The 65,117-nt window shown below is 42.3% G+C and overlaps 8 protein-coding genes across 12 annotated transcripts in view; 5 read left to right on the top strand and 3 right to left on the bottom strand.

Moving 5' to 3' along the window:
- The window catches only part of myh7ba (myosin, heavy chain 7B, cardiac muscle, beta a), a 14,129-nt gene extending 9,565 nt beyond the window's left edge, over positions 1–4,564 (bottom strand). For 2 of the 4 annotated variants that reach the window (XM_026349218.1, XM_026349220.1), the window contains exons 1-15: positions 4,486–4,564; positions 3,998–4,160; positions 3,444–3,547; positions 3,166–3,309; positions 2,788–2,944; positions 2,660–2,687; positions 2,235–2,331; positions 1,636–1,659; positions 1,407–1,499; positions 1,241–1,304; positions 1,047–1,145; positions 853–956; positions 617–755; positions 390–508; positions 110–259 (exon numbers count right to left, since the gene is read on the bottom strand). In XM_026349218.1, coding sequence (XP_026205003.1) covers positions 110–259; positions 390–508; positions 617–755; positions 853–956; positions 1,047–1,145; positions 1,241–1,304; positions 1,407–1,499; positions 1,636–1,659; positions 2,235–2,331; positions 2,660–2,687; positions 2,788–2,944; positions 3,166–3,309; positions 3,444–3,547; positions 3,998–4,094 — 1,419 coding nt within the window. In that variant the 5' untranslated portion in view covers positions 4,095–4,160; positions 4,486–4,564. Of the gene's footprint in view, positions 1–109; positions 260–389; positions 509–616; positions 756–852; positions 957–1,046; positions 1,146–1,240; positions 1,305–1,406; positions 1,500–1,635; positions 1,660–2,234; positions 2,332–2,659; positions 2,688–2,787; positions 2,945–3,165; positions 3,310–3,443; positions 3,548–3,997; positions 4,161–4,485 lie in introns of those variants that run through there. The other 2 variants (XM_026349219.1, XM_026349221.1) reach the window with 2 other exon arrangements.
- Positions 4,565–18,789: 14,225 nt separating this feature from the next.
- On the bottom strand, positions 18,790–22,279 carry snai1a (snail family zinc finger 1a). The gene is made up of 3 exons (XM_026350158.1): positions 21,963–22,279; positions 20,901–21,416; positions 18,790–20,256 (listed from the first exon to the last, which is right to left on the bottom strand). Exons 1-3 carry the CDS (start codon positions 22,036–22,038, stop codon positions 20,072–20,074), a joined length of 777 nt encoding a protein of 258 aa, XP_026205943.1. The 5' UTR covers positions 22,039–22,279; the 3' UTR covers positions 18,790–20,071.
- A 2,885-nt stretch (positions 22,280–25,164) lies between these two features.
- On the top strand, positions 25,165–27,332 carry tp53inp2 (tumor protein p53 inducible nuclear protein 2). Its single transcript, XM_033325993.1, has 4 exons — positions 25,165–25,321; positions 25,967–26,153; positions 26,442–26,541; positions 26,698–27,332. Exons 2-4 carry the CDS (start codon positions 26,042–26,044, stop codon positions 26,942–26,944), a joined length of 459 nt encoding a protein of 152 aa, XP_033181884.1. The 5' UTR covers positions 25,165–25,321; positions 25,967–26,041; the 3' UTR covers positions 26,945–27,332.
- A 204-nt stretch (positions 27,333–27,536) lies between these two features.
- Positions 27,537–29,383, top strand: LOC113153714 (glutathione hydrolase 7-like). The gene is made up of 8 exons (XM_026347459.1): positions 27,537–27,671; positions 27,902–28,095; positions 28,160–28,311; positions 28,393–28,507; positions 28,595–28,662; positions 28,754–28,827; positions 28,923–29,104; positions 29,232–29,383. Exons 1-8 carry the CDS (start codon positions 27,542–27,544, stop codon positions 29,328–29,330), a joined length of 1,014 nt encoding a protein of 337 aa, XP_026203244.1. The 5' UTR covers positions 27,537–27,541; the 3' UTR covers positions 29,331–29,383.
- A 121-nt stretch (positions 29,384–29,504) lies between these two features.
- Positions 29,505–30,466, top strand: LOC113153715 (glutathione hydrolase 7-like). Its single transcript, XM_026347460.1, has 4 exons — positions 29,505–29,543; positions 29,628–29,716; positions 29,958–30,110; positions 30,215–30,466. The coding sequence occupies exons 2-4, from the start codon at positions 29,649–29,651 to the stop codon at positions 30,387–30,389; spliced, it is 396 nt and encodes a 131-aa protein (XP_026203245.1). The 5' UTR covers positions 29,505–29,543; positions 29,628–29,648; the 3' UTR covers positions 30,390–30,466.
- A 1,360-nt stretch (positions 30,467–31,826) lies between these two features.
- Positions 31,827–37,517, top strand: cyldb (cylindromatosis (turban tumor syndrome), b). Of its 2 annotated transcripts, none has more exons than XM_026347457.1 (14): positions 31,827–31,987; positions 32,317–32,819; positions 33,087–33,216; positions 33,617–33,864; positions 33,958–34,126; positions 34,574–34,706; positions 34,894–34,998; positions 35,271–35,350; positions 35,454–35,520; positions 35,605–35,737; positions 35,833–35,941; positions 36,058–36,176; positions 36,261–36,465; positions 36,688–37,517. In XM_026347457.1, the coding sequence occupies exons 2-14, from the start codon at positions 32,385–32,387 to the stop codon at positions 36,891–36,893; spliced, it is 2,139 nt and encodes a 712-aa protein (XP_026203242.1). In that variant the 5' UTR covers positions 31,827–31,987; positions 32,317–32,384; the 3' UTR covers positions 36,894–37,517. The 2 variants fall into 2 exon arrangements, with proteins under 2 accessions (XP_026203242.1, XP_026203243.1); XM_026347458.1 differs by having other exon boundaries at positions 32,291–32,819.
- A 1,456-nt stretch (positions 37,518–38,973) lies between these two features.
- top1l (DNA topoisomerase I, like) lies at positions 38,974–48,199 on the top strand. The gene is made up of 21 exons (XM_026347461.1): positions 38,974–39,127; positions 39,625–39,649; positions 41,543–41,639; positions 41,781–41,889; positions 42,181–42,233; positions 42,322–42,414; positions 42,564–42,633; positions 42,876–42,967; positions 43,108–43,223; positions 43,342–43,463; positions 43,572–43,694; positions 43,857–44,044; positions 44,160–44,304; positions 44,433–44,576; positions 44,711–44,896; positions 45,092–45,160; positions 45,320–45,434; positions 45,617–45,744; positions 46,093–46,187; positions 46,280–46,429; positions 46,841–48,199. The coding sequence occupies exons 1-21, from the start codon at positions 39,095–39,097 to the stop codon at positions 46,941–46,943; spliced, it is 2,256 nt and encodes a 751-aa protein (XP_026203246.1). The 5' UTR covers positions 38,974–39,094; the 3' UTR covers positions 46,944–48,199.
- Positions 48,200–49,142: 943 nt separating this feature from the next.
- Positions 49,143–63,968, bottom strand: si:ch211-232b12.5 (zinc fingers and homeoboxes protein 3). Its single transcript, XM_026347278.1, is given in 4 exon segments — positions 49,143–50,379; positions 50,894–53,349; positions 53,351–53,805; positions 63,631–63,968. Coding segments are annotated over 3 exon segments (2,745 nt in total). The 5' UTR covers positions 53,606–53,805; positions 63,631–63,968; the 3' UTR covers positions 49,143–50,345.
- Positions 63,969–65,117: the final 1,149 nt, after the last annotated feature.

Below are 65,117 nucleotides of genomic sequence, written 5' to 3'. Positions count from 1 at the left end.
CGGCACACTAAACCAGACCGCATGTGAACTCGTCCTGCAGTGTTGCTATTTCACCAACGTAAGAAAAGAGCGAGCAGCGTGAAAATATCACACACACAGATCAACTTACCTCAAAGATCTCAAACCCAGCGATGTCCAGCACTCCTATGAAGTACTGGCGAGGCAGGGAGGTGTACAGCGTCCTGTTGATACGTCCCACGAGCCATTTAAACATTCGGTCATATGTGGCTTTGGCCAGAGCACCAACGGCATAGTTAACCTGCAGCACCAGCACAAACACAAGAGGTCCAGCTGTCATTCACATAGGCGGCAACATAGTCATTTGCCAGACGCTTTTATCCAAAGCGATAATGTTTATAGATTTGTTGTCCAGTTGTGCCTCATTTTACCTGCTCAACATTCTGTCCTTTCACCACGTACTCGTTCCCCACCTTCACCCTCGGGTGGAGGAGGCCTTTGATGAGGTCGGCTGAACTGACTCCCATCAGGTATGAGGCCTTGTCTGCACCTGCTCACCAAACAAGGCAAGAACGAAACAAAAGAATCACAGTGAATCACAAGCCTGCTCTTAAATCTGTCGTCGCTTCTGTTCAAATGTTACGGTGCCGGTTCCTACTTTCAGTGCCGTCGGCCTCCGCCTGCTCCTCGCGCTGCTTTTGCTTGAATTTCATGTTGCCAAAGTGCATGATGGCTCCAACTATTTTATAGCAGCCATACTTTTCATCAGGCAGGAACCCGAGGATGTCCATGGCCCGCTGTAGAGAGGACAAGATGATTTTATCTGCTCAGTGCTCTGTACTCAGAGGCAGTTCAATTCCTCTTCCTATAGATATAGATATAGATAGTTCTTACATCAGTACCCATCAGCTCCTGTCCGTCATCCAAGTTCTCCACAGTAGTGACCCCCTGGGAGCAGAAGTGGTAATCGTACGGGTTGGAGGACACCAGCAGCATGTCTGAAAGAAAATTTCCACTGGATGATGTGTGTTGTATTCAGTCATGCAGCAGAATGTAATCAACTATCCAGAGCAGCCAGAAGGACAAACCTAACAGTTCTGGTTTCTTCTGCGACATGATCTGGTAGTAGATGTGGTAGCTCCTCTCACCCGGCTGCTGAAATATCACTCTGGATTTTTCCAGAAGATCTGCAGACCACAAGAGGTGTGACATGTTCACATTCAACATTAAACACAAAGAGGAATCTGTGGTGTTAAAAGACAGCGTGCGATCGATAACTCACAAATATCGATATCAGCTGAGGCCAGTTTGCCAGTAGGTCCAAAGTGGATCCTGATGAACTTGCCCTGTGGGAAACATGGGAGGCACAAGAATGTTAGGATTAGGAACCTTAAATCCATTTGAGTTTGTTTACAATATATTAGACAGGGGGAACTCCAGGTACTTACAAAACGGGATGAATTGTCATTCCTTAGAGTTTTAGCATTACCAAACGCCTCCATGGCGGGATTCGCCTCAATGATCTGATCCTCCAGAGTCCCCTAGGACAGAAAATTAAAAGTACAATGTAAAGATGGCCATTATTCACATTATTTATCATTAATATTTGTTTGCAATTCAAGGTTTATTTTTTTATTTGCTGTTAAGCACGTTAATCTTTCTGTAACTCTGACTCACCCCTGTTTTAGTGGCAGGACCTTGCTGCAAAAAAAGAAGGTGAGAAGCCTGTGAGTGTAATATTTTCTCAAGTGGGATTGAATAATACTTTCACAACCAAAGGGGAACATCATGACCAGCTGGAAAATTAGAGACTTGGTTGTTAAAGCTGTAGTAAAACCAATGGCCACCGTGTTTTGTATGATGAAGTGTGGGGAACACAGGGGAAAAATGAGCATGAAACAAAACAGTAAAGTCAAATATCAAAAATCAAAGCAAAGCGAAAAGATTTTGAGCCAAAAATAATGAAACTGCATGGAAAGGGAAAAGAAAATGGTTCAAAAATCAGTGAGGAAGCAAAGTAGAGTGACTGGAAATGGCTACATGAGGGTAAAGGACTCAGACATGAATGTAATCAGTTCTCACATTCACCACTTTGACAGTGACTGAGGAAAATGTATGGACACAGTTTAAAGGGAAAGCATTTAAGGAATCCTGGGACCAAAAAAAAAAAAAAAAAAGAAGAAGAAAAAAAATGAAGAAAATAAAAAAAATACAGCAAAAAAGCTTTAAAAAGGGAAGGTGGGGAACAAAAATATGGGTTGCCACTTCAGCCTTACTCCTTTTTTAGCAGTTGTTTCCCCAAGAGCTGCCACAATGGCAAAATACTGAATGACACGTTTCGTGTTGACAGTTTTGCCAGCACCGGATTCTCCGCTACAGGATTGTGAAAAATGAAAAATGTACATAAAAGTGCATAAAAGTGTGCATACAACAAGTACAGTAAAAAAAAAAAACTGTTCACAAATCTGGTACAGGTGTACAAGTGTAAATCCAAACCATTACACTGCACGCAACGAGACAGAAGGAAAAAGAAAAAAGCGAGGAAGATATTATAGTCAAAGCCAAAAACTAAAAAGGAGGAAATAAACTTGAAAAGGTGACTGTGTGGGCTGTGTGGAGATACATACAAAATGTCTATTTCATCTCCAATTTGTGCCTTGAAACACAGCAAATAAATTATTTTGAAGCAGGTAATACTCACGTGATGAGCATGGACTGATTTTCTCGATCTGAGGAACAGAAAATAAATGTGTGTCTTAATATGATCTTTGTATTTTACAGCATGAATATGCTTGTTTGAATTCAACATTTAAGAGTGTGTGCACTCACTGCGCAGCATGTCATTGTAGGCGTTATCTGCGATGGAGTAGATGTGCGGCGGAGCCTCAGAGCGGCGTTTGCCTTTGTAGGCAGCGACCACAGGGGCGGTGTAGACGGGAAGCCATTTGTATGGATTCACGGTCACACAGAAAAGCCCGGAGTAGGTCTGAGATAAGAAGAGGGCATGGCATAAGATTAGCTGGCTATGAGCCACCACTTTAAACCAAAATGATTAGTTCTGCTACTGACAGAGTCGTGTCTCAAACTTACAGTTCACCTAGATCGAATTACTGGGTTTAGTAATTTAATATTAGTAATTATGTCTCTTAAGGGAACATGGAAACATGGAATAGGGGAAGTACCACCAGTCCATAATGAGACACTCACATAGATCATCCAGGCAGAGTAGCGTCGGCGGAGGTTGTACAGCACAGAGGCCTCATTGAGGTGTGTCAGCATGGCCATGTCTTCGATCATGTCATACTTAGGAGGATTCATCTGCTGGATGTCACCGTCCTTTACTGTCAAAGTCTGCAACGACGAACACAGGCAGACATGAGGAGGGGATCACACCACTGTACTGAACATGTGCAGTGGTTTGTTTTTTTATAAAGGTTGAGTTGAATTTTATTCAGCAGACAGTGGAAGGAGGGATGGACACTTACCTTCCCATCTTTGGTCTCAACAATGACTTTGTCTCCCCGATGCTCCTTGATTTCGATCTCAATGTATGCCTCTTTTTCATCAGGGATCCAGGCTCGCTTCTTACCTAACAGTACAGCACAGAGGTGTGTACTTAGTGAGGGTGTTGGAAAATTGCAAAGCTGACCAAAACCCAGAGGCTGACAGAGAATATATTAAAAACCGAGGAGCTAGAGAATAGTTTATTTCATTAATTTCTTATTGTAGTAACAATACTGATCATTATATACAGAAGTTACAATGAAGTGAAAATGATAGAAAACTGTGGCATTTGACTATCAGAAATGAAAAGAAATAAATACAATAATTCAGGAAGATTTATCTTATATAATATTGTATTATTTATCCTGCTTTTTTGACGTGTTCCAACTCTTTTTTTACTAACTACCTGTGGATTTGAGCGGATATAAATTTAATACTGCATTTAAAAGCTATTAATGCAAGTTCTGATATGAATATTTTAATGTGATGCGCCCTATAAGGTTTGGTTTCTTTCGAGTGTCCTTATTAGGCCTACCGTCAAAAGCGACGGTCTGCGCCGTCAGCTGCTCCAGTTCAGATTTGCGTAAAAACGAAGCAGCCTCACCGAACTCCTTAACGTCAAAGCGCGACATGGTGGGAACTCGTCGCCGGCCCCCAGACCCGGACGCACCAGCGAGACAGACGAGTTGTGGGACTTCCTTTGTAAGAAAACAAAGTTTTGCGTTAGGGTCAGTGGTTGTGAATATCTTACAGCTGTTTTAGTTTCTTCCCTTATTGATGAAAACAGTACGTGGCGAAGGCAACAATGCCTGTGCGCAAAGAACGCAAATCCACTGTCTCCAAATGACAACAACAACAACAACAAACAAAAAAAAAAAAAATATAGAAACCCAATTCGTTTTAACTGACACGTGTCAGCCAAAGTAAACAGTATTAGTTTAATGCTGTAAATGAAATCAATACTCTAGAAGACGCTTTAAAGTGCAGCCGAGCCGCGCGTAAAATGCGCAATGAGCAACCTACCAAACAAAAGGCAAAAAGATGTCCACTGACCTCAGGGCGACCACACGAAATAACAGCTTGGTGAGATGTGCCCTGCTTTATACTGTGTTCCTCAAGGTCACGGTCAGTGGACATTTGTCCCTCATTAGCATATGCCACCTCCTCCGACGCCTATTGGTGCTGAGCGCTTGTCTCAATTGACACAAAAGGAAAGCTACGTTTTTGTCATTGTGCTAAACCCAAGCCGGCTATTTTTGTATCCCAGTTATTTTATGCACTGTACACACAGCGAGGGAGTGGGAGAGAGTTGCATTAGGAGCATCCCTGCAGAGGGGAATTTTTTCACTACATAGATTCTGAAGGGCAGTGCATCATTGCCTCTACAAGGACAAGGATTTGTGTCCACACCTTGCAACAAAACCTGAAAATTGAATCTTATATTCACAGTGTAACCACAAAGTTACAACCTTAGACAGGACAATGGTACTTCTTAGTATGTGTAGAATTTAGTTATTGCTTTTATTCACCCTCAAACTCCTGATAAAACGCACATGAACTTTACCCCCTTGAAGCAACTTTGATGCTTATGAGCTCATGTTGGCCTCCGAGTAGTAGTCTTGCCGCTTTTGTCGTGTTAAGTGCCAACAGAGATGTTTGCCATTGTGTGTGGCCACAGAGGATGGAGCCATAGAAGAGATTATTTCAGGAGCTGTGTGGCATTAAACATGCTACTATAAATACACAATATTATATTAATAGCGAGAAACATGGCGCGTGGCTCCTACCAGAAACATAAGTGGCTCATGTAAGAATATGAAAACAAATTAGAGACAAATCGGTCAATAGATGTGATGATAAATCTTCCATTTAATTTTAGTTTTTTAGATAGTTTCTTCATAGCTGTAGCCAGAACCATCCAGAACCATAGCACCTTGGGCCTCCCATTTAAAAAAAGTGTCCTGTAACTGTTCACTTTGCAGCGTGTTGTGTATCTTGTCGTCGCATGCAGTTAGTTTTATTTTGCGTATCCAGTAAATCTGGCAAACACATTGCGCCTCTCACACTCTGGCTCTACCAGATCTGACCTTCAGAGCAAGGGGAGAGGTTGGTGCCTGGTATGAGAGCAGGGTGACAGTGCAGCATGGGGGGGGGGGGGAGGGAAAGGGGACCACAGTTTCTCAGAATAGACAAAGCCAGAGTCCAGCATTCCTGATAGGGAGATTGACTGTTAACTGTTGGCGGCGTTTAATTTAACAAAAGCCGAGCAGATAAGCCGAAGAGGGCCTTCTACTTTTAACAGAAGCGGTGTAACATTTACAAACCCTGAGAGGTGATTAGCCTACTTGTAATATGGCAGAGTGGGTGTGCTCGCTTTACCCTCCACGCACACGGGCACAGGAAAACACAAACACCTAAATGAATGTCTTAACGTGAGGGGCGGCCATCTTTGTTGATGTCGCTATCTGTTGCCGTGGCAGACTGAGAGGTGTCGCTGTGATGGCTCAAACTTTCTTGGGCATCAGTTAGATAGAGCGGGCCTGAGCTATTCTGGGACAAGAGGCTCTTCAGAGAGGCAGAGACTGGTTTATGTACGATGTCACTTGGTGCACCATTTGAAAAGTTGGCATGCTGATAACACATGAGGAGGAGATGAATCCCCAGTCCCCAGAGCTGCTGGCTTTAAATAAGTCCGCATACTCCGGCATGTAAACACACACAAACACATAGTGAAGCGCATGCTGTGTTCGTCGTCCACCAGCACATCTCTCTGCACTGCTATAGTGCAGCGCACTGCAACAGCTGACTCCTCAGACCAGCAGCTCTCCTTACGTCCCCAGTGTTCCTCAAAATCATTTAGACCCTAATGTGGCCAGGCCCATTAATTCTCATGTTTTGATAATTGGACATTTGGCCAGCTTTAAATTACCTTCCACCTTCCCCCGTTCAGCTGTAGGCCTCAGCTCCAAAATGTTGGAACAGAGTCCACAGTCAAGTGAGGAACTGACATTTTGGGCATTTTAATCTGGGGGTCGGTCACAGTTGTTTTAGATCATCATGCACCGAATGCCGGCAGGCTTAGGTAGTGGGATGCAGAGAGATTGGGAGCTATGACTGCACTCATCCTCACCAGCATTTAATCACACACATCACGGTCACATGTCTGCAGGTTGGACTGTTCATCAGAAATAATGCTGCCAAAAGAGGTTTACTGATGTTTGCTTCATGAATGAGACAATGCAGAGATCTATAAGTGTTGTCTGCTTTCTTGCAGTTTGTTTTTACTTGTTTATTCTTGATTTCAGGCACTTTAAGATGCATTTCATGTATGTAAGGGGGCACATCTATACATGTATGTCTGTCCATCATTATTGTTTCAGTTGTATCTCGTGAAAACTCCCAGTAAACCAAAATCTCGGAATCTGTATGTGCGTAGTTTCAGTAAAACAGAAAAAAAGATTACTATACGTGTTCTTTTTTTGTACATTTTGTGTCATGGTTTTCTAAACTGCTCTGTTAGGTGTTTCAGTGCTACATAACACGTGCTTGGTTGCTTTAGAAAGCAAATATTAAGATACCTATTTTGCACGAAAGCAGTAACCTAAAAATGGGCAGTGAAGCAGCGTTTCATTTTGGATCAAAGCATTCATCGCTGGTGGATATTTCTGTAATCGCCTCGTGCCTGCCCACAATGCGTTGCAGCAACTGTGGGCTCAGGTCTTAGCCATTGGTTCATCAGTGGAGACGGGCTGACGCGTGGCACAAACACACTCTAAAGCCTCAATTACTCCTCCACACTCGCTCCAAGCCCCTGACATCCAACTATACACTCGGGCAACAATAACACACAGCAGAGTTAATCAGTCTTTTAGCGAGCCATTTGTGGGCTTGATACCTCAGCTATTAGCCTCTGGCTCCAGACAATACCTCGTCTTTCATTGTACTAAGTTGTGGTCTGGGTCAGTGGGCCCGGCCAGCCCTGCCCTCAGTATGCATGGCAGCCCTCAGCTGTCTTTCTATTTCAGGGGCATGGAGGCATACCTCAGACCAGCTGGGGCATCAGAAACAATGGGCATGCTGCCTTATCCAAACACAGGCTCGCAGACAATGTGACGCACTCCAGGATCCCAGTGAGAGCCCGGACACAACGCACTCCTGCCCAATAAAGCAGAAGCAAAGGGTTAACAAGGCTGCACACTTAAATACATCACTCAGGAGCTCAAAGGCTTCCTTCAAACACACAATGATGAACAATCCCACTGCAAGGAGAGGTTACGTTTGTTGTGTGTGTGTGATGTGTAGCGATGGACACAAGTGCAATGTGGAGAATAAATACACCTCCAATACAGTTGAACCTCTTTTCTTCGCTGCTGGGTTGCTTTTCAAGCTGATACACATCTTTCTAATGCAATAAATGGTTTGTACTTAATGTTACCATGATGTAATACAAAACTGACTTTCAAGAGAGAAAGGCATTCATAGATTAAATGTGATCACATACAGTAGACAGATTTAGATTTTACATTTTATTTACCCCCTTCTTTTACCGCCACGTCACTATTGTCACACACAGTTGTATCACATTTGAAATGATAAATGCGATCACATGTTAGCCTTGTGAATTTGCGTTCAACATCACACCTATACAGCAGAGTTCACACAAAGAGACCCTTCCATGTCGTTAATCTTGTGTATTTAGGTTCCAGTGACTTCAGTCGCTCTGCTTGACTTTAAATAGACTTGGAAGGGAAACCTGTCTAGCTGCCTGGAAAGACCTTCAGTTTGTGACCTACAGCATCTCACTGTCAGAATAGACATAGCTTCACTTAATTTACTGTCAATCCCATGGGGGTCTGTTAGAGACATCCAGGGATGCAGGTGGCATCGTTCGGCCTCTGACCGTAATTGCTGTTCAGACAGAACTGCTGTCACAATGAGAGGCATTTCAGTGAACCGCATGTTGGCTCTTTCACAGTTTACACAGGACCTCGTATATTTCCTTTATACACACGTGCACATGCAATCAAGCATACACCAAAATGCACCTCTGCCAGGGATGACAGCGTCACCTGTCACACATATCAACTGCTCCAACAAATGTGTTACGTCATGAAGAAGTGATTTCAATCAGTTTACTGGGTTGCTGGGCAGAAATCGAGCAAAGGGGCACAGATCACTCAGGAGAAATATGACATGAAGCAGAGAAATGAATCCAACTCAACAGGGATCAGAGCTCTGTAGTAGAAGATGGTGTGATTAGAAAGTATATATGTTTGATGTTATCTTTCTAATAAGCCATACATCATATCAGCAACCTGATAAATGGCACTGACAATACTTATTCTAACACATTATGGGAATATGTCTTTAATTTATGATGTCCTCTATCGTCTTAGTAGTTTTGAAATAAATAAAAAATCACAACACCAACTTGTTGTTCTTCTTCTTTTCCTGGAGGCTCCTTCAGTTGTTGTTTCTTTTCATGGGTTCATGTTTTCGTCTCTGTATTCATTCTGCTGCCACCATAATGAGTCATCAGGAATTAGCCTGTTTCTGAAGCAGCCATACAAGCTGCAGCGGTGTCCCTGTGCTTCACAGATGAGCTTATATGTGGTCTGGATCACGAGCAGATCCTTTCTTCTTCCACACTGTGGCCTTTCCACCTCTCCTAGAGGTCTTGGTCTCTTCTTTGTAAAAACTTTGTTACATGAATTGTGATACCTACACACCTGCTCATTTTTTTTTAATTTGTCACTGAAATAAACTATAGTTTGGGTTTTTGTTCACAACTTTCACAAAATGTTTCTGTCGTCAGGCTTTGTTTTCCTTAGCTGATCTGTATATGTTGCTCAGTTCACCAGTGGTTTCTTTCTTTTTCAGGAGAGTCTATTGGCTATTTGGTTGTATTGGCTGTCTTTAATGCCTCTAGTCGTCATGACGATTTATTCTTTCTCAACAACAATTAAAGTCTTGAGAAATAAAATGCAAGGCTTAAACCAGAAAGCCGTCATTTGGAGCTCAGCATGTCCTCCTCACATGCAAAATAATGTCGACTATCACAAACTTTCAAGAACGTTGGATATGATATGGGCCTTCATTGTGTTGTCTCTGTATGATGTCAACTTGTCTGTGACTTTATGAACGATGTAGCCTCAATAAAAATCATTCTTGGACTCTGGGTGTCAAAACAACAAACGAAACCAAAATTACAGCTCACGTTGTGATGTTCATGAGTGCAGCCTAAAATATAAAAATGTTTCAACCCTGCTTTTAGGCACAAGCAGCTCACATATGCCAAAGTTAATGTGGGTTTAAATTCAGCAAGTCATCACATGTCACTCCATTTTTAATCTATTTATATGCAGTGTTTCTTTTATTTGTGTGAGAGCTCAGCTTGACTTAAGTTCTTGTTTTTTAACAGGCAGAGGGCATCGGCCTCAATCCCACCTACAGCCTCCTCCCCAGGCCTTTAAGAGATCCTGCCAACATTTAACAGCTAGTCGCAGCTATGTGGGGCCCCAGGACACTGGGCGGTAAGAAACTGAAGCAGGAGCAGGTGAAGAGAGTCCTGAGGGAAAGCCCTGTGCCGCTGCTTCGCTCTCTGAGACATAACAGAAGGATCAGCTTGGCATTCAGAGAAGTGCTACTTCCCGGCAGCATGCCAGACACTTGGACAGCTGGCACCGTGTGTGTGTGTGTCTCAATTTGCTTCTTCTCTCACACTGCATTTAGCGCACAATACGACAGTGTGTTAGCAATCTGTTGTCATTTCCTAATTAGCAGTACCAGAATAGTGTGAACATCAGAAGCTGGATTGTCAGGAGTCTTCTTACCTTTTTGTGTAGAGAGGCACATATTTGTTCAGAGATTTTGACAAGTGCTGCATGTCAAGATTGAAAGCATTGGAAATGTGAAGCAATTTTGCCCTTTTGGTGGAAGTTGCTACGATCCTGAGCAATACTACCCTCTGTTGCCACAGAGCTTTAATCACACGTTCCTGCTTTCTTGGAAATGTTCGTGTTACATAGCATTTACAGCAACAGTATTTTAGTCTCAAAGTATATCTTTGTATTTATTTATTCTTACTATGGCATTTACACAATATGTTCTGTAATAACAGTGAAGCTTTAAAAATGTACAACTTAAAACTGCATTAAAGTCACTATTAAAATATCCTACTGTATAATGTAGGTGATTTATTGTGGAAATGGGAAGTCACCAACGAGGAATTATTTGACAAGCATGAAGAGCTAACATCTCCAGATGAAAGAAAAGTGCAAAATATAAAATTGTGATTTTATAGTGTAAGGATATTTGTAGTTTGTATAGATGTATGTATTACTCTGGTTTTAACTCTAGCTGGTCACATATAATTTTTTTTCTGTACATGTGGTAATAATATATAAAACGTGTGTTCAGCAATTAGTTTTTTTTATGTAGACAAATGTTTTATTGAATAAATGAAAACTGCTTTACTGTGCTTTATTTGTTTTTTTTCCTAGTAGCTAAATGTGTGTGTTTATTTTACAAAATCACCTTGTTTCTAGCTTTAGAAAATCTTCACGGAGCAGCTAGTTTTTCTTTTAAACAATCATTTGCTTGCTCACCTGTGGTGGTGTTTGGTGGCCGGCCCAGGTAATAACTGTCACACGAACCTGTTTCAGTAATAAAAAAACAGTTGCTGAGTTGAACTTCACTCTACTCTTTCCCTCTCCCTTTTGTAGTGCTGCCACTTCACCAGCAGAGAGAGCCATGCTCCTAAATGTCACCGATTTGAATCCTTTCACATGTGGTCCTTTCAGTCTGAGAGGAAACACAAAAGGAACCTTATGAGTGAACTGCACCTTGCAAACAGCTGGTTGTGCTGTATGGTTTCTCAACAGGAACAAACAAAAGTCCCATAAAAAAAATAAAAAAAACTTTCTAAAAGGATTAAATCAACTTATAAAGTCAGTGTCAGACTCAGGTAAACAGTACAACAATACTATTTGAGTGACTGTGTTCACTTATAGAATAAAGGTCATTCCACCTAAACTGTGGTGTTTCTCTATGTTTCTCAATGACAGGAAGGGGCTATCTCATAGGAAGTGGAAGTAGGAGCGTCTCTCCCTCTCTCTCTCTCTCACACACACACACAAAAACACACACATATACACTCCCCCCGTGGTTGTCCACTCGCCTGCCCATCCTGTAGTTGTGAGCAGTGTGAGCCAGGAACACCCCCTCTCCACAGGGTTATGGCTGCCTGCTAGTATTTTGGTAATCGTCATCCTCCCTGACCTGCTGGCCCGATACTGGCGCCAGGAGTCTCCAAGCCTCCCCTCCACCTCCCCAAGCTGACTACCCCCAACCCCTCGGATAATTCAGACCAGCTGTTGCAAGGTGCCTTGCCTACTCCCAGCCACTGCACACTCACACTTGCCTCTGCTACAGCCTTGAGTTTGTCTTAGGGGAAGAGGGCCTAGCTGTGGGCTTTTTTGGAGGCCTCTCAGTCTCTGCATGGGGTCTCAATGGTGCATAAAATAAATCCAAGTCAATCACAGGCCTGGTTCTTGCTCTGCAACAAATCAGCACTGTGTCTGGATTTGATGTTGCAATATGGAAACACACATTCTGTGAGTATTTTGTGGTGGCAGGGAGTCAAATGCTGATATTTGCTTTCCCAGTCCTTCAGTGTCACTGACCTGAATTTCTCTCATTCCTCCAACAGTTATAGTCCTAATAAAGTGGAATGTGTGTCACTGTGAAATGCGAGTCGGAGACAGAACTGACTTTTGTGTGCCTCCGCAGAACCATCTCTTCATTGGAGTCACATGAAGAGCATGTGCATCCTCAACGATCAAGTGATTCTGCGAGGGGATTGAGAGTTATTGCCAAAGAATGTTTGACGAGGAGGACGAGACAGAAGAAGGCCTTGATTTGCCACTGATAATTTTTCTCCTGGGTTCCATTTGTGCAGCAGGAAAGGAAGCCTTTTCTCAGTGCAGTTGTGGGTCTCTTCTTTTGTATATTTGAGTGTTTTTGGCATTTGGGGGCTCTGGGTAAAGCAAGGTGCCTCTCTGTCTGTGGCCTAACCACAGTGGGACTTTAGACTAAGACAGGGGGAACCCAAAGCTTTTGATCACCACTCCAAAGCTCTCAGCAATGCTGAGTAATGGCCCACGAGTGAACTGCGTACATATGTGTGTGTGTGTGTGACGGAGGTTTGGATTGTTTTTTTCCACAGTGGAGGTGGTGGTAGTGGTGTGCTTGCCTTGTAGAACAGCAGTAGATGGCCCAATAGAGGCGGGGGCTTGGTACAAAGAGCTGTTCTGGTGGAACTATGGAAGAACATAGTTCATGCTGCTTTGGGATTTCCTGCCTTTGCCCTGGCTATCCGCCCCCCCCCCCCCGCCACCCCCTCGCCTGTCTACCCGCTCAGTTCTCGACGCCCTTCAGCAGTATGGAAACTGCTCAGACAGTATTTCAGCTAGAGATGAAGCAACTGATTTCATGAAATGGACTGCAGGGATCATGGGGCGAGAGATTCAGTGTTGATCCAGACTTTTGCAATCAGGTTTTAATAATTTCCAGTTCCTGCCTTAATCTGTCCACCCACAGGCTTTTGTGCAGATGAATAGTTTTGACTGTGCACAGTGTCTCATTTCTGTCTCTCCCATTGACATGCAACATATCTGGATGGTGTTATCTACACTCTTATCATCCGCAACTGGAATCCACATTACTTCGTCTTGACATTGTCCATGTGAATAGAAGCACAAGACAGACACACCAGTGTTGCCTGTTTTAAATGTAGAAAGGACAGGTGCGTTACCATTTGCCTGCCCTCAGACATATCGCGTGGGTGTCAAAGAGGAGGACGGGGGGGATGAGAGGGTCTGGGTTTAAACCTTCTCTTCCAGGGCTTTGATCTTAGGTGTCAGTGGCGGAGCTAGGGGACATGTGTCACTCATTAACAGCGTGGTGAGAGTGTGCTGGCTTGCAGGTCTCCCTAGCATGGAGCAGCATGCTGTGAAAATGGCTGCTCATGGGGTGTTCCTGCTAATAAACCCTGAGGGTGGCGTCAAAGCTTGGAGTGGGGAAGTAAAAAAAAAAAAAAAAAAAAAAACACACAGGAGAGAGAAGAGGTGGTGCAGGTCTCTTTAATAACTGCCTACGTGTTGAGCATCGCTTTCATTACTCTTTGTGGTGCTCACACTTAAAGAAAACTGATAACACAGGAAGTTGAATAGACGATTTCATTGAAAAGCTCTGCTGCCAGCACTCACTGTCTTGGGGGAGGAGGGAAATGGAAACCAGATGTCTGAGATCCACCGTGAATATGTCAAAGCGCTCAGACTATGTCAGTTCCTCCATATCCCATTGGTGGACTGAATCTTTTCTGCACTGTCATCAGTAATGTCTATAATGCTCTTTCCCTGTGGACATCTCGTACAGTCTTGGCTGCAGCTACGACCTGGAGACTCTGGGAAAGAAGCGTCGCTGTTCCAGAAGATGTTTTTTTTTTCTGTTCCTTAGGTTTCAGACCTCACCACATTCCTCAAATTTCAGGGTAACTTCCCATATCCCAAGGCTCACTCGGGTGGCAAATCTCTCAACGCTCCTTTGTGGATAGATTGCTTTCTCTTGCTTGAGAAAATAACAAGCTATAGAGTAATGACTTAACAAGCAACAGGATAATGGCTTCAACATGTGCAGGACTGTGTGTGTGTGTGAGTCTGTGTGCGTGCATAGATTTGGGATTGCGCTAGTGCTTGCTTACTGGCCTGTGTGTGTCTATTGTTTGGGAACCAACTGTGCACAATCAACTGGCTCTGTGTTTGGTTGAAGTTGTTTGAAAGCTGGACCACAGATGAATAGACTGCTCTCCTCCAGGTCTGGAGCCTCGGAGCCTTTGGGGAATCAGCAGCGTCACAATGACAGGGACGGCCTTGTGGGGTGTCGATGGGAGTGCCGGGTGTTTTCCATCACAACCAGCTGCTGAGTAGGCCTCCCACACAGCAGAACACTCTGCAGTGCGTTCACCTACGTTTGTGTGTTTGTATCGGAGGATGCTGAAGACGGCGTAAAAGCATCTGCAGTGATTAATGAGAATAAGACAGCTGCTCTATGTAATTTCTGTGTGTGTGCATGAAGTACACTGTTGCTGTTTACTATCTGTAAAAGTGTTTTCAAGCCATACATCTGTTCCTGGGGCACCGTGCCTCAAGTTTTAACATTCTTTGATCTTCATTGGAACAAATGGGACAGCTGAGGCTCCAACAGTGACAATCCAAACTTCTATTATTGCTCCAAACATGCCCTCTAACACGCCAGTGTGGCTTTGAACACTGTGAACCTGTGAGACTATTCATGGGAAATAATATGCTACAGACTCTGTCATGACTCAATTAGCAATCCTTTTCCTGTCAGTGATATTCATGTGTGCGACACAGATATGTCACAGCATGATCTGGCTTGCCCGAGTACTGTGTTTCTACCTTTTCACACACAGCCTATCTTCAGCAAATCAAAACCATGTAAACTAAGAAACAAGTGGGTAACAATCAGGTTCCCAGCCCCCGCCTCATGCTGTTTACACACTATTACACAGCGACATGTCCTGACAGGTGGGCACAAATCTACATTACCTCTTTCATAATACTCTGTCAAAGCCTCCGGCGGCAGCTTAACGTCCTTTTGCACCTTGTCTGGGAAAATATGCTCAGGTGCATTCCGCTGTAGCAAATAGATAATATTGTCTCCAAAGTCAGGTGGAGCGGAGTCGTGATGTTTTATATGGACTGTGACTGGCTATTTTTTTAGCTGTGCTTAGGTGGTGGCTCTGTGGATAGCAATTTTGTTGTGTGTGTTTGGTGTCTCCACCACTTTAGCCCAGACAGGAACATCTTAAAAATTAAGAGATTCATTGTTATTGAATTATGTAAAGGCATTAGTAGTGTGAGGATAATTGCTCCTGACTGTTTTAGTGCCAACATGAGGTTGACGTGGTTTTTAATGAAATGTTGCAACAGCACTGGATTGGACTGCTGTGAAATGTGGTACAGACGTCATCCACAGGATGATTTCTACTACTATATCTACTTTGGTGATGCCACACCTATTCATTTAGTCAAAACTCCTATGTGTAAAATAATTTGGTTTTAACTTGCAACACACTCCCATCAGCCTGAGATGATTTTGTGTAACATTATGCTCATCAGTTTTTTTTCTTCTTCTTACTGTTAAGGTCAGAACAAAATCTGTGTTAGCTGCTCTTGTGTACAGCAGTCACACTGTTGCCACACAAGAATTTGGGAGTAATGATGGTTAAGAAAGCTGGGTCAGGATACTCTGAGAATCTCTAGTTTCCTGTCCCAGGGTTTATTTTCTCCCTCTTTCTCCTCTCTAGTCCCATCAGCCACAATGTGAGGCAATGCCCAGAAGGACACACAGAGGAAAAACAGCTCAGGCGCCATCCATCCTTCTACCTCTCCCCCTTCGCTCTTTTGCTATGCTTCTCACTGGCATCGAGTCCGCAGCAACACATGTCTCTGATCAAGTCCAGCCTGCGTCATCAGTTAGTAAACTCCAGGCTCCAGGAAAACCAACAGAGAGCACATTCATAGCCGGCGACCCTGTGACTGAGTGTGTGATTCATTACTCTTTAATATGCACCCCCTACCCCCATCCCCTAACCCACCCAACCACTTCTCCAATCCAGCCTTAGGGCAACTCCACAGCCTGATCAAATCCATCATTAAGCATACTTGTGGTGTTACCACTGTTGGCCTTCTTATTTACCAGATGCAGCAGTTGTGTCTCTGGCCTATTGGCTTGTTGCTGCTATTTGATATGTTCTGACATTCGCTTCAATACTCATATCCCATAACTAGGTCGGGGAGACGGTGACACTGCAGATGATCTTCTAGGGACAAGAACTCAATCAAAGACAATCAAAATTATTAGCACCTAAACATTGCAGTAATGAAGTGCTCAAGTGAGTGAAACAAGAGATGAGAGGTGCTTTGGGAGTAGAGTGTAGCTGAGGATAGATTAATAGCTTCAATACTGTTAAGCCCACTCTGTCTTTCTAAGTAAGTTCAAAAATGGTGGTTCCATTCTTCTTGATGCCAATTCTTTTGATTTTACATTTGCCAAAGTCCTGTCTCCTTATGTTTATGATTTGTTTGTGTTGTCCACTGCTGAGAATCAGCTTCCTCTCAAGTGACTGCAACTCAAAGTGAAGTGACTTTCAGGTGACAGTCACACGTGTGAAAGGCAGCCTACGCATATTCAGAGCCTTTGTTATGGTTCCTCTTGAGTGGGTCATTGACAAGCATCAGGATGAACCACTGCCGGAAGATTTTCCTGAGGGTTTTTTTTTCTGAGAGAGTCTTCTCCAGATCTTGTGTGTCATGAGTGCAGGATGAGTCCTGTTTATGAGATGCTGACAGCTCCTTCCTGTCTCCCAGGCCATGAGACCAAACTGCTGCTGCACCGAAGGCCTCCCTTAAGATCGTGGTCGTCTACTTCAGCTAAACTAAAAGAGCAATGTTGGGTGGGACACCCGATGGGGGGATGGGACGTTGCGGTGTCAGTGGCAAAGTGCCACAGTGGCAGCAGCAGAAACAGAACTCGAGTTCTGCAGCGTTTTGACCCATTGCTGCTTTTTTGGGTAAAGTAGGCCAATGTAAACTCCCACTTCCTCTCGGCTTTGTCTCAGAGGGGGAGAGATGATCCTTCTGTGAAGAGCGAAAGGGCTGTGCTCTGTAGGGACCGTTTCCACTCACTACACACACTCACACACACACACACACACACACACACATAAATAGAAATACAGCCATAGAGGCAGACAGAGAGTGAGTGGGAGAGAACGAACGAGTGAGAGAGCGAGGAATACACAAACACAGTGGGGTTCAGGAATGTTAAACACATGCTTTATGGCATAAATAGCAGCCACTTTTGGTAAATTACAGTGAGTGCTCTGGCACTGTAAAGCACACAGCAGGAAAATGCACTCAGATTTCAGATCCAGGCCTTCCACTCTCCCCAAGGAACAAGAAAGGGAGCATGTTGTGTTTTCATTTCTCTATAAAAAGACCGAAATAAGTACAGCGTCGTGTGATGCAGCAAAGATTTGAAATATATCAGTTTATACTGGCAAATGGAGGCTGTGTATGTGCTTATGTTTGTCCGGTGAGACTAGAATGGAGAAGAAAGAAAGATGTGCTGAAATGTTTTATTTTATAGAACAACCCATTGCATGCTCTGGAAAGACATCTCAGCTGTGTAGCCTACTAAAAAAAGTTGAAGGGAGAGACAGAGAAAAAAGTCAAAACAAAAAGCAAGCTTGAGAGTAAACTCCAAGTTACAATTGTCTTGTCTGAGCCGAGCTAACACCCTCACCTCAGGACATACCAGCTGACATCATCAAAATAGTCCTGAGCTAACCTCTAACAGCTGAGATTTTAATAACCCTTTCATTCAAGAGCATCCTGTGTAAAAGTCATGAGAAAATACTGGCCAAAAGGAACCTAAACCAGGGACTCTCACATTAGGTCCATGTTAGGCTGGATTGGTGTTCATGCACAGATGTGTCTGTGTAAGTGTTTTTGCATGTTTATGAAGTGAATCACTGCTACATGCTGCAGTGGTCGTGGTAGCTGGTAGCTGTGAGCACATTTCCCTGACTCAGAAGGAAATAAGGAACTGTGCCGTGGAACAGCTTACCTCACTCTGTGCTGGCCCAGCTGGGCCCCAGCCCACGCACATCGACTAACTGACGGACTGACTAGTGGCTTGACTTACTGACTGAGAGCAGAGGAGCCATGGGAACCTAAAGTTCCAGTCTGGGCAGACTCTGACTCACAGTCAAGGTGGAGAAAGAGTTTTATACTCTATCTGAGGAGGAAAAAAAAAATGCACACACTGCAATCATGGGGTTTATCTTTCTAGAATTTCATCTGAAGATCATTTGAAGAGCTGTAATAAGCATATATCAATCTAAATCTTGGGATTAACTGAAAACAGAAGTTTACTTTCATTCAAGTTCTCTTTTAACTAAATTTGCGTTTCCAGCAGTGTTTGCACAGTGACAGTGAGAAGTAGATGGCAGGTGGAAACTGGAAGCAGGTGCATTCAGTTGTTCCCATCCATCACACGGTGTGTTCACCTGCACATCTACCATTCAGTTCACTCCCCACACTAAATGTCGAGATGCTGAACAGAAATCTCCCAGTTAATAATCAAACAGGCCTTTTATGACTAACGTATGGACTTGCCCATTTCTACATCAGCTACAACTGTACAAGGCTGTTTATTGAACTAATGCAAATGAGTGTGTTTTAATAAACATAAATTACTTTATTGAATGAAAATTTATCAGTTACAACATACAAAAAGTAGAAGTGAACACACAAGCATGGTACAAAATGGAAATAACATGTCATCAGCACATTGCACTCTAAAACACTGCCATAAAATGTTCATGAAAAGTTATAAAATTCTTTGTACACGTCTTTGCACTGTCCATTTACAGAGTTCTGATCACATATTAGGCAGCCATGTCTTCATGGTGTAAACTTTAAAAATCTTTGGTCCCAGCCTTATTGCATTTTTAAACTAGTTGGTGCTAATTTCTACTAATACTGCAATTACAGTTTTTTTTTAATGAAGTCACAAATACTGAGGTAACATAACAGGCACATTTTGGTTTTAAGGTAATAAGATTTAAAGGCACAAATTCATATACGTTACTAGGTATGGCTTTGGCTGGTATTATTAACACTGTGGTAACCTTGAGTGCATGGTCATTCATGTTGCAGCAGAGCTACAGACTGAAGCTTCTTTGGAAAACAGACAGAACGGCTTTTCCTATCTTTGAAAGTCATCAGATTAAAGAGAAGGTTTGGATGTAGTCAAAATAGAGGCTTATAATGGTCCCCATGGGTGAAAAAGACTAACCGATGCCATTCTTTTGTGATGACATGCTTCCTCTTTTTTCTTAAGCAAATCAAGGGCAGTGGAAGTCACCTGCTATCAACCAGCGAAGGTCATGGCTGTAGCACCTGTTAGCACCTCGTCTATCTACAACACAGTACCAGGGACAGCTGTGTGTGCATTTGCTTTTGTGTGTGTGAGAGTGTGTGTGTTTTAAGGCATGCTGAGAGATTTATTCCGCCCACGCACCCCTACCTCTCAGCAGCTGTGTCTAGGCCATGATCCTGAGCTGGCCGGCACCAGGACAGAGACAGGAAAGAACACCTCTTACCCCATTAAGTTCACTACATATTTGGTCTTTGGAATGGGCACAACAGCAACAAAGGGGCTGATATCAAGTGAGTGTCTGCACTGTTCAGTTCAAAGCTGGTCCAGCCTCGAGAAATTAGTCTACATTAGAACAAAATCAGCTCCGTGGCTGCTTTTTTTCATCAAACAGAGAGGCTAAGAGGCTTGAAAAGACAGATCCATAATGAAGCTTCCTCCCGGTCTCTTAAAGCAGGCCTTTTTATACTCTCTGTGGCCTTGCAGGCCAGTTGGGCTTGTGCAGACATGCTTTCGGTGTCCACTAGCCCTCCACTACCCTGAGCTCTGAGGGGGTCCCTCTGTCTCTGTCCATGACGTCTCATGCCGTGGGTGAGCAACACCCTGAGGAGCTGTGTTTCTGCAGCAATGACATGCGGCTGAAGGTGCGAGAGCAGACACTGCACTGGTACTTCTTCACCTCGGCATGGGTCTGCAAATGGGCCCGCAGGTTGGAACGGTCAGCGAAGGCCCGATTGCAGTGGGGGCAGGAGAACGGCCGCTCACCTGGAGAGAAAAGGGTGAAAAGACACGTTATATGAATTCACTGTCAACAGTCAGGTGGCTGGGTTCACAAGAGCTTTCTATTAGCACCTCCCTCTCTCACACACACACACACATCCAGAAGATAATGAAGAAGCACATGGTAGACATGGTGGGGTCAGAGCCTGAGTGAATTAGCATGATTCAATCAGAGCCAAATGGGATTAGCACACGAGTTGCTGCAGGTATAGGTGCTCAATGATAGCAGAGTGCCTTCAGGCATTCTTTAGACCCTTTTGTCACTTTTGCGTCCCTATTCTGTTGTCTTCCCCGGCAGCCGTGATAAGATAATCAGCTGACGACTCATTGTTGCTGGGACATTAAACACAATGAGTGATCAATGAGTGCAGGGTCTACACTGGGCTTCCCTATGTGATAATGTCTGCTGATGAAGTGCTGAGCTCATCTAGCTGATTGTTATGGATATCTTGCTCCCTCTCATCACAGCCCAAATGATGAGGGAGTGACCTTGTGACTCACACTGACAACTGTAGAGCTACAGTGTTACCGCAACACTTACACTGATTTCTTCACCTCTCAGTCAAGTGGAAATTTAGCAGATGTGGAAGCGTGGGTGTCATGGAGCGTCTTTTAAACGTGGGTCTTACCTGTGTGTGTGCGAATGTGTCCACGCAGAAGCCACGGCCTGGAGAAAGCCTTTCCACAGGTGGTACACACACAGGGTAGAGTGTGTGAGCGAATGTGCATCTTCAGAGCCCCCAGGCTGGTGTACTCTTTAGGGCAGTGTTTGCAGAGGAAGGCTGGTCGGGCTGCTGTGACAGGAGCCTCTCTCTCCTCCTCCTCTGGGGGACTGACATGAGCCATAACGCCGGTGCACTTCATCCGCTGGCGAGGGGCATACGTGTGTACGGGTTCGGGGCTCGGGGGGTCTGATGTACGTCCTTCATCCTCCTCGCCACTGCTGCTGGCGTTGCTGCTCAGGCTGGATGGGGAGCTGAGGTCCAGGGGACCCGGGGTGGCAGAGGGCTCTGTTTGGGTGGTGGGTAGGTAGAGGGTGGGCAGCACGCTCAGGTCCCACACCAGACCTGTTGTGAAGCAGGTGGCACCAGAGGTGTCGTCTCCTGATGAGAGCTCAGCAAGAGGATACCTCTCCAGTGAAGTGTCTGAGAAAAAAGGGAGAGGATGGTTAAGACCCAGAGCCGCTATCAGACAACACATGAACGCTCACTAACATCTGACTGAATTTTACAGGAACAGACAACAGTTTGTCGCCTGGTGAAACATACTTTCACCAGTTATACACGTTCTCTTCCTAATTTGGTTGTAAATTGTTGTTTTTCTTAAAGTTTACTGAGCATAAAGCTGGAGTCATGGGAAGGTTTCATGGGCCGTTTCCTCCCACGTATTCACACTTGTAACATGAATGAAGCTCTGTCTGGTTGCAGAAAGGGGGAAAACGCATCTAACGGGCCCCGACTTGAACGGGGAGTAGCCTGTTTTTTTTTTTTTTTTTCCTCCTTCTACTTTTTTTTTTTTTTTTTTAGCAGATCCAGGCACAAACACACTAAATTTACAAAATATTATGACATTATTTGAAAACAACAACTACACTGAAGTAAACAGGTGCTTTTATCATGTTTGCGCACTCGTGTGAGTAGCTTTCATAATTCATTCAAGGAAGGAAAAAAAAAAAAAACTTCTTCACTCACCATTCTGACATTCCAGTTCACTGTAGTTTGGCTTTTGTTTAGCGAAGTACTTTTTGACCAAAAAAGATCGAGGCATTGTCCTTTTTGACTGTTAAATAACTGTGCGTAAAAGTATCCTGTGGTCACGACGCACAGCTTCGCCGGACAAGAAAAAAGTAAATCAAACCGAAGTTCTCGGATCCTTTGGAGACAGAGAAATATCCTCCTATAGTCCACGAGTTCAGCAGACAAGTGTGAGTGCGAGTGTGTGTGTGTGTGTATGTGTGTGTGGGGGGGTATGTATGTGTGCAGCTTTCATGCAGAATGACTAAATGCTGGCCTCTGTTCTAAAATACTCTGACACAGGCGGCAGGGGTGTGCTCGTCCCGAGGGCCCTCCCCACCTCCCATATCACTGCGCAGGAAGAAGCCTTCATGCTCACACACTTGACAACAACAAAAACACGGGTGTCACGTCGTTCGCACGCAGGAATCCGACCGTGTTAACCTGCAGAGAAGAGAAAAGGTGAAGCAACCCTAGCAAGTTACCTTAAATACAATGTGAAAATGAACCTCGAACCTGGAAATGGGTTTATAAACCCATGTCCACATCTGTAATGTGTTCTTAATAATAATTCATTATAATAAATCCTGAGAAACATTCAGAAGCTATAACAGCGCACCAATGTGAGCAAGAATTCTACTTAGTTGGAATTATTTCTATTTATTTATTTTATAAAATAAAAATGAATAGTTATTCTGTGTAGTGGTCCCGTGTGTCTTCTTGTAGTATAGTACAACTTCTGTCACCTGCCACACTAATGAATTTTAATGAAACCATCCTAAAGTACGACAGTCAATTAATCTCAGAGCCTTTAAAGACTTCAGTAGTGTAACTGCACCATCTCCTGGAGGAAATTGGGTAGTAGTGGTATCTCCAAAGTTAACTAACGTTAGGTGGCGCTATACCACCCGTCTCCTATTATTCTTCTATTGGCTGCAGTAAAAACAGTAGTGTGGACTACTGAGTTGCAATTTCCTGTCATTATACAGTATAAATGAATCCAAGTCTCGTCATGTCTGTGAATTTTCTTTCTATTTGACCTTCACTGACAGAAAAGTGTTTAGACAGATTTTGACTCTAGGAGCCTTCCGATTGAAGTGACAGAAAGTCACATGCTCAGTGCAGCACACTGCACATGAGTGTTATGTGGAAACTTGAAGCCACAAGTTAGTTTCCACAGTGGTGTAGGAGACACCTTGTGCCAAGTATAATGAAATGTTTACATTCCCATTTAAATGGAAAAAGAAGCCACTCTACTGTTGGACATCATCATGTGCACCATGCTGAATATGTACCAGAGAAAGCAAAGGACACAGTCGTCTTGTAGTCGTGTCAAAGTTGTTGAGTGAAGAAAACTTAGAAGTTTAAGATCCATTGTATATATACCAGACAGTGACAGTGTGAGTGGAGAATAAAGAGCTCAAATTCAAATTTTATTTGTCACATACACAGTCATACACAGTACGATATGCATTGAAATGATTAGGCGACTGCCCGTGACCTTAAAAAATAAAAGACTATTAAAGACTGTTTATAGGAAATAAATATACTAAAGAAGTAGAAGTAGATTTAACTGAGAATAAGAATAAAAGAATAAAGAACAAAATATCTGTACAAGAATAAAATATCTGTACAAGTAGAAGTAGATTTAACTAAGAACAAAATATCTGTACAAGAATAAAATATCTGTACACTACAAATGTACAATATAAGAAAAATATGAGAAAAATATAAGAAAATAATAAAACAATATGAGAAAAATATAAGAAAATAATAAAACAATAAAACCTGGGTGTACCTAGGTGAACAATGTAGAAAAATATATAGAATTTGGAATTTTGTGTGGGAAGGAGTGTAGTATAAATAGAAATAGAAGTGTCCAGGGGGTGTGCAAGTATGCTGTAGAGTGTTCATACTTAAAGTGACTTAGTGCATAATATAGTAATAATAAATAGTAATATGAAAGGTGTGCAGTGAGCACTAGGGTCGATGATTGTCCCGAATGCCCAGTGCAAGAAGCATGAAACATGAGTGTGTGAAGTGGGTCAGTACAATGTGGTGTGCTGGTTGAGAGAGAGCTTAAAGATATGCCCTTGTCTAATCACACCATCAGTTGCATTTCGAACAACAGCGGGGTCTATGTAGGACTACTAAAAAAAAAATAAAAATTAAAAAAGACAGATGGAGATAAAGCTAAAATATTGACTACTCGATATTCTCGGATGTAACCTTGGCAACATTGCTGCATTTGGTGGCCTCAAATTTGTGCAGGTCACAATGAATTCTCAAGACTATCAAGGAACTCTGGAGAGAAGCGTACGGCTATGCTAAAGCACTAACATAGCCAAAAGCTGTGGCTAAACACTTGACTATTCTGAAAAGGATTTTTATGAGCCCTGATCTGATTACCTTTGAATATGGAAAGCTGAAACATGCAACTACTCTATTACCATCCATATTACTGTATTACCATCACTTTTGTCCAGGCAACATTCATTTATTGTAGGCTATTATTTAAAATGACGCTATAAAATCAAACACTTCAGAATATAAATTTCTTTTTGTTTTGTCCGTGCCAGTTATAATTATTTCAAAGAATGTGCTGTCTTCTGTTTTGGTGGAAGGGTACCATGAAATTTGCAGTAGACAGGGTTCCCACACACCACAGTGTTTTACTAGAAACCTTGAAGGCAAAAACTGTGTTATGCAGGAACCTCTAATATGCCCGCAAAGAGTTTGCTTTAATGTGTCTCTTGTTACGTTTTCTGAACTATTTGGACAAGCTCATACAGAATTTGGTTTTTCAATTTGAAAGAAGAGTCGTGGCATCTAGTTACCCTTCACCAAGGACACTTTCAACAAACATCATTCATATTTACAGCCATAGTAGATTTTAGTTTGTCGCTTGCTGGCCAGCCCTTAACGGACTTTGTCCTTAATTTGATCGTGTCTGTTATTTCTTTGAAATCTGGTGACACGCTTAGAGGTCAAACCACTCAGCTCTTAGTATAGTTTTTAATTCTCTGGACAAGCGAATAAGAATAACATTTGGGGAGATTCATCTCGACAGCAGTGTTTGCTCTTTGGCTCACTTCGCAGCTTCTGATTGGTGGACCACTCCGGGGTGGGCGGGGACGCAGGCGGGCCTCCTGTTGTTTGGGGTCGGTTGAATATTTGAAATAGAAAATCAGCAACAACATCGGTGTTTTCGTTCGGCATCTCCGAGCTTTAATAAGCGTTTAAACATTTTTATGATACTGTGAACAGTCGACAGCCCGTGATGGTCTGCGGATCACACTGAGAGACGCAGAGCGCAGGTGAGGTTCACGTTACTGTGTATGTTTTTGTTAGACAATGAAGAGCAGCCTCACTGTTGTGATCTCCGAGATGGATTTTGTTCGTTTATCAGTCAGAAATCGGATTTAAACGCTACTGATGTTGGTGACTGGTTGAAACTCCTCAGTGTTTAACGTTACAGTTAAACTGAGGAGTGCGATCTAAATACAGAGGGTAAAAATTGTTTAAACAGGATTCAGCCATTGAGACAACTTTGATTCAACGTGCACATGATGCCTGTGATTATCAAGTATTAATGAAGAGAGGCATTTCAGTCCAATGATAGGTGTGCACCAGGCTTTGCACTAACAAGATGTTTGATTACGGAGCCCCTCCCCCATATTTGTGCAAACAGATGGACCCCTAACCCCTAACAATGAAATTCTGGGGGAGTGGGCATCATTGTTCAAACTTCAGTATGCAAGAAATATCATTGGACCTCCTAGTCAGCTGACCAAACATGGCTTGAATTTTGAAAAATAATCATGAAGGAAGGGTCTCATGACATCATCCTTTCCCAATGTAGCCCTACTGGAGGAGAATATGATGCTGTGTGAACATGGTCATAACTCTATCAGCAGATTGTTTTCTTTATTTCTAATTGTCTTCTGTGACTCTTACAACAGCTGAGTTTCCTGCTGAGAAAAGAAAAGAAGGAAAACAACAGTAAAGACAAACACATCTAGAGAAGACAAAGAGAAATGTTCAGAACACTCAGCCGTCTGCTTTTTGGGGGAGAGGAGGAGACCCCTGAAGTTGTCAAGTCTTCAGGGGAAGTGCTGGAAGAAGGCTGGCTTGTTGTCAGTCATCAAGGTCGGTCCTGAAGCCACAGCAGTTTATCCGTTTTGCTTTTTAGCATCTTGTCGATTCACACAAAATAATATTAGAATTAAGAGGTCATATACTAAGTCACATGGTGATGTCAAATGCTATCTCACAATACACTGGAGGGCCTACCTCTCTTTACATTCTGCATGTGTCGTGTAATTTTGTGACCTTTTTCATAATTATTCACCTTTTTGTTTCCCATTAGAACTTCAGCGCCTGCTTAACTTATTACTAATTATAAAGAAAATCTTTAACCGTTTTTTGTCTCTGCAGAGGCAGGTACAGCTGAGAACCAGGAGTCACAGGCTGACACCCAACCATCAAACTTGGAGACACATGGAGACACAGTCGCAAGCATGGAAACTGATACAAGGTGAGGTGGAAAGAGAAGTCCTTTGTGTAGAATTTAACAAGAAACTTTTAAATCTGAGGTGAAATACTACTGAACTGAATTACTTGGATTAATTTGAATGTTTGTGTCATATCCACAACTTAACTGATTTGAACTGGTGCTTGTGTTTTTCTTCAGTGCGTTAGAACCAGAGCTCACAGTTCACACCAGCAGCACCACTAGTCCAGCCATCTCTGGCTCCTTCTCCCAGCCTAAAGCTCTGGCCGAAGTGACGCAATCAACCTGCATCCAGAAGGCTAAGGCATGGGTCGACCGGCACCACATGTCCCGTAACACTATCCAGCGACAAAACCGTGTTCGTCAAGGAGTCCAGCATCACTCCTTCCACCTCCAACAGCCAGGGCATCGCAACCTCAGCCACTGAGGCTCCAGTGAACACATTAAAATATAATACACACACACACATACACAACTACGAGCTGAGCATGGTTACATCTGTTTTCACACATTTCCATTCAGCCAGATTTAAGCTATACATCTAATGTTGACCCATTACAGCAATTGTGCAGCTCATAGGCAGCTCATTGGATCCTGTACTGTATATGAATGTGGAATGAAGACACTCACCTCATGAAATGAGAAACATGTTTTTTTTTGTGTGTAAGTGACTTGATACATGTAGATGAAGCAATTGCAGCCTGTGCAAATATAACCTCAAGCATTTTAGAATGAAGTGATGTGATTTGTGTATCAAAATGCTACTACTTGTATGTACTTGGTGTGAACCTTTTTAGACAAAATAAAAAATAATAACTGTGCATATTTTGCATTATTTATTAGTAAAATCTTAATGTCCAACTGACACAGGACTGCTCACCCTTTGTGCGAGTGCTGAAGTCTCATTGGTTGGCTGTTAATTGTATCGGCTGTGCCTAATTATATATTAAGAAAAGCGAAGAATGCCGTTTGTGAAGTACAATAAACTACTAGTGTGCTCTTGAATTAAGTTTGTCCTGCAGGGATGAATATTTCTCCAGAAACTAAACTTAACAATCAGTCAACTCATAGTTACAAAAGTTTTGCTGCTTCATCTCAGTTGGCCGATGGCTCACCACCCACTGATTTCACCTGTGACTTGAATAAAAACTACGGTGAGAGCATCCAGGTAAAGTAGAGTGACAGCTAACAACCCTAGTTCTGAATTCCTCTTCTGTTTTATACGTGCCGTGATGCTAATTTGCAACACTACGGGTGTAAATCACCTCATCAGGTGCCAAGGGAGAAAACACACAGGATCTCTGGTGGTCATTAAACACTTGACTGGGAATCAACAAACCACATTTCCACGATGCTACATATTGTTCTCTTTCTGCTGCTATAGATGTCAGTCATCTCCCTAAAGAGGTGCCTCTTAAGCAGCTGGCCTCTGTCAGTCCAAATTTGATTGATGACAGCCTGTGCAACCTCAAAGAGAAAGAAAAGGACACGCCTGTGCCTTTGTATCTTGTATTTACCATCTTTGCTGTTGGGGTGACCATTGCCTTGGTCCTGCATATTTATCTGGGGGAAAGTCTGGTAAGTCATGCTGTTTAACATTTGCTTGAACCAGCACTGCATTCTCATCACAGTTGCTTCTTAGGTGATTGTAAAAGGTGTGCTGGTGTCAGACCATGAGCGCTGCACTGCACTCGGCCAGAGAGTCCTTCGTGATGGCGGATCCAGCGTGGATGCAGCCATCGCTGCCGTCCTGTGTCTGGGTGTTGTGCATCCACACGTGTCCGGTATTGGTGGGTATGTAACTGACTTGTAGTTTGTATTTTCTCTAATACACGCATGGATTTGACAGCAAATTTGTGGGTATTCTTCCTGTAGTGGTGGGGTGATGATGGTTCATGACATCCATAAGAACAAAACCAGGGTGATAGATTTTCAGGGAAATCCACCCGAAACACTTACAGAGGAGATGCTGCACGTTTCAGAGCTCAAGGTAATATGAATATACGGTATACAGGCTAGGAGAGTGTCAGCATTTAACATTTTAGATTTATTTGCCATGTAAACAATCTATTTTCAGGAAGGTTTACAAGTAGGAGTGCCTGGTATGCTCAGAGGGCTACATCATGCTCACTACCTATATGGGAGGTGAGAGACTATGGTTCAGTAACTTCTTTCTGCTGTTTAGTTTCTTATTTTTAGCTTTTACTCAAAATGTCTTGCCACAAAATCACTGCAGTCTACCATGGGAGGATGTGGTCGCCAGAGCCGCTGCTGTAGCCAGAGAAGGTTTCAGTGTCTCTTTCAGTCTCGGTGAGTCAAACCCTGCTCCCATTTTGTCACCCTGCTCACTCAATTTCAACTCATGATCATATACTGGGACGTGACTCATCTGTTTTCTTCTCCAGCTGAGGCTATATCAAAGGTAAAAGGCGAGCAGCTATCACAGCGTTTCACAGACACGTTCTTTCCAGGTGGCCGACCTCTGCGCTCTGGTTCATTTCTAAGGATGCCTGGTCTGGCACGAGTTCTAGAGGCTGGTCTGGCAAATTTCTATGATGGGAACCTTTCACAAGAGGTCGTGGATGTGGTAAATGGTGTCCACATGTCAAACGGCAGGGTTTAATTGTACAATTACAGTGTGGAAGCTTATGTCAATTAGACTATCATTCAATCCCCTGTTGTTTATCATCATTTTCTATGGCCTCATACAAAAGGTGCATGTGAATGGAGGGGTCCTCAGCAGAGAAGACATGCATAACTACAGTGTAGTAGTAGAGCAACCATTTGAGGGCCTGTTTAATGGTAAATACTAACTTGACTCAACCATTACAGGCTAAATATATTCTTGCAACCTTCATCTATACTGTGTTACTTCTGTCTTAGAGTTTTTAATTCAGGTTCCTCCTCCTCCGTCCACTGGTGCTGCATTTATATCAGCAATATCAACTTATATCAACTTATTAGGGGGCTGCCATCTCAGTGACAACAATACCTCAGAAAATCAAGCATACCAGTGGATTACTGAGGTACTGAATCTGAAAGCTTACATGAAATTGTTATTAGTTGAGATGATATGTAAGGTTGTTTTTTTTTCCTGTTTCTCCTTAAAGTTCCTCAAAGCTGTTTTAGCGATGGGCAGTGGTTTGTGGGATCCTAAAAATAACTCTTCAGTGACTAAACTGCACCCTGACATGCTGAGGTAAACTGTACTGAGGAATCACATTTGTGATTTAGAGCAGGACCAAAAGATTGTTCTCATTAGACTATTTTACAGATTGGCTGATATTGTTTTGTGAATGAAAGGTTAGAAAACTCACAATCTCCAAATGTTAACTCACATCAAACATTAAGTTTACAACAAGAGGGGAAACAGGCCAACAAATCATTACGTCAGCCACTTTATGAACTTTCAGTTAACTTTGTCTTTGCTCTTGCCAAAGTAAGAATCACACCGATGTGCGTCACCAGAGGATCAATTTCACTCGTGCCTCTACACCCCGGCACAACAACTCTATCCACTCCCTCCAGACCGAATTACAGTCCGGACAAGTAGTAGTTATGGGATCAGATGACCTCATGGTATCAGTGGCAAGGTGATGGTGGTGGCCTTAATGATCACACCAGGAGGATATGTGCGGTATGTGCTGCTGAACATGCCGACATTCTTATATCTTATCTCTTGTCTTTCTGGTCTCAGTTCATTGAGCAGGACATTCGGGAGCAGACTCGTAACTCGGTCCGGCGTCATTCTCAACAGCCTCATCCTCGGTTTCTCCTGGCCAAATAAAGCCACAGGGCAACAAATCAGCCAGGTGCTCTACTGTCAGAAATGTCACTCACTGCATTCAGTCAGTTACAAAATGTTGGCTTAGAGGCCTCTGCTTTATTTGTGCCATAGAGAAATAGAATCCAGCCAGGAAAGAGGCCCTTGACATCTCTCATGCCCACACTGGTGTTGCCAGCGCAGCAGAGATGTGGGATCTTCATGGCACTAAGCAGTTCAGGAGGACCACAGAGTTTTAGTGCGATCACACAGGTTTGATCATTCTGCATGGAGAGGTTTGACATCTGAATCAGAAGAAGAGCTGCTGTAAAGCTTTTTGTGTATGTGTGTTTGTGTTTTAGGTGTTGATGACTGCACTGTCCCACAATAAAGGGAGAAATGACAGCATTTCCCCAAGAGACCTTCACCCTCAACTTCAGCCAAACAGATGTCTCATTGACCGTGAGTAAATGTCACAGTATCCATGACACACTGTTTCTTGCTAGATAAGCTATTGCTTAATATTAGTCAATTCCTGTTTTTCCACATTCTCTCTCCTTTCGCTTGCCGTTTCTAGAGGAGAGCGTAGAGATTTTAAATGAAAGCAGCAGCTGGTTTCAAAGTGCGGAGACAAACTCTGATGTCCGGGGGATCGTGAGGAACAAAGATGTCATCAAGCCAATAGAAATACCTTAATTATCTGTATATTTCTAGTCCTTATGAACGTGCTGTTGAAAAGAATTTCTGAAAAGGTCAAGTTGTCAAATAGTAGTAGTCATTATCCCTGTGTTGGTATTGTGATCATCTGCCAACAGAGGGCAGTCCTGCAACATGTACTTGCTTTTATGGAAGGCAAGATGTTCTTCACTACTTAATAAAAGAGGTATCCTCAACAAACTTGCACCCCAGATTGACATTTTGTAATAGATTTCTGCAAAGATATAAATGTCTGCCAGCTGATGTAACACGGGGACACTCTGCACATTCAAGCTGCAGAAGATTAGGGCTGTTATGTAAGCTGATGTGCTGTGGAGATAGTGTCAGACATGCATACTCACTATGTCACAGACTGTCTGCTGCTCTGGCTTTTATTTGATCCTTGTCTTTACTGTGGAGGATTTTGTGACGCCTGCTCTTGACAGGTTCTCTGGACTGAACACGTGTAAAGTCTGCATGCAAACAAACATGTGACTCGAAACGTTTTGGCTGTTTACTGTTAACATTTTTGATCCATCTACAATAAAAACGAATATATTGGCACTGTTTTGTTATTTGTGAGTTATATTCCCTTTGAAGAAGTGTCATGATCTGATGGCATCCAATGTGTTTTTTTTAAGATCAGTGTGGACAATAATAGCAAAAAACTATAACTAACTATTCCCACGTCCCAGGTGATCATATGATTAAGTCAGTTGGAGCTAAAGTTACAAGATGTAGTCAACAATGTCCTCCCTATTCTTATCAAGTGTACAGTCACGTATCATTACGGAAATACTGAGAGGGCGGAGAATCTGTGGGCTGAAGACTGGGTGTTGTCGGTCAAATGTAGGCCAGTATTAAAACGCGTGCATGTCATCACATCAGCGATGTAGTTGACATGACGGAGCAATCTATTACCTTTGGATGTATCTGCAGTAATGAGCAATTAAAACATGTTGCATGCTGAGTTTCTGATCGCGGAGTGATTGCATCAGTCAAATAGAGACAGTAAGTAAGACAACACTAAACTTGTTTTTCAATGATTGCAGCAGAGTTATTGCTGGAGGAAGCCTACAACATTGTTTAGTTTGTTTAAAAAGACCTGGATCCGATTTTCAACGTGGCACAATATAGACTCATAAGAACTGTGTGAATAGTAGTTTTTACACAATTTTCCTCAATATTGTAAGTTTGTATACGCGTGAATATACTTTTTTACCCTGTCGTTAATAGTGTAACATAACACAGTGAATATTATTAAACCGGAATGTATCTATTTTATTCGTGCGTAATTTCTCCCATTTGAACTAGACGCTGTTTCTACTGTGTTTCTCCAGGAGTCTACAAGCACAATATCTTCTTCAAAACGGAATCAAATCCAATACTGGTGAAAGAAGAGGTTTAAATGGAGCCCAAAACTGTAGTCCAAGAGAAGTTTTTCATCGTCATACGAGGAAAGTCGAGGAAAGGCTTCTGTCGGGGATGTATCGGCCGTGTGGAGGGAGAGACGCAGCGCGGAGAGCTGATGGGGCTGCTGTACAGCAGCGGCACCAACGTGGGGAGCCCGAAGAGAGGCGGAGTGGTGAGGGCAGAGGACACGTACCCTCTGACCCGTCACCAGGCGCAGCTCCTGCTCTTCGTTTCCTCCGCAAGCAAACGCCTGGATCTGCTGTGCAACCCCCAGCTGTTCTTGGCCGTCTGTGAGCTGTCTCAGGATGACCTGGTGGTGGTGAAGCACAGGAGAGGTCACCTGCCCGGGATGGTGAAGAACCTGATGCTGATTGGGAGGAAGGAGAACAAAGATGACTTGCACATGCTTGGCTTTGAGGTAGAATTTGTGGTAAGGAAATGTATTTGTATTTTGAGCTTCAAGGTACGGTGCCGAAAACAGAAATAACCTGATTATCAGCAGGTTACCCTGAAGCCAATAATTACTCGTCTTCCCTGATATAACCTTTAGATTCACCAGTGATCTGTGCACCTTTAGGCAAGGTTATCAGCCAAAACATTGCCACGACATTGACAAGAGCACGAGCAACCACATGCGTTCAAAGTATTTGAGAGTCTGTTTTTCCCTTCAGGAACTTTGTTTTGTTCTTCCTTGTAGGACAGTGATCACACCTTGTCATCCAAGAAACCTGCTCCTCTGTCGTTGTTCAGTGCTGCCGACATTATCCAGGTGGTCCCGTCTTACTCTGTCCCGCTGGGACTGCACTGGAAAGATGGCCAGTACGGGGGTAAGTAAAGAGGTCAAAATCACTGCATCCCTAGCTCTTTAAGAGTCACCGTCGGGATAGCAGATTTTATCAAACAAATTCAGCCAATGCTCACTATCAGCAACTAAAATCATGTCACTTGACCAAGCACCTGTGCCTGCGGAGAAAGCAGTCCTTGTATCTGCCAAGCAAAACTGGTCCTGTTGCTTTGGAATGCAGAACAATTAGATTCATCATTGTTAACTTGTCTAGCATTTTTGCAGCTTGAGACCTGTCCACATACCTCATGTTTAAACTTGTGTCTTATTAGCTAGAATTTAATCTGATGAAGTGTGATTAAGCATGTGACAAAAAAAAAGTCATATGACTCATATGACACCAGCTTCCCGTACCTACATACACCGTCTGTATCTCTGTGCAGGTCTAAACAGAAAAGCGGTGACACGCATGAACTCCATGCCCAACATAGGATCTCATGCACAGCGTGTAAGAGACACCCAGACAGAGCAGAAGGTCATTCAGAGACAAAGTACCAGCACTTCTCATGTGACCCTGGACGTAGGATCCATGGTGGAGGTGGTGTCCAACTCAGGGATCATAGTGTACGGTGTTGTCCGGTGGCTGGGGGTTCCTACAGGGAAGACTGGTGAATGGGCTGGGATTGAATTGGTGAGTGAATAAAATTTAGCACAGGTGTGTTTTTGTTTTTGTTGCTTAAGCATCTTATTCACCCCATATCCGATTTGGTGTACATTGTTTCAGGACTATGAGGTGAACGGCTGCTCTGATGGGAAGTACGCAAACCAGAGATATTTCACGTGCAAAGAGAACACAGCATTGTTCGTTCCTGTAACAAAGTGCAGCCCCGACAGCCGGTTTGTCTTCTCCTCCACGGGAAGGGAGACCCCAAAACCCACAGAAGCACCTGCAGGTTGGCCACTCCTACTTTTGCTTGTCTTCTATAAAACCTGTTGGACACATACCACATTTGATAGTGTTGTCATGATATTTTTTCTGAAATGTTTGTGTCAGAGCAAACTCTGAACTTTTGATCCCATGCTCGAATGTTCAACAATCAGGTGTAGGAATAAAAACTATGAATCAGCCTCCTACCTTTGGTGGGATTTAGTGTTAATTTTTATACATGAAATCAGTTTGACAGTCCTGTGGACTCCCTGGTTTTGGACAAGCAGATTAACCATTATTCTTGGAGACTCGTGTGAAATGCCCAGTTAGACTGCGATTAGAAACAGCTGCAGAATGATAAGTTAAATGCTAAGTTGAAATGATAACGTCTGTGTTTATTAATTTACTACTGATGAAGGACAACAAAACAAAAATCTATCTGTGTGACTGTATGTTTGCTTGCTGTTTTCAGTTCCTTCACTGGAGGACTCAGGAGAGGATGCTCCACCTGTCCCTGAACCCGAGGCCTTGTCTTTGTTAGTTGGAAGAATGAAAGGGATTCAGGGTCACTTCAACTCCTGTTACCTTGATGCTACGCTTTTCAGGTAAAACTAGGTCACCCCCCATTCAGGGCATTTGATTCTCACATGTTGTTGTTGCAAAGTATTCTCAGATTTACTTTAATCTCACACAATGTAATGTTTACTTGGAGGAGATCATGTGCAGCCATTTGAGCATAGTGAACTGTATTCAGATAAGCACTGATAAAACGGTGTGTTTTTTTTGCTTCAGTTTGTTCAGCTCATCAGTGACCCTGGATAATATCTGGCAGAAGCCCGCCGACAAAGAACAAACCATAACCTGCACTCTGAGAAAAATAGTCAACTGTTTACGCAGGTATAAACAATGTCTTTTAAGACTTTGCTTTGCTCGTGCCTTATATTGTCATCCAGTTTGAAAAACAAGAACATTATGATTTTTTACATGATGTCAAGTGGTAAACAAATACTCCCTGTCATTATCATAAGGGCACTCAATATTTATTCACTAACATGATTGTATGTGCTTTCAACTTAATTACATAAAAAGGTGTGTCTTTTTGTTTATTCTGCTAAGTCAGTGTGAGAGTTCTTATGTTGGCTTACTGATAACCAATCTGTTCATTGCAGACAAGGCTTTGTGCCTGCTGAAAGTGTGATGAGTTTCCGTAAAGAGCTCGGCTGCAACACTTTTCAAACAGAGGAAAAAGGTATGCCCACGTATCTTGTAACACACAGTGTTAACAGCCGCTGCAACATATTGAAGCATGTTTTTACGTTACTATATGTTTTAATTGTTTTGGGTCATTGCAGATCCAGAGGAGTTCATCACAGTCCTCTTTCAGAAGGTGCTTTGCATAGAGCCTCTGCTTAAGCTCAGGTACAAACCTGAGTTGTCCGGCATTAAATACATTTTCTGGTTTGGTTGTGAAAGTTGAGTTACTGACATTCTGTTTCTTTTTAGATCAAGACAAGAAACGTGTCAGGGTGCCTACACCTTCCAGATCTTTCTAGAAAAAGAGCAGGTGGGACAGATGCCCACCGTCCAACAGCTGTTGGACACATCCTGCTTGTCAGGGGACCTCAAGTTTGAAGAGGTGAGTGCTTTTTAAAAAAAAAAAAAAAAAGGCAAGGAAGATTTTTATTAAACAGTCGTGTAACCTTGTAATTGCCATTCCAATTTGTCACCCAGGTGCCGTCCTGTCTAATGGTTCAGATGCCAAGGTTTGGAAACAAGTATAAGATGTTTTCTCACATCATTCCTTCCACTGAGTTGGACATCACAGATCTTCTATGCAACTGTGAGGAACAGAAGCTGATTTAAATTATATACAATCGCATGTGAATAAAATACCCTATTTAAAACCCATTAACTATAAATGAGGAACCCCTATAAATCATCCACATGTCCCAACAGCTCCAAGAGAATGCTTTGTCTGCGGGCATTTGGCAGAGTACGAGTGTCTTCAGTGTCTACCAGATCGCAAACTACAGCCCGGAAGAATCAAACAGTACTGCACTACCTGCAACTTGCAGGTAAATCAGATGAGCCACTGTAAGTGTCCCAGTGTCTCAACTTCTCATGTAAAAACTTTGACTGTTTTTTTGTTTGTTTCACAGGTGCACACTCATCCTTCACGGCACGGTCACTCCCCTAAAGCACTAGAGGTTCCTGCTAATGTGGCTCCTGACGCTCCTGTGCCCAGGCACATGATGCAGCTCTTTGCTGTGCTCTGCATTCAAACCAGTCACTATGTGTCGTTTGTTAAATACGGCCCTAACCCTCAGTCTTGGCTCTTCTTCGACAGCATGGCAGACAGATGCGGTAAGATGGATTTTCACTTATTTTTGTTAATGGGTGTTCTTACGTTTTATTCTGATGTGTGCGCAAACTTGTTTTGGTTATTCTATGAAGTGGTTTCCAATGACTGCTTTATTTTCTGATAATGCAGCCTCCACAGTATTTGATAAGACCCAGCTCTGACGTCCGTTACTGGTCTTTATCTCTTCTTGAGCCAGTGTCTAATAAGGCCACTCTTTCTTACAGGTGATGATGGAAGTGGATACAACATCCCCGAGGTCCAACATTGTCCGGAGCTCGGCGACTTCCTGGCCCAGCCGGATGAGGAGCTTACTCGGGTCAACCCTTGCAAGGCTCCTGAACTGGTGCGCAGACTACTGTGTGACTCCTACATGTTTTTATACCATAACCCAGGCGCGCCACTTTCAAAGCCAAACCATCAGGAGCCTTAAAGGCAGGAGAGGACAAGGACACAGTGTTCTCACAACAGTGCCTTAATAACCTTGCTTCACTGCTTAATCAGCAAGATTTTGTGTAGGTTATTATATCTAAACAGCAGTAACAGAAGCAGATGCTTTTAACATCATGGAAAGAAACACTGTAATGAAAAAGAAACAATGTTGTAGTTCAGAAGTTTAACTTTTCTTGATCTTTGTTAAGACTGACGATGGAGGGCTCTAAGGAGAGAGAGGCTGAGCAGTGAAAATATAACCGTACTCCGCAAAAGTGCTCTCTCGATCTCGTAATATCTTTATTTTGATATTTTTTATACCAGGGATTTTTTTAAGTGAGTTGCAACATGTAAATGATTGTTATGACTTTATTATTATTTGTTACGCCTGTTATTTGGTAATTAAATTAACTTAAGGATATGGTGACATGTTTGTTCCTGGAAAAACAGAAAGGGTGAGAAGAACATGTATGTTTTTATTTTATTTACTGTAAACCATTGCACTGTGTGCAGCAACTGTTGGTTCACAATTCTGGGTATGTAATACAATATTTATATCAAGAATACAATTAATTTCAGTGAATGCATTTTGATTTTTTCAGCAAACTACATCTTAACCTTAAAACTCTGTAATGGTATTATTTTTCACCTAAATCTTCTGTAAATGCAGCTTTAAGGTTTTGAGAGGCCAGGTTCGTCCTGCTTGGTAATATTATGGGCTGTGATGCCCTCTTGTGTTTGCCTTGAACACTACTCACTCAGGTCTGCCCCCCACCACCACTTAACCTGTACCTATTACATATTGGCTCAGACTTTCTCACCATACACACATTCTTCTCATGTCCTCTGTGGGAAATGTATTTATTTTTAGTTAATTAAATATTCAATTCCAAATTGTCATGTTATTTTAACACTAATATAAAGTCCTTTAGATAAACTGGTAATTTTAAATGTGTAATTAGATTTTGTTTTTCTGTGGTCTCCTGTCAGTCAGATTAGGAATCACTCTATTTTACTTTATTTAACCTCAGGGGAAGCAGCTTTGCTATGTTACATATGCCTACAGTCTCTAAAAATAGAAAATCTAAGATGAAAGATTAAAAAATAAGGTGCAGAATTAACAGAAGTGGAGTGAAATCCTATGAACAACAATGTTAGAATTAATTATAATGATGATTATAAGAATGTGATGATCATGAAAACACTAAGATGAGATGGACATCTCAGATGGATATTACTGAACCTGCACCTCTGACTTTCACTCTGCTCATCAACAGCACCTCCTTGCCTTTGATTTGGTATGTGATTGGCATGTTAGCTCTCAAAGGTATGAATGGTCAGTGCTACAAATTCTGTCTTATACCATTTTTGAAATCACTGCAAACACAACACCATTTGAAAGGTGAAGGCAACTAACTAAAGCCTATACATTGTCACATAACTAGAATTCAGCTGAGTTAAATCAAAGGTAACTGCATGGAGTTCATTGTAAGCTGTTGTAACTGTTTTGCCTCTCGTCCAAGTTAGTTGTGGCTGTCGAGGCAGGCAAGTGTAAGGAGGTCTTGCCTAAGGACCCCTACTGGAGGTAGGCCCCAGCTGTGATATGAGTCCCAGTCTCCCGCATGGAGGGCAGCAATCTTACCACCACACTACCCCGCCACTAATATTGATCTTTAACATTGAAATGAAATCAATTATGCCTTCTTACAAACCACGAAGTATTCATTTCTAATCATGTTCCCCAAACATTGTCAAAAAGCTTATAAAAAACTCTTCAACTAGCATTTGCACATTCTGTTTTATAAAAACATAGGCGACTATTTTTTTACAACTCATATGTACATTGAGCTGTCCTTTCCTTTTGCTTTTGTTTACCTATTGAATGAAGTAGGTACAAGCAAGGTAAATAAGAGAAGTACAGCGCCTGGAGCTCCATGTGCTCAGTCAGGACTTTGTGTGAGCACAGGGCCTGCAGAGCATGGGTCTATTAAAGAGATCTGGGGAGTCCACGTTTTGTCGGGAGGAGGAGCTACACTGCTCCCTACCATTTAAATTTTAGCGCATGCGCATGTGTGTAGAACTGGGACTTGAATGTTACATAGCAGTGTCTTTTCTTCATTCTGCCTACATCTCCTCGCCGGTGTGTGGTAACCTTACACGTTTCTCTTTTTTTTGATTTTTCAGTCAAACGTCGCTTAGGAAATGAGTGGGGACCATTCCCACAACGAGGGCCAGGTAATGATAAGTGTATTTATAATGTCATCACTACTGGTTAACGGGTACAGGTTCTTGGTGCCGTTTTATTCGCTTGGTTTGACAGGGTAACTTGGCTAGCTGGGAAAAGAGCCTGCTAGCGTGAGTTAGCCGAGTGTGTTGTAAGACAGCTCATTTTTGTTATTAGCAGCGTCTTGACACGTCATATTTCTCATTTATCACTTACGTTACGGAAATATGCTACATAGCTGCCTTTAGAGTTAAAATCGCTACAAATAAAGCCCAAGTGAAAAAAAGCTCTATTTAATTTGTCGTTAGCTCTAGCCAATGTTAGCGGTAGCTAACGGTCGGTATTAGCCACTAGCTTGAGCCTTATCAACAGCCAGCGTAGCAAGCTAGGCGAGCTAGCCGGCTAGCTAGCGAACAAACTGTCGGTTTACCATCCAGCAAGTTCAAAGTTAGTTAGCCGGCTAATTAGCTACCACGGAATTTCATGTTTATCTTTTTTGATTTTTCAGATTGACTGTGGCTCTCGGGTCAATGGTAAGTTTACTACATTAAGCTAACATTTCACAGGGAAGATTTTACTAAAATTCTGACATGTCTGAATATATGTAACGTTACGTTAGTCTTCAGTAGAGGACAGAAATGGCGTCCAGAGACTAAGTCCTCTGTTTCACTCACAAGCGTCTATTGTTCAAAAGGGAGGTCTTGTAAATGCGTTTCCGCAAATCATTTTCACAATTCGAATGTGTATTGGCATACAACTGGAGGTGTTTTATCAGTTTGTTGTATTAGATGTTTTTGTTGGTTGGCTTTTAATACCACATTTCCCACCTGAAAGTGAGGGTTTGGGGGTTGAGGACTTAGTCTCTGCGCCATTTTCTTTTTCGGTGTAGCGGCCTGACTGTGCTGCAAGCTGAACCTAGACTGAAGTGCAGATGGCTGTGTGCAGGAGAAATGCGAGGGCATAGTGCTTCATGAAGATCTCATGTGGTGGCCAGGGATTATATTCGTGTATATTCTTTTAATACGCAGTCTTAAACGTTTTTTCATAGTTTGGAAATTATAGACTGTAACACCAGGGACTAAAGACACCCACATGCTAAGATAAAATGGACTGTTTTTAAGTTGAATCTGCAGTTCATTAATCAGCATGAAAAGTAATTAATTTTAAATAATTTTAATATAGCAAATTTATTTGTACTAAAATAGGTGTGTAATGTTGTTTTATACCATGTTTTAGAAACCTGTATTAAACATAACTCATCACGTACCAAGTAAACGTCTTTTGTCTTTACATATACTTAGGTATGACTGTCTGTTTCTAATTGAAATACTTTAAACACTTGTAGCCCAGGGCAGACTTATTCAGTTTGTCTGGGATAAATCTGCAAATGATTTGCAATCACACTTACTTGTCCCTTTCTCTTGGACAGGATTGAAAAGTGTCACATTAGGTTTCACTTAATATAAGAAGTCTTGGCTTTCACAAATGTTGCGTACTTTCTGCTGTCAATGCTGTCATTAATTTGCCAAAACATAATGTACTTACAGTATCTTACAGTAACATGATTTTGTCTCTAGCTAGAGACATACGCATATATTGCACACTTGGATATTTCATCTGTGAACTGTAGAGTAGAGTCTATACCAGATGTCTGTCCGGTGTCCACTTTGTTAGCTAATCCATTATAGAGTGCAAAGAGCTTTGTGTATACATTCAAATGTATAACGCAGATCTTAATGATTGGCACAAATAACAGATGAACACAAAACACAAAAGTGAGTTTTGCAGTGATTTTTAAAAGGAACAACTAAAGTCAATGTAGAAGTCTGTTTTGGTAATTGTGACCAAGTCACTTGTGGTTAAAAAAAATTCAGCTTGAACAGGCATACCTTCTAGTTACACTTGCATACCAGGGGAGTACAGACAACTTGTTTTTAGGATCTGCTACTAGATTAGGCTGTTGGTTATCAGTGTATATCAGGATTGGCTGTCAGCTCTTGTAGTTTTGATTATTTTCTTTTTACTAAACTATGGTCTTAAAATTTTCTTCTCTGTCATGACTTAAAAAGCAGGTTAAATATTACTTGGTTTAATTGCATGTTTCAACCTGTCAGTAGTTTCAGTTGTGTTAAACAATGAGGTTTATATGGACAGTAGGAGGTGCTGTGTTGCTGTCTAATATCTTGTGTTTACAAGCTGTATGACATCAGATTGTAGTGCATGTTCAGATTTTCTCACAATAAATACTGGTGTACTTTGAGTGCTTCCTAGGTTGACTGTTAAGAGGTATCTTCTGTCTGTGCTTTGCATGTTTTTCCCACTTTTGTATATACTATATATACCTGCTGACACCTTTTTAGGCCATTGTTTGATTGTTTCAATATCAGCTTCTCTATTGAAGAATGTAACACTGTTTTTCTTCTCAGATTCTTACAAACACAAAGACAAGTATAAAGAGAAAGAACATAAACACAAGGACCACAAGAAGGATAAGGAGCGGGAGAAATCAAAGCATGGCAACAGGTATGGATTGTGCCTTCAAGCTCTTTATAAATTCTAACTGCCTGCTCAAAGGCAAGTGCACTTTTTTGTTATTTTTCTACAGTTGTCAGTGGAACCTGAAATCACCTAAATTAATACATTTGCATTTCCTTTAAACTATAGCGACTACAGGGACTCATCCGACAAAAAACACAAGGAGAAGGAAAAGATAAAGCACAAAGATGGCAGCACAGATAAATATAAGGACAAGCACAAGAGGAAAGAGGAGAAGGTGAATTACCATGAAATGTCATGGAACAATATGGTTGTGCATGTTGTGTGGTATGTGTATTTTATTTAGCAACATTCTTAACTGTGAAGTAATAATACATTCTGTCAAATCTAACACTTATGTTCAAGTTTAAATAGATACCTCGGGGCCTGTTATGGTCTTGATTCTACCCCACAGTGCCAACCATATAAGTGCTGGAATTTAATGGTTAGCAGTTGTGCTGACTGATTTGGCTTTAATGTGGACATGGTTATTACACATTTTTTGACTAACTCCTTGCCAATCTTTCAGCTGAAGTCCCTTGATGGTAAAATCAAAAAGGAAAAAGAGAATGGCTTTGCCAGGTATGTCATTGGATGTTGCATTTCTCTGCATCTGCATGTGCATTTTCATATAAAACTATTTCTAATTTGGTTATATTTTATTTTGCAGCCCTCCATATGTAAAGTCTGAACCTGAGGATGAATTTTACCAGTCACCTAGACACGACAAGTCTCTAAAAAGAGAACGGGATGATGATAATGAGTAAGTAGCCCATACTATATATATATATATATATATATATATATATATATATATATATATATATCTCTCTATCGTGCATATCTTCCAAGTCATTAGCATTAAAACGGTTGTCTGTGACCAACATTTAATCAGACATTTTTGTTTTTTAGCTCTGAATTCAAGCCCAAGAAAATAAAAACTGAAAATGACAAGAAAGCAAAGAAAAGAAAACAAGATGATGTAAGTAAACGCTCTAAGCAGAACTCAAACGTGATCTTTGTCTTAGATATTTCAATTTTCATTTTTTTGAAAAGCACCAAATAATATATAATAGTGTAGTAAATGTAGTAAATAATATATATTATTATTGTTGTTGTTTTTATTGTTATTGTTATTATTATTATTATTGTTATTATTAAATTACTATTTGTTACTGCCAGCCTTGGAATGAAAGAATTGATGGTTTCTCTTCCTTGTTTTAGGACATTAAGTCTAAAAAAACAAAAAACAAAAAAGGAGAAGTGACTGATGGAAAAAAGAAAGCAAAGAAAGAGCCAGAAGAGAAGTGGAAATGGTGAGTGAATCATGTTGGTCACCTAAACTGTACCAACATGATAGTTATCACTGCAAGTGTGGCTACACCACTGGAGTGGTTTGTTCCACTGGCAGATTGAAACTCCTTATTAATTAGTCCTGTTTTTTGGTTAATTGCAGGTGGGAAGAGGAGAGATACACTGATGGTGTCAAATGGAAGTTTCTGGAACACAAAGGTCCTGTGTTTGCTCCACCTTATGATCCTCTTCCTAGCAATGTCAAATTTTACTATGATGGTAAGATTTTATTTCTCAGAGGAGTGACTACAATATAAACGGTCTAAAACTGTACTTCAAAATTCCATAAAGGAGTTCTAAATGTAAGAGACTTTTGCTTCTTTATTTATTTTTTTAGGTAAACCCATGAAGCTGAGCCCAGAAGCTGAGGAGGTGGCCACATTCTTTGCCAAAATGCTGGACCATGAATACACCACAAAAGATATCTTTCGCAAAAACTTCTTTAAAGATTGGAGGAAGGTGGGAAACGACACAAACACGGTCACAGTTGTAGAATTTCTGTAAATGCTTCACAAAAAAGGATTATTCAGTGTCTTGTGTTTGAGTGTACAGTATTTTATGATGCAGGAAATGACTTCAGAGGAAAAGGCTATAATCACAGACCTGAAGAAGTGCAACTTCTCTGATATGAGTGAATACTTCAAGGCACAGTCTGAGGCCAGAAAGGCCATGACAAAGGAGGATAAACAGGTAAGTTATTACATGTATATTATATTGGCGCTTAGTCTGAAGCTGACTTGTAAACTTCTGAAAATAGACTTAAAGTAACGGCAAGTAAAAAAAAAAAAAAAATTACAATGGTCATATGGTTGACATCCACAATAATGGTTATTGTTTTTGTACTCTTTGCAGAAAATAAAAGAGGAGAATGAGCGCATTTTACAGGAGTATGGCTTCTGCATTATGGATAACCACAGGGAACGTATTGCTAACTTCCGCATTGAGCCGCCGGGCCTGTTCCGTGGTCGTGGAGACCATCCTAAAATGGGCATGCTCAAACGTCGCATCAGGCCTCAGGACATCATCATCAACTGCAGCAAGTAAGTGGCCTGCATGTGGGTCTCTCTCTCTCCCCCCCCTTTCTCTGCAGGGCTGATGAACTGATGTGTTATGTGGGTATAATGAAGAACTGCTTTGTTAATGTCCTCCTTATAGGGATTCCAAGCATCCTGAACCACCACCAGGAACTAAGTGGAAAGAGGTGCGTCATGACAATAAGGTGACTTGGTTGGTCTCGTGGACGGAGAACATTCAAGGCTCCATCAAGTACATCATGCTGAACCCCAGCTCCAGGATCAAGGTAGGTTGACTTGTGTTCCACAGATGTTTTGAGCTGGTTCAGAATGGTAACCCAAATGTTAAAAAAATGAGACAATGCAATGTCAATCTAGCTTCTCTTGCCTCATATGTCCACACTGCTTTCTGCAGGGAGAGAAGGATTGGCAGAAGTATGAAACTGCTCGTAGACTGAAGAAATGTGTGGACCGTATCAGGAACCAGTACCGGGAAGACTGGAAGTCCAAGGAGATGAGAATCAGACAGCGGGCTGTGGCACTCTACTTTATTGACAAGGTGGGTGCTTGATGTAGTTTAATGTAGTGCATTTGCTCTATAATGACTGCAACTTGGTTGAGTAAGTGCTTAAACACTGGCTGCAATGAGTCTTAATGAACTGGCTTTAATCCAGCTTTTCTGATGTTTTCTAGCTGGCTCTGAGAGCAGGTAATGAGAAGGAGGAAGGAGAGACTGCAGACACAGTGGGTTGCTGCTCTGTGAGAGTTGAACACATCAAACTGTATCCAGAAAGTGATGGTCAGGAGTATGTGGTAGAGTTTGACTTCTTGGGTAAAGACTCAATCCGCTACTACAACAAGGTCCCTGTGGAGAAAAGGGTAAAGACTGTAATGGAGCATTTAAAAAAAACAAACAAAAAACATATATATATATATATATATAAAATATGCATACATACATACATACATACATACATACATACATACATACATACATACATACATACATACATACATACATACATACATACATACATATATGCACTCTGTATTTATATGCTTTACCTCCTCTAGGTGTTTAAAAATCTTCAGTTATTTATGGAGAACAAGGAGCCTGATGATGATCTGTTTGATCGCCTGAATGTAAGCAAAGCACCACGTATTTATTGTGTTTGTAAAATCTTTTTGACATGAAGTTGATTATTTGGGTAAGGAGTATTAACATAACTATTTGTGTCTACCCTTAGGCACTTGCACCACAAATATCTTTGTACAATGACTGCTCTCATTGTTTCCCTCCAGACTTCTATTCTGAACAAGCACCTTCAGGAACTGATGGACGGTCTGACAGCCAAAGTTTTCCGTACCTACAACGCCTCAATCACCCTGCAGCAGCAGTTGAAGCAGCTCACAAACTGTATGTTTCTACCAGCACTGAAAACATCCTAAAACCAACATTTCACTAGAATAGTTATTATTGCTATCTAGAGTAATAAGAAACGCAACAGTATATGATCTGCCCCTAATGCGTCTTCATATTATTAAGGCATTTTGTGTACTGGAAGCTGATTCCAGCTGATATTCTGTCTCTCTCTCTAGCGGAGGACAACGTTCCAGCCAAGATCTTGTCGTACAACAGGGCCAACAGGGCAGTAGCCATCCTGTGTAACCATCAGAGAGCTCCACCGAAGACATTTGAAAAGTCTATGCAAAACCTGCAGACTAAGGTGAGAATGTGCTTTTGAATTCTCCTTTAGCAGTCCCACTATTTCCAAATACTTGACTTGTATTTATTATTACTTGTATACTGTGTGCAAAGGGAAATTGGTTTAGCTTTTCTACACTGATGTACTGGGAAAGTTTTCAGTCTTGAGTTTTCAGCCTCTTAGACATTGACTTGTCACATCGAATTTTGCCAAAATTGGTATTGTCACATGACAGATCTCTTGCAGATGATGGAAAAGGTTGTTGAATGGTGAGGACGGACTGTGGCGCTATCAGTGTTACAAGTATAAAAATGTGTTTGTAATTTAATCTAATTGCTAATCACTTTTTAATCATTTATTTGTCTTTAGATTGATGCCAAAAGGGACCAGCTTTCTGATGCTAAGAGAGAACTGAAAAGCGCTAAGGCTGATGCTAAAATGCGGAAGGACGAAAAATCCAAAAAGTGAGTATCAATTTATTTAGGACAGATAAATAATATCGTCCTGGTCAGCCCTGTTTACCACATGTTTAACCATTTGCACTTGTCTCCTGCAGGGCTGTAGAGAGCAAGAAGAAGGCGGTTCAAAGGATAGAGGAGCAACTAATGAAGCTGGAAGTACAGGCGACTGATCGTGAAGAGAACAAGCAGATTGCCCTTGGCACTTCCAAGCTCAACTATTTGGACCCTCGCATCAGTGTGGCTTGGTAAGATGATGTTGTTTTTCTTTTTTCTACTACATACATGAAATTAATATAAACTTGTTTTGACTTTTCTTGCATTGAGTGGAACCAATTGCAGACAGCAGGCAAATTGCATAAAGTCTGTTTGACCATGTTTTCTGGAGGCAGCGTACGACGATTGTGGGTCTAACTTGTTTTTCCCAGTAAAACTGGAAAACAGAAGTCTATGTAGATATTTAATCTTCTAATAGAGAAGTAAACAGAAGACATGCATTGAATTTACTGTTATTCCGAATTGTAATGTAGTTTGACAGTTTATTCCAATGCATTTATATATACAAATGCTGAATACATATTGAATCTATTGATGCTTGAGCGTCACTGACTACAAACCATCTAATAAACATTATCCTTACTTCTGTTTTTATCTATTAGGTGTAAGAAGTTTGGCATTCCCATTGAGAAGATCTACAATAAAACCCAGCGTGAGAAGTTTGCCTGGGCCATCGACATGGCAGATGAAGACTTTGAATTTTAAATCCCAGTTTGTGGTTTTAACTATGATACACTCATTTTTTTTAATTGGATACTTGGTTTTTAGCTTAACTGAATTTTGCTTGATGGCCAGACCTGACGAGGAATTTCAGAAAGTTTGAGCAGGAAAAACGGCGACAACATGGTAAGACGAGGTGAGGCCATAATGAAGTGGCAGGCGAGTGTGTTGTGGGTAGTCTAAGCATCTGATCTGAGATCAGACATAAAGGCTGAACTAAACCCACGACTGAGCGTCAAGACATAGTCCCAGTAATTGGAAGACCTTTTCACCATTGTTTCTCTCCCCACTTCTCTGGGACAAAACCTGACAATGCCTGAACTTTGAACTCTGTGGTCCTATAGCTACTGTATTCAGCAAAACAAAAATGCTTTGTATCATTTTCTTTGTTCACTCACTCTGTATTTTAGCCCTCCCATGTATTATTGATGAATTCTATATTTTGATAAATTGAAATCAAATGAATTCCTTAACTACACCCACACGCCTTGGAGGAAATGGAAATGTGAGTTTTACTTTTGAGGTGTGTATGTGTGCGTGCAAGTGTGAGTGAGTTGCTTGACCATGGAAGTTGTCTGTTTGGATGAATATTTTAAACTGGACTATGTTGAATTGTGGAGTATGAAAGAGGATGTCTGGGCAGGCAAAGGGCGATGAATACTGCAACCATGTCAATATTTACTTAAGCAAGCAGAATGTGAATATATTGTTTTACAGCTTCTATCAGGGACTTCTTTTTCAGTGTAAATGTGAACCAATCATTTATATCCTTTGAGTTGCAAGCATCCTCTGAATATCTGCATAGCCCTGTCTACATCTGATTTTAATTTAATTTAAAGATTGTTCCAAGAAAGAAACTCCCATATCTGTTACTTGAAGATAATGCTATCATGTATTTAAAGTCAGTAAATGGAAAGTGTTTTTCTTCCAGAAGGGTATGTGAGGGATGTCAACTTTGCCAAAAAAAAAAAAAAAATCAACAATCTGTTACAATTTAGGCAGTTTTTTTTTTTTTTTTAAATTGTGTAAAGATTGAGGATAAAGTAATGTAACGTTTAATGTGAATTATCAGTTCATTTTATTCCACTTTGTTCCACATTTAGGATAGGAGCGTTGATGTAAGTAGCTGTAAAGTCAACGTCCCATTCCAGTTTTACTATTTTGTCATAACCTTTGATCATGTTTTCTTTGAGTTTTATGCTCATTGTAGGTTGAGAAATGAATAAAATCCTACAAGTACACATGCTGTGTTTTTGGGTTGTGTGTTTTTATTTTATTTATTTATTTTTTTAAGTTTCCCATATGTCTACATCTAGCTATTTATTTATTTTTTTTGTTTCAGCATCGCTTTTGCTTTGTCAAATATCCTTACTGAATTTCAGCCTATGTTGTATTAAGACTTGTAAAACTGCAAAATTTGAACAGTTGAATAGATCTACCCTATTTACATAAAAATTGCTATTTTGAGTATTTTACCTTTTTATTTCAGAAAATTAACTGGTGTGGTGAGTCTTGTGTCGATTTCCATGTCTACACATACAGTTCATCCAGAATACAGAAGTTCTGATTATGAGTTGTAGGACTTGCAAAGAAACCTGCAGACAAAATGCCAAAAAAACGGAACGTTTCCTGCCATGGAGACAAGTTTTTCTTGGACTCAGCTCTCAAAATTCAACTGTATTGTCAGCTGCTCACCAGCAGGTGAGGCTGTACTCTCTCCTCCAGTCCCTGTGCACCACGTGTTACTTTCACATTCATCACACTGAATAATTAGACTGGTATCCATGGAACAATTGATATTCACTCCTGGTGCAAGGTGCTGAGCAAATAATGAGACTTTAGTGCTTGGTGAGTATTCAGTTTATTCTGTAAAGATTCAGAAGTGTAGAAAGGATGATACAACAGTGCTTTATGATCAGACTATTTCATAAAAGTTTTTTAAGTGATCATAACACCGTAAGTCCAGATTCCATTTACCTCAAACCAAAATAAATTTGTAACATTCGACACAAGTGCATACACTGCTGGTAGGAGATCAACCTCCAATTTCACTTTGGATGGTATAGCACCGTTCTTAGCTATTAGCAGCTTGACAAAGATGCAGCTTAATAGGATTCATGTAGTGACTGTATTTTTATATAAACACAAGAAAATTCAGAGGAGAGCAAAGATCTCCCCATTTGGCTCTCTAGCTAGACAATATCTCACTCTGTCAGTGTCTAGGGATCAAATTGATAATTTTGCTTTAAACAACATTTTTGCCAGTAACAATAATTGATACAATTACAGCTTAAAGTTAAACATCTCCAAGTGTACAGAAAGCAGCACAAGATTTTTTTTTTTTCACAGATATAGACCAACAGTGACCATCGATGTACTGGCGTGTTTTTTTTTTTTTTCTTCTTTTTTTTTCTCAGGACAGCACAGTAGCTGGAAAGCAAGGTGATGGGCAGACAGGTCATATAAACACATGGACAGAGCTGAGTAAGGCAACGTTAGCGTGACAGGCTTCTCTCTGTTCAGTTTGCAGGGCAGTGTAGTGTATTGATCTCAACAGAGCTGTCAATACCTTTATTGTGGGGCAGTGTGATTTTTTTTTTTATAGCATTGCTGTCTTCATTAGTGCATTGTATATAGTCTCTTGCGTGTAGCTGAACTGCAAAGTGATCACCAACATTTATACAGATCTAAATAAAACATGTTTGATTGCATCTGGACTTACAGTGACTATAGAAGAGTAAATAGAATTGAAAAACCGAATAACGGAAAAAGTAAAATTCAAGGCAGTGCTGAAGTACTGGTTGCTAAAAAAGTAAAAAATATCACAAAGCCAACAATAACATTTCCTTGACACATCATTTGTTTGTCCAGTCGGTACAAACCCTATTTTATAGTGCAGTTTCAATCATATATATATATTTCTCCCTCTGACCCAAAAACAATATCTCTCGGCCCTATCCTATCTTCGCTCATTCAAGTCAGTTTTCCAGTCAGTGTGCGTCTTTTCTCTTTCTTTTCTTTGATCCCTCGTACTGACCTCATTGTGCACCCTCCCCACACAACCACAAAGAAGCATGAAAAGCTTAAACATCACAGGACTCAAAGGTGAGAAGTTCTTTCTTTTGACGATGGCAGGAAGTGATGGCAGATGGAAGAGGAGGAGGAGGAGGAGGAGGAGGAGAAGGCGGCGGAGGAGGAGGAGGAGGAGAAGGAGGAGGAGGAGGAGGGGTGGGGGGTATTCACAGTTACAGTCAGAGTCCAACGGTCCAGCTACAATCACATCTGCTGTCATTATGAACACTCTTTTTTTTTTTTGTCAGACCACGGCCAGGGGAGCGAGCCAGCCTTTAAACATCACGTTCCCCTGGTGAGACTGGGCCTGCTTCATCACACCTCAAGCAGCTCCATCCTCAGGCGATCTCTATCAGCAACACACAAACAGGCACCATTGTGAGGACATGATTGGAAAGTTCCTGGATTGTACGTGAGGCACTTTTTGAGGATGGAACATTGCAAAAAGATGTTTGAAAAAGATGTTTGTGTGCGGGTTAACGTGCCTCTCCGAAACCCATCTTGCTAAAGACAATTGTCATGATTTATTCACATATATTATCATGCTCACTCCATAATTCAACGGCACAGACTCCTACTTATCTAAAAATAGCTTCTTAAACACAGACCTTTGATTGCCTGAATAAGCTACTCAGCGTGAGTACCTGTACACACTTCTCCTGCCTCCTTTTTACTGTACATCATGCAGAAACCACTACAAACAACAAGCTGTCATGCTTTTATCACTCCACCTGGCTTCCATTGTTTTGACTGATAAATAGCACTAAGTTTGCACAATATCACAAGGAACAGTGAATGAGAAGTGTTTGTTACTTCAGTAGCACTTATCACACTTGGTAATTCAAACATTATGATGGAAGTACCTGGCCTGATTGGCGTCAGTCTGTTGTTCTATGAGTGACTGACTGGCCACTGGCTGCTGGTGGTCGTCTGCTCTCTCTGACCAGGGATCCTGCAGGACCCCCTGCTGCGCCGACTCCTCAGCTCGGCCTCGCTCGCCGTTTCTCTCAGACCCTATCAGACCCAGCAGCGGTGAGTATGAATCCTGCCACATAACCCGCTGCCCTGAGTTCAGTCCTGGTTCTCCTTCAAGGTGCTTGTTCATGTCTTGCTCAACTAATTTCTTTTTGGACACTGGAGGGTCCTTCGTTGATTCGGCTTCAGTGTCCCCATGGCACCTCACTTCCTCCGACTCTGTGGGTGGACGCTGATAGTTCTCTAGCCACTTCAGCTGCCCGTTCTTGTGACTGTACCGGCTGTCGCTGAACCAGCGCACCACCTCTGACTTGGGAAGGCCCGTCTGGATGCTTAACTCTTCGTACTGCTGGCTGCTGGGCCAGCGGGTGTTAGAGAAAACCTGCCGGAGGATGTGCAGCTGCTGGGGTGTCTTGTTTCCCCAAGGAGGTGAGAAAGACGGCTGAGAAGCAGACACCTCAGCTATCTCAGACTTGTGGTCTTGATGTATAATCTCAGATGTAGTCTCTGGTTCATTCATCTTCATCCTCTTAAAATTGATCTTGATGGGGTCAACTTTCAGGTCTGCGCAGCTTCTCTCCCCGGCAAACGGGTCCTCATCTTTAATGAGCTGTTTTAAGATTGACATGCCTTTTATGGGAAAGTCCTTGTTGCATTTACCTTCATCTAAAATGGATGAGCTGCTTTTTGTAATGACAGTGGTGCTGGTGCTTTCAGTTGGGGATTTGCTGGCATGGTTCAGGTTGGGGACACTGTCATTACAGGTAGTACTGGGGTATTCGCTGTTAATACTGCTGTTGTTGGTCTTGTGGACGTAGTTGTTGAGTTCGTCGTCGGACTTTGCGGAGTGGGCCTGCTCCTGTGGACTGATGATACCACTGTTGTGATTGTTACAGTTGATGTTGGATTTGCTGGTGTTATCGATGATCACTTGACTCTTGGTATTGTTTGAACCTTCCAATCTGATGGATAAACTGTTGCTTTTGAGATTTGGTTTGCCGTCAGTGTCAGCAACATAATGCTCATCATTATTGCTAATGTTGGTAGAGCAAGTGGCAGTGCTGTTGATGCTGGTGGTTGGGCTGCTGTTATGCACCGGTTTCCTGGTGACCGTCTCACCACCATTACTACTACTGGAATAGCTGCTGATGCTGCTGCTACTACTGCAGCTACTGCTGCTACTGCTGCTTCGACTGCTGCTGGTGCTACTGACACAACCACTGCTTCCAGCCATGTCCAGACTGAGGCTGTTGCTCTTGGGTGGGTCCACAGTGGGTTGAGTGTTCTTGGTCAGTACCTGTGCTGTTCTGACAGATGGAAACTTTGGGGGGACAATTGGAGTAGAATATGAGACCCTAGTGACATGGGGATTAGTTGACATGCTGGCCTGTGTGTTTATGACTCCAACAGGCCTGGTTTTTATACTGCCATAGGGAGCTTTGGCCATCTGAAAGTTTGGTCCTTTTGAGCCTGGATGGGCAGTGACAGTGTGGTGGGTTACAATATGATTGACGTGCCGTTGTGTAGCAGGTTGCTTCTGAGGTGCTCCACCCTGGAACACAGTGTTGAACATCTTCCTCCGGGCCTCTTCAATCTCCTCAGGAGACCAGCTTATGCCCTGCTTGAGCCTTTGGGCAGTAAACCACAGTTTGATCTGCTCTTCGGGGAACTCTGAGACCACAGTTAGGTAGCAGAGTTCAGCTTTGGTCGGGTAGGGGAACTTGCCAAAGGATGTCTTGAGAAAGCTGCTGGTGTCCATGGCGGCATCATATGTGGGGATGCTGCTGAGTGGGATCATCACCTTTGGAAGGTCTTTATTGGAATCAGAGGAAGGGGGAGAGTAAAGCGAGGGAGTGTGCTGGTGAAAGACTTGGTTGGACACTGTCGTCGTAATCACATGAGTGACAGTGGTCCTCGGCATAGCTGGGGCGGCAGAAACACTGAGAGCCCCGTTTTGGAGTTCAGGCACATTTGTCAGCATGCTGGGGTCTACATCCTTTCCAGTGTCTATCTTCCGTACCTCCACAGTGTGAGAGACCACAATCTTTTTGTGCTCCCCCTTGGCTTTCATCATCTTTGCAATGGGTGTTTTGGTGAGGGAGATCCCAGATTCTCTGTAGTCTTCTCCGCTGTCTGTGAAGAGGCTTTGTTCCACAGTCGTTACTCCATCCCGCTTGTTGACAGTCAGAGAGGCAGTGGCCAGGCCCTCCGTTATCTTTGGGTGGGCGTTGGCATTATGCAGAGCCAGAGCCTCAAAGCGGACGACTGACACCTCACAGTTCAGGCAGTAGAAGGTGGGCTGGGCCCTGAAGTCTAAGTGGCAGTTATGCATGTGATCCAGAAAAGTAGTTTAGATCTCTGGATTCAAAACGGCAAGTTGGACAGCTGTATGTGCCTCCTTTCTGCATCTCGCTGCCACTTTTAGATTTGGAGGCGCTATGAGAGAAATGGCAAGACTCCTCTCCAGAGATGCTGAGTATGCTATCTTCTGGGATTGTTGGTAGGAGTTCTGGTAGTGAGCCCAGTATGATTTCCTCACGCACATGTTTGGATTTGGATGGTATCATGCAGGGTACAGTGGATTTCCTCTTGCTGGCCATTGTGCAGCTTTGTGTAGATGGGATAGTGAGTGATTGGTTGTCCGGTATGATGAGAACAGAGGGCGGGTGGATAGTGGAGAGGGTTGAATGGAGTTCAATGGAGTCATGGACCAGCCACTATGATATCACAGTGTTGCTTCATGCCTTCTGTCACTTTAGGACTCTTGTCACATGGACAAGTTTAACAGCTCCCAGGGAACCTGTGAGGAAAGAGAACAGAAAAGTGAGACGTGACATTTTCAGCCCATATTTAATAATGTAATTACAAAAAACAAGAAATTATAGTATGGTACAGAAGAAAACGAGATGACTATACAACAGAGGGGCATAGCATGAAGAAAAGTATTTGTTAAATCCTTTAGACCCCAGAAATGATAGATAGTATAGTAGATATTATAATAATTATATCTAATAATAATATCTACCCTCTATATATATTATTATAGCTTATAGTATAATAATATATATTATAGTTGAATGAAATATGTACAGTATACATGGCATATTCCAATAAGCAGAATGCAGAGGAAACTAAGAGCCCCACACACAGTAATAAGTAGAAATACAGTGTGATAAGTGTGGGTGGTATTTATGAGCAATTACAGCATAGAAGTAAAACAGTCCATGGCTTTTCTTTTCAAAAAGGCACCATGATTTATGCTTATAATCAAAAATGAAGGTTACATTAAATTACTGTACAGAGAGAGGAAAAGTGGATCTCGCTACACATTATGTGACAAACTGCCATTAGAGTTACATGATTACTGACATTTTGCAATTTGACTAATTTCCTAAATACGAAAAAAATATATTGTTAAATATTTCAAGGTGATCTACAAAGAAAAAGGCTTTTCAATAATGTAAAATAATTTCCACTCTCAGGCACACACATGTATACACACACACACACACACACGCACATCCTCCTCCAATCAACGCCGCCTGTCAGCGTTCTGGTTATTTACTGGGATTTACAGAGTTCTGTCTAGCTGTCACTTTTTATGAATTCAGAAAAAAGAGCGTAATAATCGACAAAGCCAGAAATGACAGTCTAATCTCCGCGATATTTGTTGTTTTCCTCCACTGCTGCCATAGTTTTGGCTCTTCTAATTATTGATGGCATGTGTCCACAGAATTATTTTTAGTAAAGCTTCATGATATTAACAGAACACGTCAGAAGCACAAGGGTAAAGCTAAAGTAAATACCATGTACAGCAAATGTGATGGGTTTGAAGCAGTGTTAGGATCTTGATCGCCAGATGCCACCTGCCTCCCTCCAGTAAAAAGTTAATATCAGTGAATAAATATCGTCCACAGTATACCTTTGGGGATTTTTCACCTATTGAGTGGGATGCACTTTAATTCAGATTTTTAATAAGTATTAAGTATAAATATTAGGTGCGAATGCACCACAAAATTCATCTCAAGGCATTTTACACAGTAAGGTTAAACCTTACAAAATTATATAGGAAATATATAAAACTACATAGAAATGTATAGAAAACCTAAGAAATCTCCCTTGAGGTGACAGTGGAGAGGAAAAACTCTAACCCTTTTAACATAAGATGCCTTTGCTTAGGGTGCGCATGATATTTGCACCGACCGGATGGGATGAGTGAAAAGCAGAGAGACAAAAAAATAACAAACCAAAGACACGGTTTGGGCAGGCTGGCTGGACCAAAGGTGCAAAGTGAGGGAGACAGAGAGGAATAAGCACAACTAAAGAAAAACGAAGATGTCAAGAAATGACAAGACAGGAAATTATGGCATAGATAAAGAGGAGAGGAGAGGAGCTCAGTGCGTCACATCTATAGCAGCATAACTGAGAGAGGAGTCACCTGAGCCAGCTCTAACTATAAGCTTTACAAAAAAAGGTAAGTTTTAAGTCTAGTCTTAAATGTAGAAAGTGTCTGCCTCCCGAACGTGAACTGGGAGCTGGTTCCACAGGAGAGGAGCTTGATAGTTAAAGGCTCTGCCTCCCATTCTACATTTGGAAACCACAAGTAAACCTTTAATCTGACAGCAAGTGTCAAGTGTCTCTTTAATAACATGTTGTGATCTATAGTGTTGAATACAGTGCTAAGATCTAACAGGACAAATATAGAGATGAGTATGTTGTCTAAAGCCAAGAGAAGATCGTTAGTGACTTCTTATATTTGCTGTTCCCATGCGGGTGGACACATCATACACACATTGCTTTGCCCAACAGTTTTTTTTAACAGTTTTAGAAATATAGGTCAGATTGGTCTATTATTGGATGAAACACCTGAGTCAAGAGTAGGTGGTTTGAGTAGAGGTTTGACTACAGCAACCTTGAAAGCCTGTGGTACATTTCCAATTAGTAATTAATCCGATAAAATAAGGATGTGCTGATCAAAGGTAAATTATCTTTGAGCAGTTTAGTCGGGAGGGTTCATTGGGAAGAAGCAGTCTAGGTATGATTTGTCTTATAAAAGAACCTATTTCTATCAGATCCATGAATTACAGGAGGGATTTTATGATTTTGTTTTCTAATAGTCACAAGCGTTTTCGCAAAGCTATGGAATTGTGATTTGTACCAAGGAGCTAGCCTCCTCTCATTCACTGCCGTCTTTTACGAGTATCATATGCAATGAGGCTGCAGTATTATCACCAAGATAATCGACTTGTACTGAAGTAAAGTTAAGATGGCTGCCATCCTCTGTGTTGGCACATGGCACTTAAATGAAAATGATGGAATCATTTCATTAAACTTGCTGGCAGCATTTTCAGATAAGCATCTACTAGTAGATTTTTTCTTTCCTGAGTGATTTAAAATGATCAGAGGAAATAGGGGTTTGGGGAAATACTGTTAAATGTTCAGTTTCAATGCCATGTGTCACAACGAGATCTACGGTGTGATTAAAACAGTGAGTGGGCTTATATTTTGAGCGGAGTAAATAAAATGCAGTGTTGAGGCAATTATTGTCAACCTCTACAGTACATGAATGTTAAAGTCACCCAATATAATTACTTTATCTGTACTGAGAAATAAATCTTCACCTCTCCAAATTAATACTGTTGGATGTATCTAAAATTACCAGCTGTTTAACGCTGTCTCCAACACCGACTATAAATATGCAAAATTATGCACCCAGACCTGTGTCTGTCTGTAAAAAGGTTTGTAGGATTTAAGCATGTAAAATATAATGTTAAATTATGTGTAATTATACTGAAGAAAAGGGGGATTTTTTTTATTTATTCATTTTAATTATAAGTGCTGGATCGTGCTGGCTTGTTCCTCTTTTGTTTCATATAGTACAACAGACATATGGAAGTGAAATGACTTTCAAACGTCAGAGTGAGCATGTTATTGTCAGACTTGAACGTGAGCCATATGTTTCACATTGAACACTGCAGTGTAACTTGTGGACATAATGTAGTGTCAAGAGGGGAAATCAGGTGACGGATGCATGTGTATCGCAGCAGTCAGCTGACTGGTACTGTTAAGGACCTGAAACGTTCCCACAAGGTCTGAGAAGGTTAGTACAAACACATCTGTGGCCATTTACAAGACGCAGGCTCAGATGGTCTCATCCTACATATGTTCAACAAGCAAAATGGCATTGCATGCATGCACACGAACACAATACACAGATCACTGGGCGAGCAAACCCACTGGCAAACCACATCCACAGGCTTTCCCTTCTTATAACACTCCAGCCATCAGGATGGATAAGGATTGTCTGTGCGGGTTTTCAACAATTCTCTTACTTTCTCCTTCACTGTGTGAATGAGAGGGACACAAGCCTGTCTTTCACACAGCCAAGTTCGCGGGACAAGACAATGGACACACTCCCGTCAGCTGGTTTTAATACCGGAAATCACTGGAAAGTACAAAAGGTAAAAGAAAAGGTGAGGAAAAAAATATCAAAGTGCAGCTTTGCACCCCCTAACCTCTGCATGAACCCGTGATACACACATGCACGCAGAGCCTCTGTATATCACTCGCTTTGCCTTCCTAAGACTGGAGAAGCATTGATGTGTGACATGCTGCTGAAAACTATCCTCACCCAAACGCCATCTATCCCCATCTTTACCTTCTCATGCGTATCAGCTGCACACTTACCAATACCATAACCCAATATGTGCCCTCTGTTGATATCCAGCATTACCTCAACATCTTGCATGACAGTTTTCTGGTTACAAAGAAAACTATTTCAAATTCTTTCAACACATTTCTTTTTTGTCACACTGCATTTGTACAAAGTGAAAAGCGCTCTGACTTTCATTTTACTGCATCCACGTGCATGTTCACCATGACCAGCTGGATGGTAAATAAAAGATGAACCTGTTCCAGAATTAAAACCCTGAATGACGGCCTGAACAGTACACACTGATCCCAGATAGACTGTGACGTCCTCTTTGCAAACTGCCTCTTTCTCATTTCTACTGAATGCTGCTGCTTTCTGACAGAAAAAAAAAAAACCTAAAACAAAACAAACAAACAACAACAACAACAACAAAAAACTAGGTCACCAGCATCTTATGCAGTAATCCCGGTTCACTGCATCCAGGCGCGGGCTTGTGCTGTATGTTTTGCCGCCAGAGAGGTCATGATATCCTCTGACGGCACACTCGATTAACCCCTGGTGAGGACACGGCGTTCATTGAGTTTGTTCCACTTAACGAGGGATTTAGAAGTCAGCTTTCATGCAGCAGAGGGATGTAGTCATGCACATCTGCAACATCTGTGTGTCACTATGTTATAGAACTTTTTGAAAAATCTGTGCTGGATCACTTTTAGCCATGCTGATGTGATTAATTTTGTTTGTCCCATACAAAGAACATTGTATGCCAGGAGGCTGCAGGAAATAAAGTGATGGAGAAGGTAATCTGGTCACATTGGGATGGCAGTGGGTTGTTACTGGTGTAGCAGCCCCCCAGAGAGGACGCCAGACCAACGCTGGCCTAGTACATAAGCTCCTCTCCTTGAAAAAAAAAAAAAAAAAACCTCCACTTCCTGCATGAGAAAACTCAAGACAAGCCAAAAGTTGAGAAAGGTTACATAAAGAATCAGGTCACCTATCAAAAGAATGGGCTGCTTTATCTAGCGCGCAAGAAGCACGATCAGACACAAGACAAGGGCTTCCCAGACAGGGAGCCACTGAATGGATCCCTCTGAAAAGCCCGGCCTTGTGTTTCAGCGGCAAGGTAGACAACGCTCAGACGATCACTGTCCCTGGTGTGTCATATGTCCTCGCGCTGGCACTGGCTCTGTGGCACAGAGGGAGGAAACTCTTTTCATCTCAACAGACCGGGGGAGTTGTATCTGTAGTGAGGGAAAGTGGCAGAGCTCTCAGACGTGCTTTCTGAACACCCACGCTCAGCGTAAGCAGCGGGGCCTTGTTCGCCGAACTAAAACCACATTTAAACCATTCAACTTTCCCAAAACAAGCGTTTCAAAACAAATGGGATTATGCTAGGTTTAAATTCTGATGGGGTTTATACGTTCCGCCTGATTTAATAGCAGCTTTAAGATTTACAGGAGGGCCTCCCTTATGTTCTCTTACACTGTCATTTCCATAACAATGTTATATTTACATCTCATTCATATTTTATTCTCTACACTTTTAAATGGCAAAATACTAAGTGCGCTGCTCCCACTTTGGCAAACCAATTGAAAGAAAGCAGCATGTATTCCCTTTCATCACCTCATAAACTGCTGCAGTAATTACAATATTACAACACGAAAAACATGCCCAATCTACAGTGAGCTGCTACGAGCGGAAAGGGAGGCGAGACTGCAAAGTGGTTGCTAGACATTAAAATTTAATTCAAAACAGTCCACTGATTCAGACACTCCCAGATTGTTGGGTCACCTACAGTTGACATTAACAAACAGAGATTGGTGTTTTTGTTGTGCCGGCTGTCACATGAATGAGAATGTGAAGGCTGGAGGAGGGAGAAGGACAAAGGAAGACAAAACTCAGACATTTGGGAGTGAAGTGAGAGGATGACTGATGATGGTGACAGGCTGTGCTGTTTCAATATTCCTCCCCGCTGACACCTCTTAGGCACACATCTCCACACACACTCCTCACACACTCGTTCCTCACCTCCGCAACATTTAGCACCTGCACCGTTCTGAAAATCTTTCTGTTTGAACTGAATAACTGGCAAGGAGTCTCTTGATGCGACAGTCGCAGAGGAGCAAAAAAAGAAAAAGAAGAAGAAGAAAAAAAAAAAAGTAGGCATGAATTCTTTCACTTATGACAGTATTTGTTTTGTCTATAATTTGCTTTGACAGTGATCCGCGCATGTCTTGAGAGTCTCCTTGAAAAATCAGCTCCCCAAAAAATAATGACCTGCCATCCGCTGGGGGTTGGGGCAGCGAGGGGGAACTCCTGACAGATACATTTGAATGATCAAAAAATCTGTTTAGCAGGAACATTTTCTGCCAAATGTCCATTAAATAGATTAACATCACGTGAGTGGATCAGCTGGACACCCAAATATAAGCCAGAGACAGAGAGCAATTACTGTCTTGCACAGAGAAGAGATTGGGAACAATGGCGCCTCATTTATAAGGGAAACGTGATCCAGCGCTGGGAGCCTTTAGACGGCTGACTGTCGAATTGTGATTGTTCTGTTTCCTGCGTGTCTGGGTGTCTCCTGTGTCCATCATGGTGCCAGAGAGGACTAATGTGGGGTTCCTTTGACAGCAAGGGTGGACAGACTTCAGTTTGGGGATATCGTTGTGTGTGAATGGCACTGTACGCCTGCCAGCATGAATCACTGTTACATGTGCTGAAAAACAATTCAGAGTCACCGGGGTCATTAGCGCAGTGCTAATACAGCACACGAGTCCACGCTGTCTCCGCCGACTGTCCAGCTGAATTCATGCAGAACCTCCGTTGTGTGCAGTCTCCCATCTCCACTGCGGGCTCTTATTATTTTTTTTTCTTTACATGGGTGTGTTTGTGTTCATATTAGTGCCCAAATGTCTGAGACGCAGGTGTTGTCAGCCATCTCGTCGTCCTCCTCCTTCTCCTGCTCCTCACGTGCACAAACACTGCCCCCCCCCCCCCCCCCCCCCCCCCCCTTACCTCCACGACTGCAGCCTCGTCCACTGGGAGACCGGTCGGTGGTGCCACTCATGTGTTAACATCGCCATGGCAACCCCTCTCTTCCCCTTGCCCACCACGCCACACACACAGCGGAGTCACTCGCCCACACCCACCACACCAAACTCAAGACACACACACATACGCACGCGTATACACACTGAATTCCTTGGACTGCATCCGGTGCGGGACAAACTTTATCCACATGCCCTGCCAGCCATGTTTGAAAAGTCCTTGTCTCTTGCAGATAACTTTGGATGAGGTATGGGACCACAACGTTGCATTTTTCTTTATTAACCGGGTTGAAATAACACACAAAGTCCTTGCTCAGTTGTGCGGCTGTACATGTTAAATATGACCCTTCTAAAAGTGGTATTTTCTTGATAAGTCAACATCAGGGCCCAGAAACTGATGCCTTCCAGTACCAAGTGCACCCGGCCTGTCTGAGCATCTCTGCTGCATGGTCCTGTTTTGTGTTAGGTTGAGTACTCACTGTTGAAATCTTACATTGTTCTCCGAACCCTTCTATCCATGGCCCAGATGAATGACAGACAAATAAACTATGGTGTGCAGAGAAAAAACTCTGAGTCATGCATCCTTTTACATCACTTTTGATGAATAACTTCTTCAGTTCTGTAGCCAAGACTACAGGCATTCATTTGGCAACTTAAGACGAAAAGGAAGAAAGATGGCGGCATCCCGCACATTGTAGCGTCCATCCTAAAATGGCTGACATCACAGCCTCCTCTAACTGCCAAAGCATGGCCAATGCCAGCTCCTGCTGACCAAACCTTTCTTGCATGGGACAGAGAAAGTGGCAGGGGCTCTTTCCGCACTAGCCCCAAGGTTTTTTCCCCCTGTCGGTGTGCGGGCATTTCTTTTGGTTGGAACTATGCAAACATGCTGTTTTAGTGAGGCTTTTGAGCGGGCTGGGGCTTCGATACAGCACTGGTCCGATGACAAAGGCAATACCAAAAAGGATGAAAGACCCAAATAAAACTGAACCTGTATAGACCACCGCTCTTTCTGGTGGAAGCATTGTGTTTCCGAGAATTTTGTGTGAGGATCATGAGGTACGCCGCTACCATGAATGCTTGTTTGTATAAAAAATGGCTGGAAAATAGATCTGGTTGGCATTTGGTAGTTGATTTTCTTCTCTGAACTCAAGGAATGTTATACACTCCATGTCAGCTAAATCTGCAAATCATGACCATATGACCTTCCTTGGTATTCTCTGGCAGGGGATTCATTTTGAGCTGTGGGAGGCACACACAAACATAACATCAACAGTGCGGCTGCTGAACACCAAATCCTAAAAAGTACAGCACTCCAGGTATATGAGGGGTGGCATGTGCAGAGCCGCTGCTCTGTGGAGGGGAGCGGGCACTCTTGGCCCACTACATTTTGTCTGTGTATACAAACACTCTGCTGTGGCCATAACGAAAACTGTGAGCTGTGCCTAATTGCAGGGAGGGATGAAAGGCAATATGCCTGGCCTCATTAGAGCAGTTCCGAGAAGGGAGATAGAAGACTGTTCCCAGGGATCCACAAAGGGAATTGACATTCCTCCAGTGTAAGCGTCCTGCTGGACTCAAAACGTCCACACACACTGAACTCACCGGGCCAAGCTGAACCTGGTCCGCTGGAGCTGCACAGCGAGAGCTCATTTACCTTTGTTTTTCTGGTCATCACACACGCCTGCAAATTAACTATCAGAGTGCAGAAATGTCCACCGGAGACTGGACTGTGGTCCACACTTGGAGACACTCTCCACAGACCAAACACTACACTCTCAGCAAAACCCTAAAGTGTTCTGCAGTCATTTGCATGACCTACATTATATGTAACAAGCTTGGCTGGCTAAATAATTAAAATACATTCCAAATATTGCCAGTGATTCATGCTCGTCTGGCTGGCAGCTTGAATAATATGGGGTTGTCTCTTGTGTTATGGGCACTGGACCCACACATGATCCACAGTGGCAACATTAGTCAGCACAGAGGTCCCTCCCCTAAAGGCAGAGGGAGACACATGGCATTCAAGGCTGGGTCAATATTTATGTACAGCTAGACAATGTGACCGCACAGGGACTTATATTTTAATACAATCCCTCGCAGATATTCCACAATATATCAGCGTGCTCCTGCAATGAGCAGCTCCTCTTACTGTACTGTATATATCACAGTGTGTGTATGTGTGTATGTGTGTGTGTGTGTGTGTGTGTGTGAGTTGGGGAGCAGCACATGTTGGTAGGAGGAAGAGGAGGAAATGAAAGAAAAGAGTCCAGTGCACAGAGATACAGGCCTACCTTTCTGCTCTGGCAAGAGGGAGAAATGTGTAGAGAGAGTCAGCGATCAATAGACGAGCACTGATGATCAGCGCAAAGATTGGACATCTATGGAGTCTGAGGGTCTCTTGTGAGTCGATCAGCCTGCTATAGCACTGTGTTCACAAGTCTTTCCCAACTAGAAGCACTCGCACTCACAGCACAGTGGGGGAAATACAGCGCGTTGTGCAATAAAATAAGCAGATACGCCACATTGTATAGCGAGAGAGAGAGAGAGAGAGAGAGAGAGAGAAGGAGCAACAAATCCAGCCACACGGAAGATCCGCTGTTGTAACTGTAACAAACTGACGAGTTAACCCGTTTCACTCCATTCACAAGGCTGTGGGGCAACACACCGCCTCGGAGCTTACTTGCCAAAGGCGATCTGGCACTCTATATAACCTTATGAATATTCCCAAAAATCCTCCACCCCCCTCCTCCACCTACTGTCGCCATTTTATACATTGGCGACTTCATATAAACTGCCTTGACTACAGCACCAGATGAAAATTCAATATTCAATAGCGAGACATAATTTCAGTAAACAACTTTGGAGATCGCACATCACCAATAACGAGAGTATTCGTGTTTTGGAAGAGTAGATGCGTCCTTACCTCAACAGTCGGTGGCAAAAAATGGAATCCGACATTAATATATAAATGAATAATATTGGATTAGCTCCGATCGTTTCGCTTGGAGAATAAGAGGAGGCGAGCAGGGGGTGGGAGCTCTCCTCAAGTGAACCCGGTGAACTGGCGTGAACCCCTCAGTGACCACGGCAAGGTACATTACATTACATTACCTTTCCACCCCTCAGCCACACTGTATGGAGACGGCAAAACAACTATGGTCGGCGGTGCAGGACGAGGCAGCTCCGAAAAAATTTTAGCGAGTGTATTTCCTATGAACACGTGATTCGGAGCGTCATCCAAAATCCAAAAGCCCTTTCATCTAAAATTTTGGAGAGGGGCGGGGATGAGATGGGGATGTGTGTAAGTGTGTGTGTGTGGAAGGGGAGGGGGGCGGGGGGGGGGGGGGGTACGTATACTGAGCCCAGCGCACATTTGGGTATGTCGTTATAGGCAGTGCTCTAACAGATTGGGTTATACATAGCTATAATGGCGCCGCGGAGCAGGCTGAACAGATGGATTGAATTGTTTGGGAAATTTGGGATATGACAGGAGTTCAGTGATCCGACGTTTCAGTGAGCTTCATCACCCAAAAGGTTCTCTTAATTAGGTCACAGGCTTTTTTTTTTTTTCCCAATAAATGGCTGCCGTCTTGAGAGAAAAAAAAAAATCTCTTGATGAGCTACTATGAATATTAATCGGTGTGGGAATTGTTATTTAAAAGACAGGTCTATTAGCTTACCGGCTTTAAATAGACTTTTACGCACACGCGTTATAGTAGCAGACCAACACGGGCAGGTGCGCAGTGAATGTAGCCTGATTGTTCATGTCAGTTTTTATAGTTAAACATAAGAGTACGTTGATACGTTGTTGATGTAAATGATCAGTGCTAGTTTTGTGATGCCCTGTACAACGTGGTTCATTCAGCTGTGACCCTCCTGACCTTGTTGGCCTGTGCGTAAAAGCGCGCTGAGAAATGCGCACAGGGCCCCACGGTTATCCAACGGGAGACGCTGTGTTAGTAACACGAATAGTAGTAATAATACCTTATCACATTCAATATCTAATAACATTAGGTATTAGGTGTTATTAGGCCGGCGACATTAGGTATGATAAGGTCAGCCACTGAGGATCGTGGACACATGCGTCTCCTTGGACATCATACATACGATAGTAATACAGTGGATTTTTACCTGTAGGGTAAACTATATTTAAATGAGGGGATGTAGTCTGAGGCAGCTTTTGCGACCAACAAATAAACATCATCGTTATCACTTGTTAAGTATGAGCGTACAGGGGTAGAGGCAGGCCTATAGTATTCAGGAAACATGGATTGGCGATTCCCTCCCAGTTTGTCCTGACAGGGTTCAGACGTTGCCTGTAGCTGTGGCTGTGTACAGTCAGGAAAACAAAGATTATCTATCAGAAAGATGAATCACCCAGTAGGAAAAAAAAAGAAAAGAAAAACCGTC

This window comes from Anabas testudineus, chromosome 5 (genome assembly GCF_900324465.2).
Source record: "Anabas testudineus chromosome 5, fAnaTes1.2, whole genome shotgun sequence".
NCBI lineage: Eukaryota > Metazoa > Chordata > Actinopteri > Anabantiformes > Anabantidae > Anabas > Anabas testudineus.
Note: the sequence above shows the minus strand (reverse complement) of the source record. Positions and strands in the feature narration are given on the sequence as shown.

Bases quoted from the DNA above. Each gene is read 5' to 3' on its own strand.
- tp53inp2 (XM_033325993.1), top strand. From the start codon at position 26,042: ATGTTCAGAACACTCAGCCGTCTGCTTTTTGGGGGAGAGGAGGAGACC. The intron at 26,154-26,441 runs GTCGGTCCTGAA...TTGTCTCTGCAG, and splicing joins GCTTGTTGTCAGTCATCAAG to AGGCAGGTACAGCTGAGAAC. The intron at 26,542-26,697 runs GTGAGGTGGAAA...GTTTTTCTTCAG, and splicing joins AGCATGGAAACTGATACAAG to TGCGTTAGAACCAGAGCTCA.
- LOC113153714 (XM_026347459.1), top strand. From the start codon at position 27,542: ATGAATATTTCTCCAGAAACTAAACTTAACAATCAGTCAACTCATAGT. The intron at 27,672-27,901 runs GTGAGAGCATCC...CTGCTGCTATAG, and splicing joins TGACTTGAATAAAAACTACG to ATGTCAGTCATCTCCCTAAA. The intron at 28,828-28,922 runs GTGAGTCAAACC...TTTCTTCTCCAG, and splicing joins CAGTGTCTCTTTCAGTCTCG to CTGAGGCTATATCAAAGGTA.
- LOC113153715 (XM_026347460.1), top strand. From the start codon at position 29,649: ATGGGCAGTGGTTTGTGGGATCCTAAAAATAACTCTTCAGTGACTAAA. The intron at 29,717-29,957 runs GTAAACTGTACT...CTCTTGCCAAAG, and splicing joins CTGCACCCTGACATGCTGAG to TAAGAATCACACCGATGTGC. The intron at 30,111-30,214 runs GTGATGGTGGTG...TTCTGGTCTCAG, and splicing joins CTCATGGTATCAGTGGCAAG to TTCATTGAGCAGGACATTCG.
- snai1a (XM_026350158.1), bottom strand. From the start codon at position 22,038: ATGCCTCGATCTTTTTTGGTCAAAAAGTACTTCGCTAAACAAAAGCCA. The intron at 21,417-21,962 runs GTGAGTGAAGAA...CTTTTTTCTCAG, and splicing joins TGAACTGGAATGTCAGAATG to ACACTTCACTGGAGAGGTAT. The intron at 20,257-20,900 runs GTAAGACCCACG...TTTTCTCTCCAG, and splicing joins ACACATTCGCACACACACAG to GTGAGCGGCCGTTCTCCTGC.
- cyldb (XM_026347457.1), top strand. From the start codon at position 32,385: ATGGAGCCCAAAACTGTAGTCCAAGAGAAGTTTTTCATCGTCATACGA. The intron at 34,127-34,573 runs GTTGGCCACTCC...TGCTGTTTTCAG, and splicing joins ACCCACAGAAGCACCTGCAG to TTCCTTCACTGGAGGACTCA. The intron at 36,177-36,260 runs GTAAATCAGATG...TTTGTTTCACAG, and splicing joins GCACTACCTGCAACTTGCAG to GTGCACACTCATCCTTCACG.
- top1l (XM_026347461.1), top strand. From the start codon at position 39,095: ATGAGTGGGGACCATTCCCACAACGAGGGCCAG. The intron at 42,634-42,875 runs GTAAGTAAACGC...TCCTTGTTTTAG, and splicing joins AGAAAAGAAAACAAGATGAT to GACATTAAGTCTAAAAAAAC. The intron at 44,305-44,432 runs GTAGGTTGACTT...TGCTTTCTGCAG, and splicing joins ACCCCAGCTCCAGGATCAAG to GGAGAGAAGGATTGGCAGAA.